The 68,639-nt window shown below is 37.0% G+C and overlaps 1 protein-coding gene across 2 annotated transcripts; it reads right to left on the bottom strand.

Annotated features, from left to right (window-relative positions):
* Window positions 1-7,951: 7,951 nt before the first annotated feature.
* GABRA1 (gamma-aminobutyric acid type A receptor subunit alpha1) lies at window positions 7,952-49,515 on the bottom strand. 2 transcript variants are annotated; one of them, XM_052684825.1, is made up of 10 exons: window positions 49,144-49,515; window positions 46,842-46,929; window positions 42,934-43,046; window positions 34,059-34,126; window positions 28,369-28,589; window positions 26,662-26,744; window positions 21,334-21,477; window positions 16,022-16,174; window positions 13,317-13,519; window positions 7,952-10,264 (listed from the first exon to the last, which is right to left on the bottom strand). In XM_052684825.1, exons 2-10 carry the CDS (start codon window positions 46,913-46,915, stop codon window positions 9,956-9,958), a joined length of 1,368 nt encoding a protein of 455 aa, XP_052540785.1. In that variant the 5' UTR covers window positions 46,916-46,929; window positions 49,144-49,515; the 3' UTR covers window positions 7,952-9,955. The 2 variants fall into 2 exon arrangements, with proteins under 2 accessions (XP_052540785.1, XP_052540786.1); XM_052684826.1 differs by lacking the exon at window positions 49,144-49,515 and adding an exon at window positions 48,962-49,101.
* Between the last annotated feature and the right edge of the window lie 19,124 nt (window positions 49,516-68,639).

Genomic DNA, 68,639 nt, shown 5'->3' with positions numbered 1-68,639 from the left:
TATTTAGTACAGTTATTTTTAACAAGGGATATAATGCCCTTGGCAAAGTCCTAGGGAGGATGCAAATTTGTGTAAGGGTCAGCATGTTTTATAGTTTCTGTCATGTTAGCCATATAAATATTTTAGTATATTTTATACAAATATAATCTCTCGATTCTTCCCCTTGAGCAAATACTAATTAGGAGCAATGAACAAAAAAAAGCAGTATATCTTATTCTCTGTGGTTTGCCATAAGACTTTATTTCATATTTGTTGAAAAATAGCCCCATGGTATTCTCTCCAAAGAATCCAGTGCCAAGAGGCATCTAGTTGTATTTAGTAATCTTCAGCATCAGTTGTTTTGCCTCTTGGGCTCCAAGATTGATATTCCTCATCTTGGGGTATCTTTACAGCTTTCTCTCCTGATCCATTGCATGGAAGTGGCCAGTATCAGTGTGAGTAGTAGCAGAAATGTGAGTGCAGTTAGAGATTTTTGGGACTTTGAGGCTGTCAGCTTAATGAGTAAAGAGAGTGGAGGCAGTTCTGAAATATAGTACTACTGGGAACCAGTCGCCAAAGAGGCAGTCCAAACTTTTAGGTAACTTTCTTGTTTATGGAGAAATTCCCTGCAAGAGAGAGAATGTATCTACCCGCTAAGTATACAACTCAAAGTAGTTTTGAACATATTTTAGACTTCTGTTACAGATTTCACAAACTGTGTGAGAACCATCTGCTTCAAAACCTTGGAATTCAGATACTTTCTAGGATAAAAAAAATCTCCGTAAAACGTAAGCCAGTGCTGCTGCTTACACCAGTGCTGTTACTGTGGTGAAATTTCAGTCTTTTCCTACTTCTTGTAATAACCTGCTGCTTATGTCTTTGTACAGTAATCACTGCTGGGAAGTACTGATCATTCATTGCACATTCCAGACACTGCTGAAACCAATAATGATGATATCTAGGTGATATGCATCCTTTTTTCTCAGCAAAACCTAAGAGTTCTGAAAGTCTCAGAAAGCAGTGAGTGGGTCTCTGCCTGATACCTTCAAACCTAGTGAACAGCAAGGTCGTTCTTCCTTTCCTTCGTTTGCTTGAAGAGGGAAATGTGAATTCTCAGTACTTGTAAGCAGATCAGCAACATCATCAAGTTAATAACATGTACACATATTTATCATGTGTATATATATGAACCTTTCAGTTATATGGAACAATGGTTTCTGTGAGGATGGTTGTTCCTCTTCTCATAGAATTGTTAAGGTTGGAAAAGAAATCATCTTAAATCATCCACTCCAACCTTCAGCACCACCATACCAATTACTGCCACATCTCTACATTTCTTGAACACCTCCAGGAACAGTGACTGTACCCATTCCAGGGCAGTCTGTGTATTAACATTCTTTCTGAGAAGAAATTTTTCCTAATATCCAACTTCTGGGACCTCCTTCAGCCTTATTTTTTTTCATGTTGTCTTTGTGACTGGACCACAGAGTCAACCCCATACAAAGGCAGGTTTTTCTCCAGAAACCTGGCTGGTGGGATGCTTTGACATGCTGTGCTGCTCCTGCAGGGCCAGCTGCCTGGTGAGCAGAAGGGCAAGCTGGGCAGCAGGTAGTGTGCATCATGTCACCCTTGTTACCTGGGCCCAGCTTTGAGCAGCAGTCTGATAAACGTGCCATCGCCTCCTCCCAAGTTACACAGATGCACGTGTCTATGTGCACCAACCTCCCCTGCCCAAATTAAGTTGCTCCACTTCTAAATATTCTAAAAATTCTTGTCTTCAATTCTTGCTGATGTTCAGTAGGCCAACTTTCTTCCCATTATTTTTTTTTCCCCATGTGAATGTTGATGAGAATGGTGTGTCCTTTCCTCTGACTGTGCTAAAGGCTGGCAACCTTTGTAGCGTGCCTCAAGTAATGGAGCTGAAATCTTGGGCAAGTACTTCCTTGTTATGATATGAAAACTAATAATAGCAGAATCAAGTGTATTTTTTGATCTGAGGCTGGAGATGAGACATTCTGCAACTCATTTTCTGCTGTGTTGGTTTTCTGTTCAAGCTGCTGACCTTGAAGCAAGCTTTCTTTACTTCATTGATGCACACCATCCAGTCACAGTTATGAAGTGAAGAGAAATGGATGTATATTTGGCATTTGCACTGACTGTTCTTTCATCTCATCAGTCTTTTTATCTTTTAAACATACATTCCAAGCTATTAAATGTTAGATATAATAAAACAAAATAATGGCTAATAACCCATCTAGCTTGCCTGCAATACAGAGGTATAATAGCTTGTCTGACATTTTTTAGAGCCAATATTTACCTTTATCACTGGCAAGTGCCTCCTGAGGCTCATTATTCATGTAATTCCCATTAAGAGGCAGTAGTAAAACAGCCTATTGTCTTACAGCTCTTGTTGTTAAGTACACTATGTTTAGTAATAAATATGCCAGATTGTGCCACACCAGATTATTATTATTTTTTTTTAAATCTCTGCATTTATAAGTGAATCATATTCATTTATAGACTTCTTTCCATTTACTTCTTAGACTAGCCAGATAAAAGTGCTTTTCTTCAGGTGGGCTTCTTCTTGAATGTATGACCATATACTTATAGCCTTTGGTTCAAAAGGTATGAAAAACAAAAGTAGTCTTACCTTTTAAGTTTTGCTTTGCACTGAACCACGGCTTATATTTAGAGGAAAATGAAAAAGTATTGAAATATAAATAACATCAGTTCTAGAACAATATGAAAGGTGTACTTCAAATATCTGAGTTACCTGTTATATAACCTGTTCTGTTATATATGCTTTCACTCTTAAGGCCTGAGGTAATTAACTTGTGACTCTAATTTTTCTTCTGTGTGTCAGTTCTGTGACAATCCTTAATATAAACATCAAGTTCTAAAAAAGCTCTGATAGTGGCATGAATAAAATGAGGGAGTTTTCCTCTTTCAATCACGTGAAATCTGTATTTGCATGGCATGCTGGGTAAGAGTAGATCTTTAGTCCTACGCCTTGGCAGAACAGAAGAAAACTGTAAGCTGCACTTGCTGCAGAGCCCAATACTCTTTGTTTTCTCTTTTTTCTTTGGTAGCGTTAGAATACTTAAAATTTGTTTGTTCTATGGCTAAAAATACCTGGTAAGGTTTTCAAATGCACCCAATGCTGGTTTTATTCTGCTCTTATCCACTTGAAAAGTTTTTTGTTGTATTTTATTAATGCATTTTTTAGGAGACCAGTGTCTAGGAGGATTTGTGGGGAGGGGAAGAAACTGTTGACAATCACTATTGAAGCTATAATATCTGAAACTGAATTTGTGGATTACCAGATCTTTTTGTTATTCATAATGATCTTTCTTTTCTTTCTCAGTTTGTTTTATTCGCTTACTCAATTTTAAATCTCTTTCCTTGAGAGCTTTAAGGAAAATATCCTTCCATTCACAAACTAAATGATTGGAAGTGGACATTCCCAGCCCAACCTCTGTTAGAAAAGAAGTTAGAGGTATTTACAAATGAATCTCTCTATTAAGGTTCAGTAACTGCGTGACAAGAAAAGGACTCCTCTGCATTCTTAAGTGCTAGTAATCTCCTGGCTGAAACACAAAGCTTACTGTGGAACTGCCAGAAATACTCTCCTTTTCTAGGGATCTGTAATCTGGCATTTACATATGGGTGTAAGAGAAGTACACTCCAATGCTGAGAGTTCTGGCTGTGCAGTTACCTAAATATTATCAAGTCCTGAGAGTTTTACATTAATCTGCATGTTATTTTATTGTATCTGTGAGGCTTAGCTGAGCTTTATTTGTAGTTAAAACTTATTTCACGTTGCTGTCTTAGAACTGTTTGATTTAAGATCCCACACTGCTATTTCCTGAGCTGTGCACCATTACTTTTTGGAACTGAACCTCAAGCATCTCCGTGCTTGCCTTAGCCCCTCGCTCAGACAGGGATGAAAAGAAGTTCAATTTCTTGAGTGGCTTGGGGCTTTTTTTTTTTTTTTTTTTTTTTGTGTGTGTGTGTGTTTTGCTGTTGTTTTCCTTTCTCTTTTAAGAAAGACAACATCAAAGAAAAAACCAAAACAAAATAGAACAAACAAACAAAAAAAACCCAAACAAACAAACAAAAGAAGCCTGTTGAAAAGGCCCACTGAAACTACTGAAATTGCACTATTTTCATACGAAGAGTAGAAAGCTTCTTATTTGATTACACTTTCTTCAAAGATGTTATTGTTCTTACTTAAATTCATGGCCTTCCAGCAGGTCCTGACAATTGGCAGATATTTATTTATACCATGATCTCTGATGGCTTATTCTCTTATTCAGAAGGTGCACTGATTTTAGTCAAGATTCATTTTAAATGAACTTTTCTGTTTTTGTAAGCTAGTTTAATTTAAGAGGAAAATAAGGATATTTGTGTTGTAGCTTCACTGAGTTTTCTTTATGGTTGACCATAAATATGGTTGTTTTTTTTTTTTTTTCAATTGGAATTTTTCATATTCTTGTCAAAAATTTATTATATGATTGAGTATTACTGTAATGGAGAGCAATCTTAGAAGCCTATAAATCACTTATTTAAAAGTGTTGTTCTACTGCTGCTGGAAGTAATAGAATAGGAGCTTTGTGCATTTTGCTGTTAGTAGGTATTGTTTGAGTTGAGACTCTAGCAGGTAGGGTTTTTTTTTTTTTCCTCTGTGAGGCACTCCAGTCATGTCAGTGGATGATGAATACTTATAAAGTGATCATGTAGCAAAGGTGATACGTTCTGAGCGGCCGTTAGCAAACTCTTTCTAGACAAATTCATTACCTTAGTCTTAGTTCACGTCTTGAGTTTGTGTAATTTGAGGTTAAGCTATACTTTGTATATGAAAGCACTTGGAAAGATATTCATCAGATCTCTTTGTAGGCAAATGCCCTTGTTCTCACAGGAGTTGACCAAATGTGTCCTTTTTCCCTTGACAGCACACTGAACAAATCATTCCTATTTGCTAGTTTGGTCTGCAGGTTTTTGAGAGAAAATGTCTCTAGTCTTTGGGTGAAATTCATGTAACAGACAGCTGTACTGCAAGCACAGAATCTGCTTGCTGCATCTTCAGATGCCCTAGAGCTGTGTAATCAGACGACTTCAGCAGCCACGTTGTCATCCTGCCTGTTTGGATGCGGCTGTAACCAGAGTGAGCAAGCCTATAGAAACTTGGCATTGGGAGGCTTTTGCCTCTCTTATTGTATTTGGCGTGATTTGTAATCAGATGTAACCCGACAGCTACAGCTTGACGAGCTGACAATGTACTTCACTTGCAAAATTTATGTGCTAAGAATGAAAACTCATTTTATTTAAGCTGTGTTGTTTTTATGCACAGGAGGACCTTTTTGTTGTTTTTGTTTTGTTTTTCCCTGTGGATCTGCTAGTAAAAGTCTGAGGAGATCTTGAGGTTTTTATAAGTGTGACTGCTATTTTTCAAGCCTCTAAGAAAGTCAGACTTCCCCCAGTCACGCTAATTTATTTGGACATTCAGATACAAAGCACAAGCTGAAAGAAGTTCTCTTATTATTTGCTCCCTGAAGCATGCGTGCCCCATTTTCTGGCCATTAGGGTGTTTCATAAGCTCTTATTGTTTACCATATTGGTAGAAAATAGAAGGAGATTAAAGAAAAAAACGGGGGGGGGGGGGGGGGGGAGTGAAAGATCCCATCGGAAAGTCAAAGATTTTCTTTTCCTTTGTTGAACTTTTGAATAAGTGCATGCACACCTAATACACCCATTTCTGCTACTAAGATTGCATGAAATCTGATTGCCTTTAACAACTTTGAATGCTTGGACTGCTGAACCAAAGGGTTACCTCTTTGCTGGAGGATGCTTCTGTTGTACATTCTTAAAGTGAAGCACTTATTTGCTCAGCCTGTCTTACTCAGCATGATGTAACATCATGCTGTTAAATGTAGTTGTCTGAATTACCACTTGTGATTCTGATACTGTGATCAGCCCCAGGAAGATCAAGCCAGCAGAATGCTTGTCTAAAGAAGTCTTTCTATAGCCTATGGTTAGGTAATACTGCCCTTCACATACAGGAATCCTTCATCATCTTCATTTCCCCAAGAGCTGGCTTCTGACACAGCATTTTGTATTCTACTATTTACAGAAAGTGTGAGGCACTATCAGTTTTCACATCAAACTGTTCCCTTGCATTCTTGCAGTACCATCAAGGGATGATCCCAGAAGAACTGGAGGATTTTCTCCTCCTTATGTAGTATCACAGAGCACCTCCATTTCAGGATGTCATGCTGGATTGCCTGCTGACTGAACCTCCCCTCTGACAGGGCTCTTCACTCTGTGAGGCTGAAAGGTGCTACGTGCTCTTTACTCAGTCAATTCCTGTTGCATCTAGTCATTTTCACTCATTTTACATAAGTAAAATTCTACCCAAGAATGTTAGAGCAGTGTCAAAGGAGATGTGAGAGTCCTCATATATACTCTCTATCTAGCATATGAATGTAGGAGGTGGGTGTTTAGTGTCACTTGCCATTTCCCTGCTTCTCCAGAAAATCCTGTGTGGGTTTCCATAGGGATTCAAAGTCCATGTAGTTATCAGTAGGAGGCAAGAAACAAGTATTTGGACTGCACTGTTCTTCAAAGTAGAGAAAAGCAGAATAAGGTAACAGAATTTGTGCCTGTGTTAATACAAGCTTTCTTTCCGTTGTGGTGATTTTTTTTTCTGTGGAAGTCACTACTTAAGATCACTCTAAATATAACTGTGTACACACTTGAACTTATGAGAACCTTTTCTGCATTGGATCCTTCAGAACTACATCTGCCACTCATTGTTTCTCTTCCTCTGTCTAAAAGCATGAGCCTTGCTGCCAGGAACTTTCCCAAGAAAATTGGAGGGTTGAATACACTGGAATGGCTTTCCCTCTGTGTTCTGCATTGAATTAATATTTTCTAGCTATGCGTACGTTTGTTTAAATGCTATTCCCAGAACTCATTAAATAAGTGAAATAGTATTATTTTTATATAATTTAAGGTCCCGTCCTAACAGTCTTTCTTAGATCTGTATTTCTATGACATCTCTAATTTAAAAAAGAAAAAAAAAAATCCCAGTTTTTACTCTTCTCTGGTTTATCTGCCATTTTAGCTGTATTTCATAGTGTGTTTCATTCTCTTCCTATCCTGTATCACGCTCACTGTACTTAACCTCACCAGTTATTAATCTGATTTGAGCTATTGTTTTAGTGGATGCACATTATACAGACTGAGCAATATTTTTTTAATGTCAAATCAGATTTCAGAAACAGTCCTGTTGTTGAAAACACTGAGCAGAAAACTACATCCATTAAACTGCATTCTTTATCAAATGAAACTATACTTTTCAATGAATAGCAGTTCATAAAGTGATGTGTTGTTTAAAAAAAAAAAAAGTAACTAAAGAAAACCAAAGTAAAACATTTACTTTCATTATTTTTAGCTTTATTATTATAATAGAATTACAGTCTGACATAAAATAAAGAGCTTTTGCTAAACTCTGTAAAGCAATACATGCTTCTGCCATAAACAACCTCTATTAGATTTAGGTTTTATTGCCACATCACTGCACTGAGGTGCAATAAACATTCAATGTCATCTTTTTAAAATTATCCCGGGAGTAAACAAACTGTCCTCTATAAGAGTGTATCATTATTTTCAAGGAAGACTTACTATTATTACATGGTTTAGCAAAGCACTGTAAAAAAGCTACATAGAGAATACCTTGTCTTTGATAAACTCTGCAATCAAGTTTGTACAGTATAATACTATTGGCATAGACTAACAAACTAAGAGGTGATAAATGCAGTCATTGCATAGCAAAAAGCAGACTAGTTAAGTAATATTCACATCTAATGTGCAAAATGCAGACCAAAAGGTAGCTATGAATTACTAGAAGGATAAAATGTCCTAAATGAACACACTAGTTAAACGCCAAAAATAACAAGATAAACAAGTACACTGAAGTTAAAGAGCCATAGTTTATTTTTTTCTATACATATATCTACACATGATGTCAGAAGATGAAAACATCCCCCTTAAATAAGCTCCAATCAGATAACTTATCAAGTTTAGACACGACTAGATGTTAGACAATGAAGCATTATTAAAAAAAAAAAGAAAAAAAAAAAAGAAAAAACAACTAAATAGAACATATAAAACATTAACTACTTCCTTTTGTAGATAGAGAGCGTCAACCTTCTGACTTGTTGAGGCTTATAAAACGTTGCCTGAAATGTGACTGTGAAATTTAATTTTGATTAGCTGTTTCTCTAGAGACTTATGTAGCATTTCTTCAAAATTGACTCAGTACAGTGTGTTGTGGTTTTTTAATTGATCCTTGCCAACACTCACCATTATTCCCGTCTCTTTGAAAAAGATTTATCTGAAATTTTATTTCTAACAATCAGCAATAGTGATACTGACTAGAATTGTTTTTAAGGGAGCACAATACCTGCAAAATGGACATCTTGTATTTAAAGCCCTTACATATTGTTCCTACAAATATATTGCTACAGTAAAAATGAAATGTTATAAGTTTACTCAATAAAATCTATTTTCCTGTACATTCTTTTCTGTATGACTTTTTTGTATTTAATGCTACATATATTACATCACTTATTGTAACAGTTGTGTATCGGCAAATATAGCAGTAATATACAGATGAACTTCTGTCTTAGCAAATATTTCACCATTTCTACCTACCAAATATAATCCCATACTTTAGTATTTATGCATGACCTGAGCAGACCAGTCATTAATCTAATAGTAAACATTGGATGACATTGTCAAATTGCAAGTTACTGTACACTTAACCACTTTACAAATGGAATTAATTCCAAGCACTTCCTATCTACTTTTTAGACTTTCCAATGCCAATGATTTTTTTATATAGGCTCTAAATATGTTTTATTGAGCGTTTAACAACATATTAAGAGCTAAGAGGTGACGTCTAAGCAATGTTTTAAGAACAAAACTTTTAAAAAGTTTTTTTAAAAAAAAAAGAAAAAGAAAATAAGAAAAATGTACAATCTCATGCTGCATATTTACATATATTATTTAAATACTATATTTTGTCTTTCTGCTATCCATAAATTTCATCCTAAAGCTTTTTTTAATGTATCATTTTATAAAAGAATACATTCAACATATCTAGAGCTTGCAAAATTTGTGTTTTGGTTTTGTTTTTTTTTTAAACTCTATAACAGTGATGAGTAAAAGCTATCTGTAAAAGCATCTGGGATTTGTTTGGATTACACAGGAGAAAGAGGGACTTGGGATCTGCACTTGATTGTGCAACTGGTTTAAAATCTAGTCTAGTAACAACTTAATGCTTAGAACAAGATTGCAGTAAGAGAGCAGATTAAAGCATTTTTCACCATTAGATCTTATGTGCTATACAGTGATGAACTGTATCTACAGTGAGTAATTTTTCTTTAACAATCATTTAATATTTTAAGTTAGGTCATTTGGAATATAGAAGGGAAAAAGGAATAGGAAAATAACTTATGGGATCCAGCAAATGGAAAGCTTTAAATCCTTGAAAAGATTATAAACAGTGACTGAAAAAGTGGTGCAGTGTAGTATGTGCAACATGGACATCAAAAAGAATATTTTCCTGCTTCTCACAATCCATTGAATAAAAATATCTTTTTCATGTACATATACAATATATCTTGGGGACATTCAGTATTAAGCTATCTACAAATGCTTTCCTTTTTTTTTTTTTTTTTTTTTTTTTCCCATTACTAGAACTTTCTTTCCCTTTTTAAGAATCAGTTTCCCAAAGTTACATAGCTTATATTGTTTTCTCCCTTGTATATAGGGTTCTTAAATATACAGATATATTTTACTTCTGGTTAAATGAAGAAACCTTTATGATATTCCAAATGGGAATTACTGTATGTGAAAACTGGAAGCAATTCCCAGAGCAAAAGACAAAACAGAGCTAGATGAATAAATGAGGTTATTGATGTGGAGTCGGGGCTTTTAACTGAGGCTCCCGGTTTAAATAGGTAGCCCAATAGACTAAATTAAAGATTCCAAAAAGCAGTGGGAAAGCTATTCTTGATAGTCGATCAATTTTGCTGACGCTGTTAAAAGTTTTCTTGGGTTCTGCAGGCTTTGTTTCTGGCTTAACTTCTTTGGGCTCTATCGTTGCACTTTTAGCAATGGTTGCCAGCCCAGGGTCCCTTGCAATATTAGGGGTGTAGCTTGTAGCTGCAGCTGTGTACGTGTTATTTTTCTTAATGAGAGGATCCTTCACCTTCTTTGGCTAAAGAAAGAAGAAAATATTTTATTCCTATTGGCTTCTGAGTAGATAACATACTAAAAAAAGCACAATCAAATTTTGCTGCAAGTTAACTTTATTTCACAAGTTGTGATAACCTGTAAGTAAGAAGGTAATGTTGGGGTACACGACTCATGCAAAATACTTAGATGAAGACAGGGGCAGAATCACTCATCTAGATTATTTGTATCACTTAAACTGAAGTATATGATGGATAGTGAAGACTTACCCTGGTAGCTAGGCTCACTGTTAGACAAAATGATCTTTAATGGTAATGAGCAGTGATGAACCATTCATAATTCAACGTTCCCTTAATCAACTCTGCCACTTGACCAGCATAAGAACCTTAAAAGATACTGAATTTCTTAATGTAATTTTCCAATATTAAGACAAACAGTGTTTTTATGATTCATTCTAACACAATTCTTATATTAAAAATATACAATAAAAATATGTAACCGTGACACAAAGAAGTGGATTATTTGGAAACACACCAAACCAATCATTTTTATACTAAGGATATACACCAGAAGCATATGAATTAAAGAGAGAAATTTTCAGTTCCTACTTGAATGATGCAATTGGATTGTAATGGCTGAAATTACATGCTGAAGAAAGGGTCTTAAGCAGCCACATGATTTTTGCAGCCACTCATGTTGTAAAACAAGTCTATACTGAATGTTTTTCAGTGGGAGGTGTAAAGAAAAACTACTTATCAGGAAACAAAAAGAGATAACAATGCCAACAGCTTGGAAAATCATTAGGATTCCATCATAGTATTTGCTGAGGGGGGAAAAAAGGGAATGTTGACCATGTTGTCCTCTAGAAGGAAGATGATAATACAGATCAAGAAAAAATAGTAGGAGTGGTTTTATTGCATCATTTCACAGAATAACAAATAGAACCATCTGTTAGCAAGATGCACCTGTCCCAGAGAGGAAATACTTTTTAAGATAGTTACAGTGCTATTTGTCATAGATTGACTATAGTTTAATAGCTAAATGGGCAAGGCCCTAGGGAGGCAGGGTGGCTTTAGTTTATAAGTAAAAAATTAAGGAGGTGAACACAAAGGTTCCTGAAGGACACCTGAGAATGTGCAGGAAAGCTGCAAAAGCATGAGGGCACGTGGGAAGAAGCGTGTTGAAGCGTGACACTGAGCCCCAATCAGGAAGGAAACACGTACTGATGAAATGTTAAATTGGTTCCTTCATAGGAAAGGGGTTTGGATAGTGCCTGTGGTGCAGATGCTCTTTGTTGCAAGACAATAATATTCACCGTAGCTTGAGGCTCAGGAAAAGCTTCAAAACATCTTAGAATATCTCTGCTGAGTAAGACAAACAAACAACTGAAAAAAAAAATACTCAGAAAAGAAAAAAGATGAAGTCAGAAGGCTTTCTGGTTGCCTGTCTTTTCTCCTGAGCAGGAGGGCTGCTGACATGCTTGGTATGAAGCCTGTACTGTTTCCCCATTGGCAAGATGTGCTAATGAGCAGCTCTAAATCCAGCAGGTCGAAGAACCAGATTGCAGAAGAGTCAGGGGACACTCAGCCTACAGATACAAATTTCATGAGGAATCTGATCCACAGGAAGCCCTGACACCAATCAGGGGCCTGACACTTTATGTCAAATTTGAATTAATGAAAACATAACAGCCAACAGGAGCCCTAAACTTTATTAATCTGTGTTGCTTTGTTCACTGTTGGCTTGCTCTGCTTGCTTTAATGTCTGCAGATAACACGCTTTACTGGGTAGTGGCATATCTTTGTTGCCCTATAACGAAGGCAAAAATGAAGACCCTTACCTGCTAGTGAATGTAAAATCGTACATCCTCCAATGTTTCAGACAGCATTTGAATATTGTGCTTTTACTGCTCTGGTTTGTCTTTTTTTTCTTTTTTCTTTTTTTTCTTATTTGGTATGAAAATTCAATTTTCTTTGAAATAAATAGCTGGTTATAGTTACTTATGTTAGTAGGTAGATAGTATTAAAATAGGAATAATTAATATTTAATATTTTCTATTAAAATAACTCGTTCTTTAAAAAATAGCTGTAATGTGGATAAAAGCTGTAATGTGGAGAAACAGAAAAGAATGACTTTCAATGGAGGTATTATCAGTAACTGAAAATATTGACCAGCAGTAACACCACTCAAATCTGTAAGATAATTGCTTCATTTTGTTCTACGATGCTTTTAAGGCTGGTTGTCACTGTGTAAATGTTCAGAGTTTATTTCTATTTTGTCACTGAATGACTTGCACAACAAAAATAGAAAAAACAGTACAACAAAGAATATTTATATATCCTATCTGTACATTCCTGAGTTAAACACATATATTCGCATACCAATGAGTAACATCTGCTCCTCCAAATATTTATTCTGCTGATTCTCTAATCTGTGAATGTTCATAAGCAATTAGGCGATAAGCAATTAGGCAAGTTAAAAGTCTCTTTCAAGATCTCTTAAATAACCAAAATGAGCTTCCTCACAAAAGGAGCTCACATGATATTTCATAGGAAATAGGAAACTCATTCCCTGTACATCCGCAACAATTTGTTGATGCATATGTGACTTACAGACAGTCTGATCCCTACAAGGAGACAAACTGATGTCCTCCTTTGCCCTGAGGGAAATGTGGATCAGGGTTACTGACTCCTGAAACAACCTAATTTCATATATAGGCTAAGAATTAAAAATAACAATATTTCTATTTTTAAAAAACAGTGAAATGATAGTAGGCAAAGGCAAGAAAAAGCCCTGCATTGATTGATTGATTGATTGATGATCATTATCATTGGCAATCCTCTTTAACTTGAGGAGCAATGTACTCCGGAAGCTCAATACAGCAGCCACAAGATTTTCCTCCACATATATACTAAGGCATGGACACTTTATCTTGCTCCAGCCCTACAGAATGAATTGGCTTCCCTCGAAAAACAAACAATCAAATAAATTAATAAAAAAAAAACAGCTATTAAAAATATATGGAGATAGTGTGTGACATTATGTGAATTGTTGGAGTAGATATTAAGTGGCATTACCTTTTCAGGAACAACACTTTTGCCATCCCATGCATAACCTCTCTTTGTGAAGTAATTCACTGTTGCAAATTCGATGAGTGCAGAAAACACAAAGGCATAGCACACAGCTATAAACCAATCCATGGCAGTGGCATAAGCCACCTTAGGGAGTGAATTCCTCGCACTGATACTCAGCGTGGTCATTGTTAGGACAGTTGTCACTCCTGCAAAACAAACAGATTTTGTCCTCGTATCAGCAGTTTTATTTTGCACTTCAGTTCTCAACTACTACGATAGATAGGAAACCCTCATCTGCACCCATCATTCTTATGGACCTCTCCAATTCTGTAGAAGTTGTGGGATCTTTGAAACATCAGTTTTATACTTAAGATTTGGACTGGATAATACTTAAAGCTTCATGGAGCATGAGGTATCATCATTGCTCTTCCTTACCCAAACTGTGTAAATTGCCCTAAAAATACATCGACTCACATGTGTACTTCTCCTGGTAGTTTTAATATATTTAAACATAAAACTTAAAAGCTTATTGGTTTTGTGTTTCTTAGCCTGGTTATTGTTAATACTAAAATTGTTTATGAAGTATATGTTCCTTCATAGATAAATTCTCTAAGCTTTATGTAGCATTAAATTTATTTAAATTCATATTATTGCAGATGTTCCCTGATGCACAGAATTTACTTAAGAACAATAAGAATGTTATCTGCATCTGCGATATCAGAGCTCCCATAGCTGATGACATTTGAGATCCCCGTGGAGCTTTCACTGGCAGTGGTAGGGCTGTACTGAACTCACTCTGCAAGATCTGCAAGCGTAGGCTGGACATTTACATCAAATCATGTGTCCACAAGCTACCTTGACAACTGCAGTATCCTGTATTGAATGTTTTTTGCAAGTTCATCTTTGCTGCACTGAATGTTAGTGAGAATGTGCAGTGGTTTAAAATAGGCCAAATAATGAACAGTGTATTTACATACTAGTGTAAAGAGCTTGAAATTTTAGTGTCTAGTGAAGAAGCAATTTCCCATCCCTGAGAGACAACCTAATCTGACTCAGTATTAGCAAGCTTATGTTTCTCTTGTGCAAAGCAGGATTTATAATTTATATTATCTGTGATAGTAAGTGGGCTAAAAGATGTAAGATGTGCTTTTGTATGCATTTGTTCATGCGAGATATCCTGAGATGTTTTTTTACTGCCATTAGGAAGTGGAAAAATCACCTATCTGGATACATAATGATGGAGTAAACACAACACTGTTTACTAAATAACTGTCTTCTAAAAGGAGAACTTGCAAAAGTACATGGGTTCTTGAGCTCTCAAGATAGCAGCAGGAGATCATGGAGTATTATGTATTATTCACTGTAAGACTAGGAAATGTTGTCCTCTATCTAGGGACAATGAAGTATGGCACTGCAAAATGCTGACCTGACATTTCCTTTTAAATGGCAAGTGCAAAGAGAGATAAAATAGATACAACTTCAGTAGTTTTGAGTACACAGGCTCATAAAAGTCCCAGATCAATTCTCAGTGCAGTTGGTGATAAAACTTCTGAAGTAATTTTAGACATTAATCTAAATCACATTATGTAAATAAAATGTAATTATCTTGTGCTTTAACTGTTCTTCTGTAAATGCACATCCATATATCTACAAAAAGTCTTTACTTGGTTCATGAGGTCTAAGGTTATGCAAGCTGTGAATTATTTCCAGAGCCTTTGGGAAGCGAAAGTATATCTATGAAATGTGCCTGACAAAGGTCAATAAAAACAGCTTTTGATCAACAAGAGTTTCAGTGTCTGCATGTTTCTCAACATCAGGCCTTGTAACTCTCTCCAGCTGCGTCACTGGGAAAATTCCCTCATGCAGAGCAGGAGGGCCCATGGCATCCTTCTGCCCTAAGGCAGGAAGTGAGCGTGACAGCCAGCTTGGCTTTGTGCTCTTCTGCATCCTCCCATCAAACGTGCTCAGGTGTCCCATCCATACATCACAAAAAAGACTAAGTCACATCATAGAAATATCAGGTTCTATTTTCCTTTAAAGGTACATTACTTCTTTTTTTTTTTCTTCTTTTTTTCACAAAGTACTTGCCTTTGATTCTTATCTTCAGAGATTATGCTAGTTGTTTGTTTCTAATTTTAAAATAAGTGTTTGCCAGCAGTGGTTAAAGCACTGGGGACGAACTGTATAAAGTTAGAGTCCTTCAGATTCCCTTGTTACTGCATTCATTGAGTGCATCTATTCACTGCTGTAAGCACAATAAATCATCACTGATTTTAACAGGAGATGTTTAGTAGCATCCTACTAAGGGGATTTTTTAGCTAAAGATGTTCAAAGAGGCTGAGGGTGTCAAGGACATCAAGTGACAAATACCATTAATTAAAACTTTCTGACAGTCCCCACCATGGATATCATGGATGTCACATATCATCATCAGAAATGTTTCATTCATATATATACTGTTTTGGAAAAGTAGAACTGGAATAGATTGTTCAAGATATTTTCAGGTCCAATTTTACTCTTAATTTAAAAGGTTTGGAACTTGTATAGTTTTCTGGTGCATCTTCACAACAAAACATTATCTCTTGAGCCTGTACTAGTGCAGTAGACGTGCTCTTCTCCAATATCACTCTGCACATATCACTTTTACCATAAAAATTCTTACATTTATTTGGCGTGTCATTGCCAAGGAGTTTATAAGTCTTTCTTACCAAATACAGTTCTTGCTGGAACAGATTCTCTGTTGAGCCAGAAGGACACCTGTGACAGTATCACTGTCATGATGCATGGCAGATAAGTCTGAATGACAAAGTAACCAATCTTTCTCTTCAAGTGAAAATGTGTAGTCATAACAACATATTCCCCTAAAAATAAATTAAAATAAAATTAAAAAACAACAGCAACAACAACAAAAAACTGTAAAGATTTTATAAATACAAAAATCTGGAGACTATTAATGAAGTCACTTTTCATTATATGTACAACTCTGATTAAGCAAAAAAAAAATCAACCTCAAATTGTACTGGGTCAGTTCCGAAGAAAACATTTAAAGCAAATTCTGAAGTTCCACTAATAATAACAGAATTAGACAGTTCTAGGAAACACTAATTAAATTTGCATCTTTTCATCTCCAGTGAGTAGTGAATGAACGTCTGCATTAATTGGAGGCTGTTTAGGCCTCTTGTGAAAGATTTCATTCCATTAGAAGCTGGAAAGCTGCTGTAATATGCACATGGAAACATCATCCAAAGGCGAAGTGATGACAGCAAGTCAGAAATGTTTCAAGCTTAAACTGTAATTTTTGATGTGGTTATGTTTCTATTATCAATGTGTGTGCTTTATCTACTCTGAATATTAAGCACCCCTACCCTACTAAATTCAGTACCTTACTAAATTAATATTCTCTTGCCTAGTAAATGGCCAGTTCAGGAATAGTATAGAATATTTTCATTACTGTTAGCGTTTAGTGCTAGAAAAACATATGATTTGTGTATTCCAGTTACATACAAAAGGCATTGTTAGCATTTATATAACTCTACAATTCTTTCTTTCCAGACGGTAGCAAATAATGCCTTATTTTCGGACTATTATTTACAACATCATTGAAAACATATTTTGAAGAACAGTATATTCCTAAAAGATTGGAAAACCTATAGCTATGACATTTTGTTCAGTGTAGATTGATTCTTTATACAATGGATGTTATCTTAGCGATGAAACAGGTGGAAATATAACTGGATGAAAACCTCTGTCTAGATTAGAGATGACGTGAAATCACCATTATTCTCTTTTAAAATACAGGCATTTGAAAAGAGACTGTTGCTCCTGAACAGTAATAGCTTAAATTGGATTGAAAAACTATGTCTAGACATTGACTGCTGATACACTGAGCATGTTAAATGCACTTTTCTTTAAAAGAAAGTCTAGAAGGACATTCATTTGAGCAATTGCTCAATGTATAATCCTGAGGAAATCTTATAGATAGGATGTGGCAATACTCCTGATCTGTTTCAATATAAAATATAAGTCAGTAGCAAATGGGCAAAAGAGAATCAATTAAAAATTAAAGGTAAAGCAAAGGTTATACAAGGAAAAAATTCTATCAAAAAAATAGAACTTTCAGAGCAACATGGTGATTGTTGATGTGCTTTTTACCCATTGTTCTTTAATTTTCACCGAAACAACCCACAGCAATGATCGTAATCTTAGGAAGAATGCCAATCCTAGCTAGAAAAAACAGTAATTTAATTTTATCGCTATAGCTATTTTAATGCAGTCTCATATGGAATGCTTACAATGGTTTTCCAGAATTAATTCAGCAACCATAGAAGGCAAGCTAAGAATATAGAGTGAACACATTGCTCTGCTCTAAAACTTGATTTAGCTGCTTAAATTATGAATGTATTTTTAACCTCTAGAAATGAGAACGGGATTCAAAGCATGAAGGCAATTAAAAAGTCCAGGATTGCTCCCATCAGTTCAGTGCTACAACAGGTCTGAGTTAGAAGGCAGATAATGCCACAAGAAGTGCATCAAGCAAAGCACGGGGCTACAATAATGCTTACAATTCAGTTAGAAATCAAAGATGTTTCTTTAGGTCCTCAAAATACGAATGGACTTGAATCATTTATTAAAATATTGTAGATCATTTAATGAGACTTATTTAAATAACTACAGGACGTATAATTTACACATATTATACAATATGAAACCTTTGAAAGTGGCCACACAACTCCTGCACTTACATTAACCCAATGTTTTGAACCATGTTCACATTTCAGTCTTTCCAGTGCTCTGAGTTTGTGTCTGTGCTCAGCACTTTTGCTGCAGTATTTAAGCAGCCCTTAATTCTATGATGTTTCACAATTAAGAGTCAATGTTCAGATATTGTAAATTAACCTGTGTCCTTATAATGAAATGGCTGATATTCAGAAAAGTCAGATCAGACCTATTTATGTTCTTTAAGCTATTTTTAATAAACCCAGTTAATCAACTGGGCACCTAAACTTACTGTGCATCACATTAATTTTAATGACATGCAGACATGAGGTTCAATGAGGGAAATGAGTTTACCGTAATAATACTTATCCTATCACTGTAGAATATGAGGCTTTCCTTGACATTAGTTTAAAGCAAAATATTTCTCTTCTTATGCTGTGTAACCCAAGAGAAATTAGCCCCTCTTAAGAAGTATTCTCTCAGCAGGTTTTTAGAACAAGAGGAAAAGAATATATCATTTAGTGAGCACAAACCCTGCTGTTTCTCTATGCAAAACAATGTTTTCAAGGTGGCAAAATAATTCTGTGCAAAGGGGGAATTTTCCCAAGCCCTTTATGCATCTGTTCAAGCACTTGCAAATAATGTGATTTTAAAGTCCATCTGAATAGGACTTGATAGTTGAAGAGTGACAGAAACTGCACATGCAACTTAAAAATGACTGGCTCCCTGCTTAAGCAAAATGGCAGCAACAGTACTAGTTTGCTTACTGAATGCTATATTTAAGCTTGCGGAACCTGCACGTGTAAGGAAACAGAATAGATTCTTCCATTGGTGGCATGAGTGAATAAGTACACTGAAAAAAACCAGGGTTGTTTTTTTTTTTTTTAATAGTAGAAATTGCAGATCTCTTTTCATTAAAAAATCAGGATCTTGTTCTAGATCCAGAAATGAGCATAGCAGATGGACCACTATCAAGGGAAAAAACAAAACAAAACAAAATAGCAGTTTCATCAAATCATTTATACTTTCAATAATACCTACCTAAGGTTCTGCCCAACTTCTTGGAAAATATGTGTCTAGAATTCCAGACAACTATCAATATCTTAAAATCACTGAAGTGTTTGAAATTTCCCTTAATGAACCATAGAATCAGTTGTGTGAGAGCATCATTTTCTTGCCTAACAGAGATGCTGAGAATTCTTAGTGAAGACTGACTTCAGCTCCTTTTGTCTTTTTGTCATATGAGTCAACCTCCATAAATCTGGAAATGGAGGGATTTCACAGTTTTCATTACATACAGAGTGTCTTAAAACAGGTGATGAGAGGATAAAGATGTGCTGGAGGATTGTGGTGAGATAGCTGCCCAGCTGTCTTAGTAGGGCAGAAGTTGACTTCTGATTCCCACCACTACTTTGGTGAAAACAAATGTCAAGAAGTACTTTTAAGACACTGACTTTTCAAACAAGTTTCTTCCGCCACTTTTCTTAGTTGGTATTAACTAAAGAGAGTTGCAAATTTGGTACTAAGATTATTTATGGGCTTATTTTTAGCTTTTCTCCATTGTATTCTTTATAAACCTGTTCTGCATCTAGACAATAGAATTTTATTTAGGCAAGTATTAACTATACTGCTTTTAGGATGGGAGTGGTAAAGAGTTCTATCAGGTGCAAAAATGAGACAGAATTCAATCCTGTGAAATATTATGGGCAAAAGAAATATAATCTAGTTTTTTATTGAAGATGTAGCACAAGTTTTTACATTTCTTAGGTTTGCCTTCAGTTCTGTTTAAAGATTTATTATCTGTCTTCAGAATGTACATGGTGCTTCTCGCAGTACTGAACTATATCTGGTATTGTACATTCCCAAGCTCATGAGTCTCTTCTAACTGTATTGCTGCCATGGTAATGCATCTGGTAAGCAGAGAATTGGTGGTGAATGCAAAAGGACCATGAAGGTGCTGAGGTCTGAGCGAATAGCTTCAGAACAGAAAGAGCAAAGGGCTCAGGATCCGTACAGTCCCTCACAAATTAGGCTGCCTTTTCAGGAAGGGGCAGGTGGGGTGAATTAATGGCTCCACAGACATCAACAGGAACATTTCTGGATGTGCCTTGCCCAAAAGTTCTCTCTGCTTTTATTTTCCTGATGGGCAAATCGTTGCTCAATAATGGAAGTAACAAGTCTATGGAAGCAGTTCTGTTGATATTGTTCTTATGCAAAGTCCTTATTTCTGCCATTCCACTTACTTTTAAAATTACATGTACTGAACAGAAGCTTCCAAGCAGTAACTTGAAAATTGGAGCACTGGAAATATATTATGCTTATAAGATAAATTTTATATCTTAGGTGGACTTACAAATAAATACTGACAAGCTAAATAACAAATAAATTAGACACCAATTAGGGTTAATATTACATTAATTCATTTTCTCTTAACTGTCTGCTTACTTTACAAATAACTCATTAGAAAGTTAAGTTTAGGCAGGCGTGCTTTTCTTGAGCTCTGACACAACTGCATGGGCTCTCAAAGCCATAGTTACTTGTAATGGAGTTCTTTTCTGTGGTCCATTGAACATTCAAGCCAGACAAGGCTGTGAGGTCTTGTTCATCCTCAATGCTCAGCTTATGACTGTGTTTAGATCTTTCTGCCCTTCCAAAGTAATTAAAGTAAAATCGCAAGGATTATATTTTGAAATGGAAATGGCAAAGTGGAAAAAAAAAAAAATTAGCCAGCTTCAGAGGTATAGATATATAGCATGAAAACGTGGGTTATTTTTTTCTACCACACTTCTAGTAGTTTTAGATTTAAAGCTGGTGGCACAAACTAAGATACACAAATCCTATGTTTGGATGTTCCAAATGTTTTTTCTTAATTCAGTGAAATTTTTTTTCACCCTCTAAATACCTTCGTGAGAAAGTATGTGCTTACTTTCAGCATCTTATTCCACTGTCTCCAGAACATGCTCTTATATACAGTAAGCAGACAATATGATAAAGATATGAGGAAAGATTCTGTATAGCGTAGATTGCTCTGTTTTTTTTCTTTCTGGTTAGATTCGCCACTCTAGGAAGCTTTGCAAATGTTGAAATATTTTAACAACCAATTAAAGTAAGAAATAATCCCAGGATATGTTATCTTTTCAGAGCTGTGTTTCCCTAACCTAAAAGCCATATATTGCAATTTCTCTCTCTCTTTCATCTGTTGTTTTTTGAATTTTTCCTTTTTTGCTCTAAATTCTGCTTTGATGTTATAGATCTTCCATTAAAGCAAAACCACAACCCTTCCCAGCAAACCTTCTTCACAGACCTGTGCTGGACTGAACGATTCCAGAGTCCACAGTTTGTCCAAGCAGATCATATTGGTTCAGTCGAGAGCCATCTTCAGCCACCACCACTGACCTTGCTGGTTCTCGTGTCCATTCATACACAACCTCTGCTCTGGTATAAGCATCTAATTTAAAACAAATACAGCACATTTCAGCCTTTCACTTTCTGTTGCCACATGACTTAAACAGACCATTGTTTTGAGCAGTAGATTGCACGTTAACTTCTCTTTCACCGCCTACAGATTGCTTACTGCAACGTTTTGTCTATGGCAAGTATAACTGCCTATGCCTGTTGTGATGATCAGATAAATAGATGCTGTCAGGCAAGTTTAAGGTTCATCCTCAGTGGTACGAAGGACTTTATCTTTCTTACATTGTTCCTAACTGTATAAAGTCTAAATAATCATTAAGGAGAGTTAGGCATGGAATTTCAGTGGCACTGAAGAACTCAAGTTCTTTTTCTAATTTTTATCAACTATCGAGAAAGATAAGCCTCAGTATTTTCAGTTTGTGATGGTGTGGTGTTGCTTGAGCCACTGTAATAAACTAAGTCCACCTCAGAGTAGTTTCACAGACCTCTTTCTTAGCCTGACCAGAGCTCTCTACTTTGGCATCACCCTCTTACACTGCCTTTGCTCTATAACAGGCATAGCAGATATTTCTGAGGCTGGATTTTTGGAATCTCCAATCTCAATTCATGAAGCATGTTACATAGATATTTAGTAGCATCCTACATATGCCATCCAGATGTTATGTGCTATTATTAGTTTATTATTTATATTGTTTCAGGAATTAAACTATATACTGTTTTTTACCTCAGTCTTGCAATACTGTTCTGTCATTTTTTGTAGTCTGCGGTCTGACAGCTCTCGCTTTGAGCGGTTGGGGTGGGAGTTAGCTGTCTACATAGAGGCACTGAGTGTCGTTCTTGACACCTAGGAGTATCCAAGACATGTATGGGACTGAATGTATGATTAGAACCTACGTAAAGCTTGCTCCCAGCAGAGGCAGCTGAAAGCCAGATGGGACATCTTAGGGCATCTAAAATGCCACTATAAATGTCTATTTAAATGACTGACTGACTCCTACCTCCTAGATGAGATTTTCCCTGTGCATTTCAGACCTGGTAAGCAGGAAAGGGAAAGGAGGAATCTGATTCACTTGACCTCATTTGTGAGTTAATAATTTTATCTTATCAGTGTAAGAGATAACAGTAATTGAAGAGGTGGTTTTAGATGGAGCATACTGGTAAATTAATTGCATGGCATTTGATCCTGCATTATTGAAGTGCAAGGTTGCTTTTGCCCTCAGACTTCATATTCCCCAAGCACTGTAACATATGCATAGTTCTTTTGGAAGCAACTGTAAATGCAAATGTACTTATTTATAATTCTGACCTTAAAAATAATGGCCACAGTAATTACAAGGGTTTGTCTGCTATTTTAGCCAAATAAAGAAAAGGGGACAGAATCAGCTTAGAAACATTTTACTTGCTCTGGAGCACGCATGAAGTCTGTGAGAGGGGGCTGATTTCTTGAACTGCTGAGGACCACTGAGTGAGACCTCAGAGGGAAGGCAGCACACTCACCAGGGCTGGAAATGGGCCCTATCCTGCCCAGTGGCTGCCATCCAGCCATGTTCGGTTCACCATTTTCACCACGGATGGTGTGTTCCCCCTCCTATCTTCAGGATCCAGTTGACATATTGCATAAGTAGCAGCATATTCTTTTGTTCCTTTCATTATTGCTTTGCAGAGTTGCCTTCGTTTTATACTGACAATCAGATTTTTGTGGGAAGAATTGAGAACAATCAGATTTTTGTGGAAAGAGTTGAGGACAGCAGCTGCCTTTCTGATTTTGTTATGCCAACATATGGCTTTTTGTTGTTCCAGAAGCCTCTTTAGCATTTGTCACATTGAATTTACATTGGAATAACCTCTAGCTTAAGCTGCTATTTTGGCAAATCATTTTAGCCTTGGAGCTGGGTCAAGCATTTACTGGCCTCTACAGTACAGGCAGAGTCCATGGGAGATGTGGCACTCCTTCAGTATTAGGCTTCTCTGAATCCAGTTCCAACAAGAGATGGGTAACAGTGGAGGACATGGAAAAACTCTTATCCAATTTAATTCAAAACAAATACTGCTGGGCTGAGCAAACACTACCTTGGGGAGCTACTAAGTCTAGTATTGCAATTTGCACATAAAAAGTGGCTTTCATTACAATTAAAGGTCTTTTTCAGTAAATTCTTCAGTCCATTAAGATTAATTTCATGAATTACTTTAGTTGTCTGAAGGGAATCTCCCAAATGTATTGGAAGGTGGCTCTCACTGAAAAAGCAGCAATTAAGTTTAAGATAAAATATATTCTATTTGTAAGAGTAAATTTATTCTCTTTTCATATGTACAGCTATGAGACCTGTTTCCATAACTTGTCCAAGTCTAGCCACTTGTCCAGTGAGAGAGACTTCTATTTATGAATAACCAAATATTGAGACAGAAATACTTTATAATCTGGTAATTATGCTATATAATCTAATGAGACGGATGGGGGAGGTCCAGATTTAAGGTTCTGTTTTGGATAGTGGATTCCTCTGCAGTGTTTGCAGTACAAGCATGATGCAGAACACACTACCTCGCATTATAAGCTCCTTTGAAACTATTAGGAGAATACAGTTTCCCTGAAAATGCTTTGATCTTGTCTCACAACACTTCCCAGCATTTGGAAGCACATGCTTTGTTAGCTCCCGTTTGGGACAGCTGGCATGGTAATAGCCAGTTTGTGTTCAAAAAGGAAAAAATACTGCAAATAGTTTGTGCAATAAAATAACCCACACTCTGAGACTGGAATACTAATTATCACCTATGAATTTAAGGTAATTAAGCGATATTTCAATTAGAAATAACACTCACTGACTGTCCTTTAGTTTTAGTTTAGAGTATCCTTTAGTTAATTTAAGGGAAATAATATATATTATGATAATAAAAATGTATTGTAGAATAAAATGGAAACAAATTTAGATACAAATGATATTCAGAACTACAAGCACATATTTTTGCTGTCCTGTTTTCACCTTGTGATTCCAGAACTATATTTGCATCTGTATTATCTATCCTTTGCATAATTTCTTTATCTCTTCATCATTTAATCAAGGCAAGATCCCTACTAATCTGGAAAACCACGTACTCATTGAGCCAAGAGTACTCTAATCTGGGACACACTGAGCCCAAAATAGCTGAGTATAGGAAAAGAATGGAAACTATTGTTCGCACTTTAGTGTCTGATGTTAGAGGCTGTGGCTAAATGATACACAGATATGCTGACAGACATCAAGTATATAAAAATTCAGTCTGCTAGTTCACATTTGTTCAAAAACTGTTGATGGTTTAGCTTTCTATCAGAAGGTTTTATGCATGCTTATCCATCTTTCTGTCTTCCAGATCCAGCATACATTCAATATGCATTTCAAAAGAAATTCAGTCCCGTGACTGCTTCTAGTATAAGTGGGATCCCAGGTGATCCCAAATGCACAGATATGCTGTTATTGATCAAAGATCCATTGCATCTATCTATATATAATTCAGACTACGACTTCTTTTCCCCTTTTTGATTTACAGGAAACTTCAAAAGGTTTATTGGAATTGCTGTAAGAAAGGTTGACATTCAAGTACTAAGCTATTCCTGTCAGTTATACTTCAAGTTTGTATAAGATTCTATTCTGTAAATTGTATCTAGGAGGCTAGTAGCTCTTTAAAGAGAAAACACCAGTGCTTTCTCATAGTAAGCACAGAGGTAGCCAGTCTAAAGTAAATCATCACCCTGTCTGGGACCATGTGAAGAATGAATTGGGTGTTTTGTTTGTTGGCTTCTAAAATAGATCTAGTCACTAAGTACCCATTATCAGTGAAACGACCCATTTCTACTAGAAAAAAATTGCCACTGAGAAAACAATTTGTACAATATTGTATTTTCCACACATTTTATCTTCCTAGTTTGTGTTGAACTGAGTGAAATAAAGCAGATCTTCACTTTTTTTTCCCCTTTCAGAATTTAAGCAGGGGTTGAAAGAAGGTCACTTCAAAAGTAATGCCTCCTTTTTATTTCCATGGAAACTACAACAGATACAAAGACCACAATAACACTATTTGATAGAGCAAATTCTCAACTATAAAACAATGTTTTTCAATGTAGTTGCTACCATTAGCTATCCATTTATGCCAGTGATGAACAAAAGCCTACTTGCTCTGCTCATAAAGACCTGCACCTGTGCAAGTGACCCACTGACACTGCTGCCACTGCTGACATGCTGCCTCACTGTGCTCACATCACTATTTGGTCTCCAACAACATTCAGCAAGTGTCAGTGAATGTCAGTGGGTACCATTTATTCTGCATGGAGGAATTCACTGACACAACTTTGCTTCATACATGCTTCTATGTCAGATGCCATTTTGTCAGACTGCCCCTTTGCTGCCATCTGTCACATGGCAACAAAATGGAATGGAAGGTTTGTAGGAAGGTTCAACCTCTGCTGCCATCTCACCAACATCTATTTCTGACATTTCAGGTGAATGAAGTAAAAGAGGAGGCATTACTTTCAGAGCAGACCCCTTATTTAATTTCTGGTAATAACAAGTTTAGTAAACTTTTAACCATCAGCGTCATGTGGGCTGCTACTCCAATTCAGTTTTGGGGGAGAAATTCTCAAGTTATCTGAAGTGCTGCCAGCTATTACTCTGATTTCAATTATATTATGTTTTGTTTAGTGCATTCTCTAATGTAAGGTTAAATCTGTTGCAAATTGCAATCTCTCTTTGGAATTTTGTGACATTTTCCACTTTGAGAAATGCTGCATGACTGAAATATGAATGGTATTGTAATCTTAGATGAAATTTTGTTCTAAACATACAAAATCATGGTAGGAAAATTATTTTTACCTATACCAGTTGAATTATTCACCGTCTGTATTACTTATGTTTAAAACTGACTTTGTGACTTCAAAAAAACAATAAAAAAGTAACCCTAATATAAACAACATCTTGTGTGTGACAAGCTACTTCCCTAGAAGTTAAGGATGATACCATTTTTCTCCTTTGTGAATGTCCAGGCATGACACTGGAACGTGTTTAAGGCACTTCTATGTCTTATTCACTATATTATGACTTATTCATTTTATGAAATACAAACATATGTAAGAATGAGACTACTGTTAAGTAATGTTTAAGTAATTAAAACCTTGTCGTTTATTCAGTTGTGCAGTATGCCTATAGAGTGGCCTCAAAATGGAGAAATCTCAATTTAAAAATAAACTTACAGCTTCCAAATTTCAAGGGGCAAGCATGCACATCCATAGGAAAGTCTTCTAAATGCATTGGACATTCTGCTCTCACAGTCAATCTATAACGGATCAATGAGCAAAAAGACATATTTATTCTACTTTCATAGAAATAGTAAATAGACTTCTATTAAGACGCATAAAATAGTCTATCATCTGTTATATGATTAATAAGCAGCTAGAGCAGGACCTGAATGGCCTGTCTCAGAATGCAGATAGACCTTTGTAAACATAGCAGTGAATCTGACTGCTCTTTACCATGTCTGATTGTACAGCAGAGACAGGCTTATACTTTTAACTTGGTATAAGGAGTAAAATCTCAGAAACCAAAATTGCTTCCATGCTGCCATCACAAAATTGTCCAGTTTCGGGTGTTGAAACATTTGTTGAAATCATTTTGTTGCTACTAGCAACATGTTGCTTAGTATGAGAAATTAAATAAACTAAAAACATTTCCTCAAACTATCACATATCACACACAAGTCAGCAAGGAATGGACTGCAATACTTGAATGCCAGGCAAAAGATTGCATTAAGACACTTACAAATATGAGGAAATAGAAATTGTTATGGTCAAAAAAGAGATGTGAACAGTGTGCTACCAAGGTAGTGTTCTTGGGAATTAATTCCTGAACAAGCATTTTGCCAGAAAAGAAAAACTGACCTAGACTTGTATAAGTACCAATCAACCAGACTGTACCCTAGCCTTGGCAGTCTTGAAGGATGTTTCAGAACAAACTGAACATATTTGGTAAGCTCTCAAATGTCTGGAGACTGTATTTTCTCCAAATACTTGTACTCTTTTAAAAATATTTTTAGAATTGTTAAAAGAAAGCTCACTGTTCACCTACTTACTGAACTACCCATCTTGACTTCCAAGACAGAAGCGTCACATAAATATAGCTATGTAGAGACAACGTGTTATTTCTTTCATTGCTCAGTTCATGGTTCTTTTCAATTCAGAACATTTCCACCACTGTGCATCATCATTGTTTTGAAATAACGACCTCTGCTTACAACTGATTAGCTCAAGTTATTATTGTCATAAAAAGAATAATATATTAACAATAAGAATGATCCCAGAACAAAAAAAAAAACAACACAAGGAAAACCGAGCAAACAAAAAACAAAACAAAGCAAAACAAACCCACAAACATTTCAAATGCTTTAGTGAAATGTTATTTTTTTTACAAATGGAATAATACATTTTTAGATTCTCAGATTCCCAAAAAGCACAAAAAATTACAGTGTGTTCAAGGTGACATCAGATGGGGCTTTGGACAACTTTGTTTTGAGGAAGATGTCCTGGAGCATGATGTGGAATTAAGTGATGTCTAAGGTACCTTTGAACCTAACTATTCCGTAATTCTACTTTGCTGGTGGAATCCTTGAAAGCAACTAAAAATTAATGTCCTCTGCAAACTGATTGTTTCCTGACTCTCTAGGCCTTCTACCTTCTCAAAATCAGGTATTAAGAAATGTGCAGCATGTGTAAAGGTAGCAGAGCGGAAGGAAAACAAAACACTTGCAAATGCCTTTTTGTCCATCATTCCTGGACATGTCATGGAAAAGATGATTAAACAAGAATCAAATAATCCCCAAAAAGGAACCTGCTTCCTGTTTGGAAAATAGCTTTACCTACTTAAATTGTCAAACTAAATGAAAGATAAAATATTTGAGGGCTCACCTCATTGTGTACAGCAGTGTCCCATCCTCTGTAATTCGCAGTAATTTATTTGGCATCGTCATATTATGAGCCACTGACTTCTTTCCATTGTGGAAAAAGGTATCAGGTGTCCAAATTTTGCTGGCCATTAAATTGTTTAACCGGAGAACAGTCATAGGTCCTTTGAATTTTAATCTCTCATCTTTCCAGCTTTGGCGGAAAAATACATCTATAGTGTATTCCTACACCAATTCAGAAGAGAAAAGGTAATACTGCCATGTGTTGCAACACAGGAATTTGAAAATCATAATTTTACTGTTCCCTTAAAGCAAGACTATTAATGAAATTAGTAATTATCAGAACATTTATTCTCTAAATTACTTACAATGTATCTGAAGCTGGTTATTTAGCAGCTACAACATCATTACTGTACTGAACAGAGTAAATGTTAGGAAGAATGGCATATGAAAAGTTAGAAAGAATTGAAGATATAAGATATAGGAAATAACATAATCCACCCCTTTCTCCTTTTACCTTTCATAGAACTGTAATTTGAACCTGCAGACACTGAACCATTGTGCATAGCACAGGAAGAATTTGTCTCTTTGAATAAAACAAGGCTGGTGAGACAGGATCTTATCAGAGCCTTTTGTTCTAGGTGCCTCTTTAGCACGAACATGCAGTCAACTTACAAAAAGTTCATGGCTCACTGAATTATGTGGTCTGGTTTATGGGACGTGAAATGGCTCAGAGTCTAAATTATTGCACTAGAGAGAGAGAACAAGATGAGGACAACTTTGGACCAAGAGTTATAGTGCGGGGCAATAGGGAAGAGATGTATTGGCTGAGTTCAGTGTATACAGGGAGAATCAAAATAACCAACATTCATTATGAAATTGAAGACTGACTTCATACAAATTTCCTTCTTCTAGGAATTAAGAGGCAGAGGGTGAAGTTAGAAAACATATGTTGGTGCTTTCTAAATAAAAGACAGAATAGTTTCACACTGGATGGGAGGAAATATGGAAAAGTCTTGCGGATGCAGTATACTGTAATATTTACATGGGGAAATACCCAATCCCAAAGTGAAGTGCTATATGGGATTACCCTGGCCCTTCCATCATTCTTGATTATGATTTTGTGATAAATGTCAAAAGCAGCCATCCAAACACTGTTCAAATTACCCTGAATGATAATCTTTTGGCCGAGAAATGGAACCTTTTCTGAGATCTCCTGCCAATGATTGATGGCAAATCCTGAAGGCAAATGTTTCTGGCACACAGTGCTACAAGTAAAAGAGCTTCCCCAAGGAATATATTAATAAAGTGAACATTTAAAATCTTTCTCTTGCAGTCTCCTTTAGACTTCTGGTTTTTATTGAAAAAATGGCAGCATTGTACAACATAAGCAACTGTGAGCTGTGTATTACTTATGCAACTATCAGCAAGTATCGATGGTGATAGTCTTGTGGCATTTTTTTCCTGTTTTCAGGGCTCAAAACACCTAAATAAGTTTATTATGGACAATAAAATGTAGTTCCAGGGGATGATCTTTGTTGTTGGTGGTGTTTTCATCTGAGACCTGTGAATCACATTGATGCATATTTAATTGCAAAGATGATAGCATTTTCACTTTCTTAATCACATGCTCAGTGTGCTGCTGGAGGCTGGATTTGTTCAGCTCCAGTGACAGCAGTTGTGCACTTTTAGCCACATCTTCCTTCAAAACCCTGCTGGATCAGAGCCTCAGGTTGAATCCTGTGCAAGATAGTGTCCCAAATGTGTAGAAGAGTAGAAAACAGAGGAGGTATAAAAGGCAGTAAAATACTGTATTTCCTTAGCTCCAAGGATTTCTTCTTACATGCATGGGAAGAGTAAAAGACGTGCCCAGATGGGGATCCCACTTCAGTGTGCCATTTAAGCCACTCATTTTCTCTCGCAACTGCAAAAGGTGGGAGGTGGTGCAGGTTTAGAGAAGTGTGTATGGGTATTCCGTTTATGTGAGCATAGTATTCTGCTGTTGAAAGAACAAAGAGTCTGGAAGGTTTGGTAAAGGAATCTGACAGCAGAAAACAAGATTCAGTTAAAAAGGGGCTGACAGATCTTGCCTGGCATAAACTGCATCATTCTCTATCCCAGGCTGCTGCGCCATAAACCATTTTGGCTGAGCTGTCTTACCCCCTTAGCTTTCACTACCTGCTTCAACATGTACAATAATTCTCCTCAAATGAATCCCGACAGACAGCTGATCTTTAAGATCAAGTCATCAGATAACTCTTACTCTGATTATAGCTTTCTTCCATAGAGTGCCATCAGAAGAAACCGTGTTCTGTAGCACTGTTTTATGTGCAAGTGGGTGAGCAAGATAAAATTCAGTATAAATTTTCCACAGAGATTCTTCTATCCTTAGCATGCAAGTAAAGAAAGAAGATTCCTATTTGCACTTTGCCAATGAATTGTGTAGTACTGAATATTTACAGTACTTTGTCCTAAATGAGAGATTCAGGCAGGAAATCTTTAGTACTTTATACATTTCTAAGCCACTCATCTGTTCGCTCTCCCTGGAAGTTGTTTATGTACATGGTAGACCACAACATGGTCTGTATTGTACTAGGTGATATATAGGAAGGTACAAAGGCAGAAATTCTTTCCCAAAAAGCATACAGTAGAGAAGCAGTGGGAATGAAGGCTTACTGGGAAAACTGTGTTGTTGGCTTATTTTTGTGTTTCTTTTTTTTTTAATGAACAAAATTACTGTAAATGCTTCTTATTCCAGGCAATATATATACAAATTTCAAAACAATGACACTTATGTGAGAATAAGCAGTTATCTGCTTATTAGTTCAATCCACCATCCGAAAGATCGTGCCTCAAGATCTGTGAGGGTCTTCCAAGATTAGATGTTTTTATTTCCAAAGGTGTTTTTCTCCTGTTTAACTTTATTCACAAGTTTAAGATGGAGAGAAGGCATTCTTTTTATAGAATAACAGGTTATGTCTATGCTGTTCTTAAAAGAGTGTCTTGAGAGTGGGTAGGAACACCATGTTCTGCCTGATATATCAACCTACTATCTATATAACTGCCTCACTGGATTCCTGCAAACAGATGGTCTAGGTATGCTGGTGTCTCACTATGGCTGTAGTTTTATAACATATGGCGTCAGCTGGAATAGCTCATTCCCAGCCTCAAGCCATCAGTCTAGGCTCAGACAGCAGTGCACCATCCCCTTGGCATGCCAATACAGATGCCTGTGAGACCCTCCTGTGACCAGATCCCATAACCCAGTCAATGCTGACTGTCATTCTGCTCACTGGAGCAAATTTGGGGTAGCTCTCAAAAGATAGTGTCCACAGTCAACTTGTAGCATGCACAGAAGGCTTTGCATTAAATGTGCATGGAATTAACATGAATTTATATTCGGATAAGCTCTTCATTTGATCTTTCCCTCTATGTTTTTCTCTCATTTTCACACATTTCCTTAAGCAGAAGAGTTAGCATAAGTAGGCTGTACACACATTACTTTCTATGCGAGGTGAGTAGGAGTATTACACTAAATCCTTTTCTGTGGTCTCTTGCTTTTCAAAATCTGTGAACACCTGCCTGTCTGCTTTTTGGCAGTGATTGCTTATGCTATAATCATGCAGCTATACTGAGGTCAATTTATTTTTTTCCAAGTATACTTATTTGTAATTTTGAAAGTAGATTATTTTTGACTTCAATATTTTATCCCAGAAACCCAAATCCTATGCAAATATTAGTTTTCCCAGGAACATCAAATTAGCTTTACCTTCTACTCAATAATGAAATCATCTGAAACTATCAACTGTAAGTACACAGTGAAGTCCAGACACACTATTCCCAAATAATATAGAAGGATCACTGGTTGCTCTAAATTTATGTCTGTGAGTAGGAAAGCATCGGTGCCTGTTTATTAACTTGCTGCTCCTTAATTGAATTTCTTAGTAAATCTGACTCAACAGATCATGCAGTAGGTTGGTCAGGTAACTCTAACAAGTGTTACCTTGTGTTTTCACCAGCATGTATCTAGTACTCTTTTTATTCTCACCTCCTCCAAGCATCTGTGTCCACTCCAATACTTCAAAAGAATTTAATTTTCAGGAATTTTTAACTATCTACCTCCCAAAAAGACAGATCTCTAAAAAAATCAAGCAACTGCCTTCACAAGCTACAGCTGCTGCAATTTTAATTCAACGCTAAAAATTAAGTGTGTATTAGACCCATGACTGTGTCTGAAGTTTTCATTTAGTTTCATGGTTGGTTATCTATTTCCAGACAGAACTGGAAAAGCAAAAATTGCTCATTCAATCACCAGAGCAAGAAGTTTAGATGTCAGAAGCAATTCTTAATTAAAAAAAAAAACCTCACATTTTAATGTATAATTTAGACCAATGTCTAGGAATTGTGTTTCAAAACATTTTTTAAAAAAGTGCAGGAGTAATTTATTGAATTTTTCTGAATTCTTCTTCATGGTACAGTACTTAGACACAGCACTCCATACATGAACTGAGGAGACAAGTCATCAGTGTGACTGTTTCCCTGGATTGCCCTTTGATTTCAGGACTTCCTAGCAGAAGCTGGAAATAGTCCAAGCTTTTCTTTCTCATGTAAATGTGATGGTGTGAGTTGGAAATACAGTTTTGATTGTAGTTTTATAAATAGTGTCATCCAAGCAGTCAGGAAAATGGTGGCTTTGCATAAAGCTCTTTTATGAAAATAAAGTAGTTTAGAAGAGTTACTTGCTCTGTAGTTTTGGCGTTTAAGGCCCATCTACATTTTCAGTTTTGATTAAACAAATGACAATTTTGAAGAGATAAATTGAACTTCCTATGATATTTTTTCCACATGTTCTTATTTTTTCTTTCTTCTGTGAATGCTTCTAGTTAAATGCAAGCAGTAACAAGACTGAATTTTCTTTCTTTCCCCCCCCATTTAAATTGATGGGGATGTTTTCAGCATTCATCTTTATACAGGATCCAACAGATACTAGTAATTGCAAACCAGGCTTTCCCTGTCAATAGCAATGAAGATCTCATTTAGATGCTTAATTTAAAGTACTTTATCCATATTTTTACACATTTTTTTTTATCTCTTAAGACCAGGGATCGCAACATCTTCATTCAGTTTTCTGAACTTCTGAATCCCCTGCAGTTATCTGGCAATTTGATTTTCATATTCATGCCATAAAGAAGTGACACTAATTCTCTCATTAATCTTCTCTTCTCTTTCAGCAGCCAAGTTCGAAGAAACTCACTTCCCATTGATCAGTAGCTTTTAATATAAAAATACAGGTTAGAGTGTATGGATGTCACATTGTAAGCACAAGTGTTAATTGCATTTTAAGATTATGATCTTTCTCAGCAAATTGGATCAGTGATGTGCCAGCAAGGACCTGAGCAATCATTCTCAGAAGAGTACTGATCCAAACCTTAATGCATTTCATAATATATTAGGTAGCAAATATAAGGTCTGTTAAAATACATTATTAAAGTCATCGAGGATGCTAATTTCAGGGCACTTAAATGCAGTCACAGCTAGCAGGAATCACTGCACATAAATGCTGACAGCATTTTGGAATCAAGTGCTCAAAAAAAACCCAAACAGTAGTAAATAAGTTATTGCTTACATCCTCCATCCTTCAGATTAAAAAGACAAGAGAAAATGAATGCTCTAGAAATACAGGCCATCACTTACCATATCATGGTCTGAAACAGGCCCAAAGCTGGTGACGAAGATGTCAGTCTTCACTTCAGTTACACGCTCTGATGAAGCAGGAAATTAGGACAGTGAGTGTCTATCAACAGTCTTCATTAGATCTAACCATTACCAATTCTCACAATAAATAGAAAAATTATTGGCTTTGATTAGCAATTCTAAAATTGGTCTACAATACAGTCCTGATAATTTATTGCTTCTCAATGTAATTTCACAGTGAATATTGTCAGCAACATTTTTTTTTGTTGTCGTGTTTCCATGGGACTTTTTGAGACATGACTTGTACTGAAACAGCAGACATAGTTCTGCTGTTGTAGAAATCCTGTCACTCTCTGACTACTAAAGGTTTTTGTCTGACAATACAGATAGTGCCAGGTATTTTACACTTTACTCTTAAAAGTCTTATTGGGTACCTAGTGCTGCTGGGCAAGCTGATTGAAGGTCTCTAATAATTAACCCCAGGCTTATGAATTATGCATTTAGTGCTAAGACACAGAAACATAGAAAAAAGAGAGAGATAAAATACATTCTAGTGTATAAAAAAGTAAAGATTTTTATTTATTTTTTGCATGAGATGGCTTCATTAGTCCTGATTATGAGAAACAAAAACAAGTTAAAACTGATCCAAATGAACATAATCTCAACCTCTCTACTATATCTTTTATATGTCTGTCTGATTTCCACACAGAACCAAACATTTGGCTTATGGGGATGCACTGTTTAAAGTTCCTTTAAGAAATTCACAAACTGCATCTCTCTCCTTCCTCTCCCTGCCCCCTGTACTCAGACTACCAGTCACTTCTGAGCATCCTGGTATTTTCTAGGATGCACATCAGAAAATGCTCACCCAGGATGGCAAGTATCAAAATAACTCTCTTGAGTTAAATATAGTTGCAGGGAATAACACCACCTGAAGGCATACATCCTAACAGTGTTGAGTGGGGGTAACCCCATCAGCTCTCAGAACTTAGACTGATCTCAGAATATTTACTATTTACTATGAGCACTATAGAAACCAGTGTGGGTTGTTTTTTTTTTGTTTTTGTTGTGGTTTTTTGTTTGTTTGTTTTAGGAATTTCAAATGTGGAAGGAGATATGCATTTCTCAAATAACTTCCAAATAAAATAAATAATGTGTGAAATCTGCTACACTAAAACTAATTTTAAAGAGGCTAAAAGAAAAGTACATGTACAGAAAGTAAAGGTCATGCAGCGAAGCAAAAACTGACTAAGAAGTCATAAGACTAAGAAACATATATAGATCTATAGCATCTATATATTATTAAATATTGTAAAATTAGATGAAAGTAATTAATAGAATCCTCTGATTTGAAAAACATTTCAGATGTGTTTTCTTGTTGGTGGTGGTTTTTTCATTGTTTTTGTTCTTTTTTTTTCTTTTTTTTTTTTTTTTTTGCATCTGGGAACAAACAAGATTAATTGAAGTTCTTACACAAAGAAAAGTGAAATATGTTTAAAAACAATATACACTTCCACGTATAACCCAAAAATTCTAATGAGAGTCAGTGTTCTACAGTGTACATAGGGTTTTCAGTTGCATTCTGAAAGCTCTACAACTTGTCAATATATATGTTTCATAGTTTTAATAAAAAACTTTATACAAAAAAATGCCTCTCGTTGTAAGATAGCAATAATCTGAATGTAAAATTGCTTCTCATTCTACCATCATTTCTGTAATGCACTGAATGACCCTTGTATTCTGTTAGAAAATCAGTTCAAAAATCAGGAAGTAGGAAATCTGTAGCACTCGTTGGAAAAACTGAAGGATGAAATTTCTAGTTTATTATTTGTAATTATAGAAAGTAAAGTACTGTGATGTAGCTGAGTTGCTTAATGGTGGCTCTTTTGGTTCTTTGAATCTGACAAAACCATTGGATAGGTGCAATTTCCTACTTGGCTCTCCAGTGAAATGAAGGCATGACCTTATCACTGTTTACAAGCTTTTCAACTGACTCAGAGAAATTTAAGGATTCTTTTGACATCTAATTGACTCTTGTCTTAAAGAAATCCACAGTGAGAATTTAATCTTCTATTACGGGAAGAAGAATATGGTTATCCAGAAAGTACTTGGCTTGGAAGAAGAGTGCTCTCTCCTTCAACTCATCACTTTTACAAAGTTCAAGAGGTGAAAGCTATGGTCTGGTATGAAACAGCCAGCAGAAAAAGAAGACATAGTTTTCACAAGGTCCAGTAAGACACTCATGAGTACACTTTTTAAGTTACAGATGTTTTATCATCTTTTCTTGAGACTGAGAATCTACTATCATCATAAGATCTATTAGCTTTCTGTATATTGAAAAGCGAATCTCTAACTCTTTAAAAGATCCTTCATTCTGACTTGCCATTTTTCCATCTCCTTTCTACTGAGGCATTCCCACAAGTGTCATTAGGAAACAGAAGATGCTGGAAGCTCTTCAGAATCAGCCCCAAGGGATTCATTCTTAATAATATAAACTCAGAGATTTAGGAGACATAAGGTCATGGTGTGGAGGTTAAAGTTCAAGGAAATGATTTTGGGGAAACAAAATGGAAACTAAAGGCTTCCAAATTAAGATGGAAAGTTTTTGATAAATAAATAGAAAATTAGTGGTGCTTTTCATTTCTATACTGCAGCAAAGATAATTTAAGTGACACAAAACTCATAATTAGTAATAGAAAAATTTGATTCTGAAATCACAACAGACTCTTACCATCATACCAGTTAGACTTTTACAGACCATCTAATCACTGTCCTCCTCAAATCCAAAAAAAAAAAAAAAAAAAATGCACATCATCAGATGATTAGTTTTTCCTTTGATATGTACCACATTTTCAAGAGTGAGAAAAATGTGGAAATCTGTATGAAGACATAAATTAGCCCTTCCAAATCTATGTGGAAGTTCTGAAATTTTTGTTTACTGTTTTACTAAATAGATGATTCAGCTGCGCTGTGTTTAGAGCTTCAAACGTTGTGAGTCACTCCTGCACAGAAGATGCGTTTACTGTATGCATACAGTTAGGATGTATATTTAGAATCAAGGTTAACCATGTTCTGTTTAGAGCTTGAATATCATGGGAAGGCTTAACTGTGCTTCAAATGCTCAGAATGCACTGAGATTTGTTTCAAGAACTTCAAATCCTGATCTATATTCAAAATCTTTACAATGTCCCTAAGAACTAGAGAAAATTCTAAGCTATTGAACAAAACAAGTTCAGGCCAGGAGCTGATCTTACTGCTGAGGATAAATCCATCGACTGTGAATACACTGGCCATGTCTCTTGACTATAACATCTTTTTCCTGAACCAGGAATTGATAAGATATCTGTAGATCGTGTAATTCCATTAAAAAATAATAATAAAATAAAAAGTAAATTATTAGTGACCAACTAGCTTTACATTATGTTTAATGATGTACACTGTAAGGTCCAACTGGTCAGCAAAAGGACTACTGTGTTTAACATGTAGGCACCAGAACACAACATCAAGCAATAAACTGGTTTATATCAGGGGGAAATTATTTTGATCCAGATATGCCTACGAAAGCATCAGTCAGTGTAAACTACTGTCATTGCTTACAACCACTGTGTTTTGGTAATGATGCTAGGATAAACACTTTAAATTAATACGTAAAAACAATAAGTGTTTTGATTTAAATTCCCAGGGAGGTTATTATTTCTAGAATTGTGACTGGATTACAAATTGAGAACAAAATAAGGAATATAGATTGATTTTAACAGCATGAAATAAGCCCATTTATCATAGAAAACTATACATTAACTATTTCCCTTTCTCACCTGCTGGTATATGAACACAAGCCTTATCAGAATTACTCATTTTCGTATTTTAAATTAATTTCCTTATTTTTGATTCTGCACCTGCTCCCCCTGCATGTCTTGTTTAAGTGTATGCTATAATTATTAAAATGGAGAAGAGTCTTCCTGTGGTTTTGAATGAAAGGGAATTAGATGCCTGTATGGTGTAAACTGCTCCTACTGAAGAAAAAACTGCACATGGACTTCAAAAGTAGATACCAAAATGGAGAACAATGGCCTGTCCTGACATTGCTCAGCCATAGTCCACGCTGCTATGAAGGCAGCTACGCCATCACATGCTAACCCTCCCCACAGCAGTTAACAGCTCAAAGCTGCCTCCACAGAGTCACAGAATCACAGAATGGCCAGGTTTGGAAGGGACCTCAAGAATCATGAATTTCCAACCCCCCTGCCACATGCAGGGCCACCAACCTCTACATTTAATACCAGACCAGGCTGCCCAGCGCCCCATCCAACTGGCCTTGAACACCTCCAGGGATGGGGCATCCACAACCTCTCTGGGCAGCCTGTGCCAGCACCTCACCACTCTCATAGTGAAGAACGTCTCTACTGTTGTATCAAAGCTATTTTCCTAAGGTCTTCTCTGTTTACAACTGTCCTTACATCAGTTACCTACAGAGTTGCAAACAAAACAAAATAAACCCTTTAAGTTCTTAGAGGGCGAAGTATAGTATCTGATGCTTCTTCATTATGGGATTACGAGTAAGCTTCAGTATAGGTCTCTCTTTTCATTTAAAATAGAAATAAATAAAGTTTAATTAAATTTTCATTGCATATACAGACTAGAACCATATTTCCACGAAATTATAAGTTAGTTTAGATGTGAGCTTAAATTAAACAATTTCCACTGGGACCACGATCACCAAAAGGTCAGTTTATCATATATTTATAGACAGTGCTCTAGAAAAGCTGAATTTTAAAGCCTATTTAGCATAATACTGTCAAGTTTATTCTCTGTCATTTTAAATATAAGCACTTTGTGGAAGTAATGAATTGCCTGAGATGGACCAACATTCCACTTAGGGACAGTCACACTCAGTGTTGATATCCATCACAAAAGACAGATAACAAATATCCCTTACTGATAACATTATAAAAATATAATTCTGTTCAATACTAAAGTAGTATTTGTGATCTATTTGGGCTGCTCTAATGGCCACTCAACCCAACAATAAAAGCAAAATCAATTTAGGGAGATGTTATCTGACCTGCTTGATCAAACCTCTTCTTAGTTTTGTATTAATCCATCTTCGCACTACAAAATCCCTCTCAAAGGGATAAGTAGCATTTGCAGTTGTTCTAAATTGAGAGGTCACAGACCACCCGATATCATTTAGTTTTATAGAGGAGATGTGTACACTAAGATGATATTTAAAAAAATTTTGTAGCTACACCTGATATCATGTTACTGAATCTCAAGCACCGGGTGCAAACAACTTGCCCTGTGAAAGCTCTCTCTACCCTGTGGCCCTCCATGCCTGCCATGGTAGTAAGCTAGGACTTGTATGTATTCTCCACATGAATACATCCCAGAACAAAAGTCAACGTGATATTCATTTATTCACAAAACTTATTTTTGTATCATTTCTTATTGCTTTTCCATTCTTTTAAACTCCCACCATAGATACAGAATTTTACTACGGGAGGTCACCAAACATTGACTTCAGTTTTCCTCCTTATAGACCACCTTCAGATTACGGTCTGATTCTTTCTTTTGTTCAGCACTGTGCATTGGAAAAGTGAGCAACATCTTTTTCACTCCTAGTACTAGGATGCATTCAGTTCACACAGGAAATTAAGCTTTTACCTAAGTGACTTCGCTTTTAATTTTTTCTCTTAATGTCTGCTATGATTCCCTCCTTTTCAGATTCAGCACATTACTCTGTACAATCCCTCCATCTTCCTTTTTGTAGATGAGTATCCTCTTGTAGAGTTAATAGGGGTCCTCTAGTGTGATTCAAAACATTTTTAGATTCATTTTTAAAGTTCTATTTTCCAAGCAGAAATAACTGTAAATATAGTTATCTGTCCACGTTTATGGATGGATGCTAAGGATGCTGTTTCCTAGTGATGTCTGACTAAATGACTGTGCCCACATATGCAGGCAGTGAACATCTAAATAACACAATTTATATCAATGATTATTGATAACAGGTGGAAATTTGTCAGTGCATAACGAAATGCTGTGTTTTTCCTTTAAAGAAAAATGAGATTAATTTTAGCCACAATGCCGTTCTTTAAAATAATACACATATTCAGTTATTCAGCAGTTTTTCCCAATGGGTCCCGTAATCCATATTTTTATATTCTTTCTAAGGATAAGTAATTTGTTCTTTGTTTAATGGCAGAATGCTCAGAGCTATTCACTTTATTTCAGGTATGGTCTTACTAAGTAATCTGACAACTAATAGTATTTAATGCCTTGTTCTCTGAAAAGCATATGCATTTCTTCATTTTCATTTTGAGATGATACCGCAAAAGTAAATGTTAAAAAAGGGAGGCTTTAAAATTAATCAGGCACTGACTCCACACATGCTGAAAGAGAGGTTCAAAATTAGTCAGAAATTCATTCTCTTTTTTGTTTCTGTTCATGTACATAATTCAGTTTCCCATATATTTGGAATATGTATACGTGTAGTACATAAGGAGAGGTCTTAGAGGGATAAGCAGAGAGCTTTCTGCAATTTGGCCCTTTCTATAGGAGAAAGTAACCATACCATGCATTGTTTTACTTCATTTACTCTTTCTTAGAAGACACAGAAAAAAAGAAAGTGCAAACATTTTGAATTTCCAGTAGTGGATCAAACTGTAATGGAAGGCTGTTGAACATCTGCCTCCAAAAACCATGCTGTACTGATACATAAATTTGCACTTCTTGCTGGATATTTCTATGTCTGGAACATGTCAGAATATATTCCCCCAAATTATCTAAATGAAATACATCAAAATTACATTATCTCGAGTTTCCTAGGCACAATGTTTTGAAAAGCTGAACTTCCAGCTGAATTCCAGCATAAACCCTTTATTATAAATTAGCATTATAATTAAAACTACTGGCCTATATGTATGTCTCTAGTTCGTGGAATAAAATCATGTCTTTTGAATCAAGCATTTTAAACATGTGTATGGGAACTGCTGAGTCACAGCCTGAACCTCTGATTGATCACCTGAGGTGAGCACAGGTGAAGGCAATTCCACCCCTCCTAGACCTATTTAAGAGCTGGCTACCAGAGGGGAAGGATCTCTTTTGAAGACCTCCTCTCCTGGTGTTTTCTGGTGAGCTCAACCAAAGGGTAAGCTCTTCTACTTATTCTCTTTTGTGATCGTTGTCTACTTTGCCTAATTCTCTTGATTGTATTGTGATTATAACATCTTGATATCTATTGATTATACGCAATTATATTGTGATTATAACATCTTCATTATACAAACATGAATCTACTGCACAGAATTTCATCTGATGTGGGATTCTCAAAAGGTCTTGATACACTTAGTTCTAGTGTTCTACACTGAGGAATAGAAGAGCAAATTTAAATTTATTCTGAGGTACTGACATCACAAATGTGCACTGTATTGAGTAAAAGGCAAATTGTAGTCTTACAGGTCTTTGGCCTGGGTCTACGCAGACCTTGTGACCAATCTCTGGATTGCAATCCAGAGGAGAGAAATTCCTTTCTGTGGGTCTCCTTTTGTTTACTCTTCCAGTAACTGTGAAATAAATCCTAACAGCTACAAAACTCACAAGAAATCATCATGTTCTCAGATTTTTCTTGCAGACGTGTACCAGACTTTACACAGTTTGCAGAGTTTCGTTTATTTACTGCCTTCTGTGCTGTGTTTATTTACTGTGATATAGTAGCTTACTGAATTCTACAGTTGCATTAATCAAAGATTAAAGAGCATTTGTTTCTCTACTAATCCAAAGGTTTGCAAGCAAATAAGAAGTACCAGTAGATAAGTTATTCTTATTTTGTTTTATATTATCTGAAACTGCACACAAAAATTTACAAACCAACCCATTTTTGAATGTTTTTTCCTAATAGACCCTTTATAAACAGAATTTTATCTCTGTATCTATGTCATTCTTTTAAGTCAGTGAAGTCAAACCATGGAAGAAGAAGGCTCACAATGCAAGAGCTATTGCAAGATGCTAGCCTTGAGTCACAGAATAATATTAATTTTAATTATCTTTCCTTTCAACCGCAGCAGATGACATAAGAATTCTTAGTGCAGTGTGCCCTGTTTTTCTTACAGGGTGGTTCTGCTGAGAACTGGTATATGAAATCGGTTAAGTAAAACTTCGTGGGGTGGGTGTGTTGCTTTGTTTTTGTTTTGCTGGGGAGGGAAAGTGGCACAGTTAGAATCTCTACCTTTACAACCTTTTAAGACCGAGTTTTTGGATCATGTCTCTGACGAACTAATCAGAGAGTCAACACAGGGATGCTGATAAGGAGTAGGGTTTGTAAGAATATTTTTATAAAGATGTAATTGCTATATGGTTTTATAACTCTTTATGGATTCAGCCCTGAGAGCAGAAGAAAGACATTATTACCAACTTGCAAAGACAAAATGTTACAGAAACAAATCTTGACATACCCAACGGAGAAAAAATGTTATAAACTTCTCTGAGACATTTATATGACTAAGGTTAATTGATGTTTTCTGTTTTAAAACCAGATCCTCTTACTCTTAGTCAGTGGGATTTTTGCATGCTTGCATGTGCTGTTTGGGTCTGATTCATCAGTTTTTGCCATTTGTCAGGTCACATCTTTTATTCTTCCTACATTCAAAATTTTAATAGATATTCAGAGGTCTAGAATTGTCAACCATTTTCTTTCTTCAAGCAAAAATGTGTGAAAACTGAGTATATGGAAGACAGCACAGCATTTTTGAAAGAAACAGATACTACATATCAACGTTTATATATATATTTATAAATTGAAGGAAAACAAGTTTATATTGGAAAAATAACATTGTTTTAATTGTTTTTTTTCTCTAACACTTTGAAAATTTTAACACACCTCCCAGTCCTGGTCTCAGGCGGTTATCATAACCGTCCAGCAGGCGATCCAATATCCTGGTAAATACTGTGGTGTTGTCTTTAAGTTCATCTTGCGATGAGGTTTGTCCATAGCTGAAATACACAACAGTTAAAACTGAAACACAGTTATCAGGAACCTCACAAAGCAATAATTCCAAAATGTGTCTAATCCTGATTATTCTGATTTATGACCATAAAATCTCCTCCAGAAAATTGCAATACAGGGTTGTTTCATTTAAACATTTTATTTTTAAATTGTACATTTTTAGTGAAATCTGAGAAAACTAGTGCCTTTCCATGAAGGGTGAGGTGAGCAAATATAACTTCAATTCCTCAATGCTTATCTCATTATTCAGTAATCTTTATAATATTCCAACATGTTTTCAGTAAAAGGCTCATTTGTGTTACAACAGATAATGAAGGAATTGCATGCTAAGAAATACAAAGTGATTTGCATAAAAAAAAGTGAGAGCACTGTTTAAGAACTGAAAATAAATGCTAAAAAAAAACAAAATCAAGATCCCACCAAGAGTAAATAAGTAAATCATATGAGGGTATACTATCACAAGTCTGTAAACAATTGTGCTTTGCTTCCTGTTTTCTTCTAGTGGCTGCATTCAGGGGAATGTCTCCCATTTTTCCTTAAGGACGGAACCACTTCTTGGGAAGCAGATCTGTCCTATCTCTAAAGCTTTGCTTACAGATTCTGAATGTATTACTCTAACTCAGCCAAAGGTCCTGAAATTTTGCTTGAATAAGGGCAGAATTAAGCTCTTTGAACTCAGCTACCAAAACCTTACTTCCATCATTACAAATCAGAACGAAGTCCTTGGGCTTAGTGGTTTCTGTCTGCTGTAAAAGGCATCAGAATTGACTTTTTTCTTAAATCTGAAACCTTTCCAATCATAGATAATTCCCTTAATCATAGATTACAGTTGTCTTAAAGCCAAGCCCAGTACCATTTTTTTCATTCATTGCTGGGAGGACTTCCACTCTAAACATGTGTAGTCATCATGACTGAAATACAAAACACTGCTTTGCAGAACATCACTTTCTCATGCTTGATACTGAACTGGATCAACAGTGCAGTACCAGAAACGTCTGTAAAGCTCAGCTACAGCCACAGTGAGCAGTTTGCTATCTGTACAATCCTGGTGGTACATGGCTCTCTGTGCTCTGACAGTCACTTCTGCTCTAACCAGCAAAGGCTGTCTTGCAAGGAATATTACCAATATGCAAAACAAGCTGATCCCCTTAAAGTAGCTGCAAAATTATTATCTAGCAATGCATCCTTTTTAAGTCAAACATTCCTGTATATCTGACATAGATATTCCACTTGTATCAAACAGAAAGGAGGAGAGGTTGTCTGAGTATGGATGCTCTGCAAATGCTTCCAAGCTATTTCGCAGTTCAGATTTGAATAAGTATCACTGCATATTTGAACAAGTTTTAGATCTGACATTCACAGCATTGTTTTACTTCACTCATATGTGACTTGTAGAGAACACTTTTCAAGGTACTTCAATGCATATAAATAACTGTTCCTAATGAAGAAGAAAAAATCTCAAACAGCCTTTTAAAAATGCTAGCAATACTATGCATTTCTTCTAGTCACATCATACAATTTCACTTAATACAGATTAGGTTGATTTGTATTTATTTTTCATACCCACAGGTGCATTGTAAGATGCTAATATGTTTTTCTTTTCTTTTTCCTGTATGTCACTAAATAACAAGTTCTCTTGCTGTCTCCTTTGAGCAGTATCTTGTAAAGCATTTTTTCTTGTATGTCTTATGTAGAACTGAATACAGAAATGTTCACTGGATTACATTCTCTATTAACACTCATTGTCATTAAACAAGCTGCTGCACATACATCTCTCAAGGATAGCAGAAGGTCATCAGAATTAAGGTGGCAAAAGGATATAAAAAGATTTTAGAAATTCTAGGGGTAAATAACTGAGTGTGTTTGCAGAAGCACTGTCAGAAAAATGGACTATAGAGGCAGCACAGTCTGAGCAGATGCAATACAACACAGCGCTTCCACCCTGGCTGTTGCATCTGTCAGTACCCTCACCTGTTCTTTCCACCATTTTTTCAGAGGTAAAGAGCACCATTAGGGCCGGTTTTAATGGACACATCATCACAACAGGAAGAATCTGAACATTTGTGTACGTATCAAGCACATTGCAGCTCCACAGGGGCTGTGATATTTCAGTCAAAACTCCCATGTTAAAGCAGCCCCAGTGCTGTTCTGGATTTTGTGTTTTGTTTTTCATGAAAAATGATATGGAAGGACTGTGTGCTTCTGCATCGCAAACATTTTGTCTGACAATTGTTTTTTTTTCTTAAAGAATTAATAGCACTCCAGAAGAAAAGGCAAGGGAAGTTACTATGACAAAATGGCTCTAAAAACAGATGCAATTTATGAAGAATATGTACATTTGTGGGAAAAGTGACTGTATGTGACTGTGGTTTCATATTAAGCCACAGTATAATAAAACACTGTGCACTAACTCCATCTACAGGTCATTATAATACTGACACACCATATAATTTTTAAACACTAGTCCAATGCATTTTAATTCTCGCATTAGGAATGCACTTGTGTACGTTATAGACAGAACACACATGAACATCCACATGTAGATGTACACATACTGATATAACAACTCAACACATTTTCACAAGATTACCTAGGCAGGCCAGGTGTAGGACTTCATGAACACTTGAAAACCTCATGTTTCTTAATATGTGATCAAAACAAAGGCGTTTCTTCTAAAACATCACACTTATTCTATACATTAAAGGAATCAACTGCTTTTATTTCTGTTTTTTTTTTTTAAGAGAAAACAGCTGTGCAGATGAACCTTTGTCCTTTTGCACACTTCAGTCTACTGAAATTCGTTAAGGAACCAGAAGGTAAGCTCATCTAGAGCTGCTCATATGTGAGAACACACTGTGGACAGCCAGGCGCAAATGAATCTTATAGGAATCACTCTCAACACAGCAAAACTGAAGCTGCTGCTGGGTCATGAGGCAGCACTACTGACAATACACAGATATTTTCAAAATACAGAAATGTATCTTCCAGTCTTCCTAACTCCTTTTACTCATTTTTGAATGTCATAGCCTTCAGTATACTCCAAATTACCTTACAGTTTTTAGTTAACATACTCGCTGTTGGATAATGTACCACTACTGATTGTTCTGAATGCTGTTTTTAGATCAAAACTTTTACATACGTTCCATAAAAATTCAATGCAACATTGTCTTTCACATAGTTCAGCTGTCAGGTTTGAGCTTGCCTATTCCTTACCCAAGCAGTCCCACTTCACCAAGGAGGTCTGCTTTGGAGTCACAGGTACTGACTTAGAACACAATCCTCACCCAACAAAAAATGACTTCTATTCCCTTTTCCCCTGGGGATAAAATGGGAGAAGGAGCTACGGGGCTGGGAGCATTCCAGCAGCGCCCACAGGAGAAAAAGTTATGAGCAAGCACTCAAATTAAAAATAAAAATCAAAACAAAGCACATTAATCACAGGTTTTTTTTTTTTTTTCTTCTCTAAGTAAGTTTTACTCTCCAGCAGTCATTCTGTAAGAATATAAAAGACTGGATAGGTGTTTAAAACTCACTGTGCCTTTAGCTTGTTTTAGGTAGGCTTTGCTTTGTTTTATTCACAATACTGCTAAAAAATATATATTGTTATGCAAACAAATTGCAGTTTTCTTTCAATCTTCTCTTAGTTAGATTTATCTGGGATTTGAATAGGGATTAACTTTCCTCAATACACTGAGCAGTAGTGCAGCCCATGCAATATTACACTGCCGCATTAAATTCAAGGTTCCCAAAACATGTCGATGCATTGAAAAACATCTCCTCACCTTCTTTCAGTCAGTGCATTCAGCAGCAGGCTCCAGGCCCAGAGGCAGTCGCAAAGAACGAGGAGTCTCTTCATGGTGGGCTCTGAAACTGAAAGGAAAATAATCATCAGTGCCCCCTACATTAAAGCAGGTACTATGGGAAGAAGCCATCCCGTCCAGGCGACTTTTGCAGAATCATTTGGTGTCAGACAGTGACCTCACAATACCAGCGCTGGTGTCATTCAGCCCAAGGGGGGCCTTGGCCATTTTGTTTTCCTTCCCCTTTTGCACACAGAAGCTTGGAGAGGAATGTATGTTGCACTCGGGGTTTGTTCTTGTTTGCATTATTCTTGAACTTCAACAAAAGTAATTATGAGTTCAAGCTGCTGTCCCCAAACTCTGAGACAATCCTTACTCCATTCTTTCCTGACAAGGCACCTCCTAACATTTCCAGGTAAGTAAGTGTAATTCTCTCGTTCGACTTGAGCCAGCCTGAGCCCTTCCAAGGCTCCTGTAAGGTGTCAGTGTGTATCTGTGCTCCAGAGGAAAGCGGTGCTTCCCCCACAGACTCTGCTTTGCTTTGGTGTGGCAGCAGCAACTTTCTTCTCTGGCTGAGACTCCTCTCCTCTTCCCTGAAATATTTGTTTCACAGGAGTATCATCATCAGACTCTGACTCTATGATCTCCTGCTACGTATGCACAGTAATATTTTTGTCAGGCTAAAGGACACAACTCACAATGAAACCATGTTTTGACATCCTACACACCATCTCCTAAGTCCCTAGCAGGCTCTGATTGCTGCTGGAAAGTGGTTTTGCATCAGAGCCTTTTCCTCACTTCCAAACGTTTCCTGTCCTCTCTCCAGAGTGAGTTATTCTCACTTTACCTTTGAGTAAAAAGTAACACAACCAGATTGTTTCTTTTGCTTTCCAATGAGCCATAAAACACAAAGTTGGCTGACATTTGTGGAATCGGTGTTCTAGATTCAACTGATTGCCCAGGAGATGCTGCAGGTTCCCCTTGCATACCTAGGGCACTGGAATCCAGTTGATTTTTACCATCCATTACATTAAATAAACAAAATCTGGAGCCCATCTTTTCCCCAGTAATGGAGTTTTTAAACTGCCTGAGAAAACAAAGCACTGTGCCTAGAAATGCTCTTGTATCTTTAAATACAGCTATCCCAATTCACTGCACACCCTCAGGGACAATTTAAATCAATAAAATATCATTACAAAGCCGCATGTAAGCAGCGAGATATAATTAATGCGTTTATAGACAAATGATCGGCAGATAAGCATTTAGTGGGGCTGAGCTAATCTGACTGGGTGGAAAGGAGCCCGATGGAAGGCAGGGAGGAAGATTGCATCTGAACTTGCTCTGGGATCAGCCCCCTCATAGATGGAGAGGCAACATCTTTGGCTTCCAAAATTGCCTCTCCCAGTCCCGCCAACTTCTGCCTCTGCAAAAAAGGCTTCTCCGGCTGAGGAAGGGAAAGTGAATTATTTGGAACTATCTTGATCTGTTGAGCTCCACGCTCGCTCCCCCCAAGCCCTTCACACCATTCCCTCCTACAACAAATCCAGAAAGGTGCTATAAATCCTAGAGGAGGAAAGTTTCTGACAGCTGGAAAAACCAAACGGTGTAGACTTTGAGGGAGCACAGGACAGCAGCATCCCCTGCCCCCCGGCCTCCCCAGGCTCACACCGCTGGGCACCAGCTCTGCTTTCCCCGTTCAAAATGGGAGAAGGAGCCACGAGGCTGCGAGCATTTCAGCAGCGCCCACTGGAAAAAAAAAAAAAAAAAAAAAAAAAAAAAAAAAAAAGGGGGGGGGGGGAAATGCATTTTGACCCCCCAGTGACAGATTTGCACGGCTCCGAGGCGCAAATCTGGACTTCTTTTCCTCCTGGCATTTCAACTTTGTATTTCCCCCTCGCCCTGAGCGAGCCACCCCTCCCACCGCCTCCCTGGGAGCAAAATAAATAAATAACAAACCCCCCCAAACCCATCCACCTTTTCCAAGTAGAAACCCGACCACGCTAAAAAGGTAAATAAACGAAAGAAATGTGAAAACGCCCCTCGATCGCTGCGGATTTTCGAGCTGGAGGGGGTAGGAAAAACCCACCCCGACCCGGCGGTACCTGCGGGGAGAGCAGAGCTGAGCAGAGCAGAGCTGAGCAGCCGCTTGCGCGCCGGGACGCGGTGCCCGCAGCCGGCAGCACCCGGAGCGGTGCGGGTGTGCGCGGTGTGCGTGTGCGGTGCGGCGGTGTGTGTGTGTGTGTGTGTGTGTGTGTGCGCGGTGCGTGCCAGCAGCCGCCCTTACCGGAGCCCCTCGGGCGCGGGTCCGCGGCGCCGCTGCCCGGCTGTGCCGCCGCTGCGCTCCCGCCCGCGGCGCGGAGGCTGCGCGGCTCCGGCCCCGCCGCTCACTCCGCCTCGGCCATCGCCCGCCGCCGCCGCTCCGCTCCTCCGGGCTGGGAGCCCGAATTTCTATTCCGATATTCCGACCGTCGCTATACAACAAAAGCTTTCTCTTTACCAAGACAGTAGTAATACGTCCCAGGGTAAACCGGATGTGAAATAGGCTGTGACTTCATGCCAGAGAGATTTTATTTTAGAAAGGAAGGTGGTACCAAGCTCTCATCTAGAGACCAATCCGCCCATTTTTTATATGCAGCACAATTTAACTTCCAGCGCTCTCGCCCTAATCCCTTTCTCTCTGGCTGCAGCCTCAAATCCTTCTACAATCTGCAGCGTTATTATTTTTTGGGGGGGCGGCACGGCCGGGGGGGGGGAGGGCTGGGAATCTTTGGACACTCTCCGTCTACAAACCGCTCTATTTTAAGGGTTAAAATTAAAACTACAACCGACTTGCGTTAGCGTTCAACCTTTGATCAAATATTTAATCGCGGCACACATATGAATGAAGTGTAGCGGGAACGGAGAGGATGCAGCACTCGGCGTGTGCGCCTGTAGAGCCGGGGTACCCCCAGGGACGGGGCGGGAGCGGGGTACGCAGCCAGGCGGGGACAGAGCTGCTGTGCGATCCCAGCGAAGCGCGGGTCGCGTGCGTTTGGGACCAGAGCCGTGGGAAATGGGCTCCGTGAGCGGCGCTCCCCGCGTTCCCACGCCTTTTACCGGCGGATACCCACGGAGCGGCCCCGGGGCTCTGCTCTGCTGGCGGCTGCGCCCGGACCCCCAGCCCCGCTCGTCCCGGTCCGTGGTCGCGGCGGGAGGGACGCCCCCGACCCTCCCCCTCCTCCCGGCCACGCGTGTCACCGGGAGCGCCGCGCGGACTTGTCGGCACTTCGCCCCGCAGCCGTTGGCCGTTCCTCGGGTGGGAACGAACGGGGAGAGCTCTGCGGGTGCCGGCACTTGTGCGGGGGAGCGAGGGGAAAGTTGGGTGCAGCAGGTACAGAGAGCCACCGCTCACCTGCCGGCCGCAGGTTGCTGTAGCTAGGCGCACCTTTCCGCCGCTCCCAGCCCTCTGCAGAAGTGGCAGACGCTGCTAACTGCCGTGAACGTGGTCAGCTGCCTTAGCTCTTTTCAAAGACCATACGAACTCCTCTGTGCCTGTGCTTCCTTACGAAGCACTACCAGCGTTCCTGGGAAGGAAAGAATCCTTGTATCACATGCACTTACTGGATCTTAAATACTGTTCACTTTCCTTCTTTCCTTCTTAATGCCATCACCAATCCATTTTCTGTTCCTTCCTATGGTGTTGCTCCAAGAGAGGTCAGAATGCATGTATTTTGTCAGAGATAAGTTGGCATCCTCTGTTACAGCTCATGCATTTATTGCAAGCTTTACCCAGTTTTTAAAAATCAAATATTTCTCATTCTTCCTATCCTCACAAAAAACATGGTACTTTTGGCTTTGTAACAGCATGAGAAGGATTTGATTTAACCCAACAAAGCAATGACATTCATTGCTAAGGCTGGCAATAACTTCCAAGGTGGCGGTCATTTTGGATAAGTGCCTGACTTATAACACTGCAATTATTTCCCTAAACACAAGGAAAGCAGAATTGTTGTTTATCAAAGTCCCTCAGGGCACCAGGTACACATAGTCCTTATGATCAGCATTAAATGGCCAAGTTATTTTAAAGAGACCTGTGGACTTCTTGCTTTGTTTCTTGGCATCTCCAATGTAGTTCATCATAGTTTGATTCAAGGTTGTTAACAGTGCACAGGGAAGTGGGGAACAAGAAAACCTGGTGACTTCTCAAGGGGATTTTAAGTCATGACTTTTCAAATCATGAGCATTCAGACACTTTCTTAGTGGCTAGAACTATTTCCAAACATGCAACATGTTTGCTAACATAATTTTCTATGTTTTTATTCATGTCATGAAGTGTCAGGGTTTTGCTTAAGCAACAAGTGTGCTGAGGTCCTCAGAGTTTGCAAAAACAGTGTGAGGTATTTTTATTAAAGTATATAGAAGTCGTATACTGAAAAACCTTTGATATCCCTTGCCCTGTCGCTAAGGCATTAATTATTAATTAACAATGACCTTGTGAGTGTAGACACACACATTTAAACTATCTTCTTGATGAAAACTGTAAGCTTGCATCAATAAATAAATAAATGCTCAGCATAACTGCACTATTTCATTTCCCCTTCATTTCTTATGGACGTATGAATTCTATGCACATTCACTGTATGTGTGTGTCTGTAAATAGGTGGCTAGAGAGACAGACGAACAGATGGACTGAAAAGTGAATAGTTCATGTACCTCTGTGCCATGTACAAGCTGAAGTAGTTTCAGAGCCAATGGCACATGACCTTGCATCCCATGTTTCCCCTCTTGATTTATTTTAATTGGTATCTAAACAATGGCAACGGTTTTTATTTTAGCAGAGTGCCAAGGGTTATAGTAACGTGTCAAAGGTCACACAGCATGTTCTGCCTCCGTGGACATGAGTGCTGCATGCCAAAGGATAATACGTATTTCGGAGTTCTCCCTTGGTGAAAATATTGACCTAAAATTGGAAGTGGCTCATTCTCTCTCTAATTCTCATCTGCTCGGAAAGTAGGACAAAACTATTTTTCCTCCATGGCTGAGCTTCCTGTCCATCAGTGCTCACACATAACCCAGATTTTCTCTTTTCTTTTCAAGGGCTGTTATCACAGTTACCATGTCATTCCATAGTAAATGCTAAAACTGCTTGGATTTAATCAAACAAATAGGCTGTTTTAAGATGAATTGTGGTAACAAAATAACTGGGTTTTAAGAAAAAAAAATACGTAAAAGAAAATGTCTAGTCTTTTAAAGACAAATGTAAATTGTTTTTACCAACAGGAATATTATTTCTAAGAACAAGTGGTTTTTGGAAGACACATCTGTTGCAATTCTTATTCTCTTTCCTTCCCAAACACCACTAAGAGTAATACATTTATCAATGGGTTTCAGGCACCATACTTAAAAAAATATCTTTGAAAATTTCAAGCTATGTACAGATATGTAGGAATGTTTCTATTAGCTGTGAGTGATGTGATTTTGTTCTTCACGGAATTGGTCAAATGAGAAAGGAAAGATTAATTTGGATTCAGTGTTTCCATGTAACTCAATATAAGCTGATGTGCATCTCACTGCAGGATTTTGTAGTTCCGTTTGGAAAAAGAAGTGGTCAAGATCTCTTTCTTTTCCGGACAGATTTTAGACTCTGGAAAGTTCTCAAAAGGACTCTACGATGTCTTTCATGTTACAAGATAGTGTGAAGCTAAATCCATTGAAAACGATGTTATTAAATCTAAACAGTCAGCCAAAACTAACTTGGCACTGCTACTACATGTGATGCTTTGAGCCCTAATGTTAATGCAAGTGATTACTAGCTCTGCTGTTAAAGCAGATGAATCCTATTTTGGTAGAATACATGAATTAAGTCAAATTAAAATTGGCATAGATTGGCATAGATTTTATAGTAGCAAAAAAGTTTTAAGTCTTTAACTCCTAACATACTGCTATCTTTTCCTTTTGAATTTCCAGTAAACACTACTTGAAATTGGCCCTACTACTGAAGTGCCTACATCCTCCTTCTTTGCTCGTGCAGGGCATTTATACAAATCACCAAGGCAGAATTTTGTTTGTCATTAGTTCATTGTTAATACTGTCCTGCTTTGTGTGTGCAAAATATACGTATGTTCTGTTTTAGCTTACGAGCCTGTATAAAACAGCTGAAGTTCCACAGCAGAATGCTTTGACACAAAGTGTCCTGAATAGCCAAGGGATTTGAATAAAGCAAATGAAACTCAGAGATTTACTGGCATACAGCAGATCAGATGAAGAATTAAAACTGAAAGCCCATCTGCTCCAGAGCTTTGAACTCTGTTATTTACAAGTCTTGCTTGTGTGATTAAATAGAAATATTTTGTCTAATATATGATTTGAATTTGATTTCTAGTTCGTTGTGTTTCAGAAATATATCAAAGAATATCTATTGCTCTTTCAGTAGTCATAAAAAAGTTGTTGCTGAACTTTTTTTTAATTATTAATTTACAGCCACGGTAAAGAAAACAGGACACGTCATTGCCAGCTAGTGTTTTTACAAAACACACTTGATGATTTCAATTAAACATCACCCTTATTATGCCCCTTTTAGCTCACAGTAGGATTCTATCTATCGTCTCTTTCCTTTTCAAAAAAATGAGTAGAAAGAGAAGAACTTCCAGGGAAATAAAGATGAGAATCTTCAAAACCAAGTTGCACTACTTTCAAAGAGTCCATCTGAGATACAACGCCCATTAAAGAAATATGAGTGGTGTTTCTAGATCTGTGTTGAAAATTGGAAGTGTCACTTCTTTGAATCCATTATCTATTAAAAATGGAATAAAGTTGTAAGATAGTTGACGCCCAGAAACTGAGAGATGATGTTTGTCTCTTGAATTTAAAGTCCCTAGATGTGATGTTTCAAACAGGAAGCCCAGTTACTGACAGTTTTCTCAGACATTCTAATCCACTGAGACAGACACTAAACATCACCATGAAATTCAACCCATAAAGTCAGGAATGAAAGATCCTTTCCTAGACAGTAGGATTTCTTGTCTGACATCAGAAAGGAAGAATGGGATAATAATCTGTTTTCTAAAACAGACAAACAAGCAACAACATCCACTGGGGAATTAATGAGAGCCATCAAAAAGAATAAAGGTCAAAATCAGAGAGCTTGCAGGGATTACAAAAGCTTGGTAAATCCAGTGGTGCTCATGGATGAGATCTTTTTCAGGGAGCTTTCCCCGCAACAGCTGGATTTATCTGTACTGGAATATGAACACCATATGTGTTCATTCCCTGTGCTGTAACTCAGTGCTTTTGGTGAGGTGAACTATTTGCTGTACGTCTACAACCCCCCAAAGCTTTCATCGCACTTTTAGTATAAATGTAGCAAACCTACGTCAAGACATCTCTCCCACAGAGGAAGGAGTGCAGTCTTGTCAATCTACTGTGGGTATCATTCAGTTGCACTTCAGCAATGAGTGATTTTGTGACTCATTGACCTTTTTGCTCAACATTTGGAAGGAAATGTTTGGTACTCAAACCTTGGAATTATGCCTGGTGGTTTGGTATATGAACGGGCAGTTCGTATTCCTATGGACTAATGAGTTGCACTGTACTTTTGTATTGACTTAAGGAATAAAATAGATTCATATTGTAGATTTCTACTAAAATTAGATAAGGTAAAATCTAATTAAACAGAAGAACCTCAGAGTTCTTTTTTCTTTTAAGAATTCATCTAGAGATAAATAATTTAGTGCATTAATAGAGTTTTGCTACTTATTATTTACTCATAAGAAAGATGAGTGAATATGTAAAAAAATATTTCCAGAGTTAAGAAACAGTAAAATACATTCCTAAATTTAGAAAAAAAAAATATCCGGAAAAACTCAGTTCACCATTTTCCTAATACATAAATTTGCCTTTGATTGAACTAAACGGTGCAGAGTTAAAATAACAGCCTGAATTTAGAGATATGCTTAAAATGTGCTCAAATCCATGCCAAACACTTAAGAATGCAGTTAATGCCAATAGGTCATAAGAATTCTTAAACTTAAATGCGTGATACTGAGATAAATTTTGCTGCTTTGCGCTTTGGAAGCCAAATACCCTGCTGACTTCTTAGGTGACCTTGGACACATTTAATTCCTCTCCCTGTCTTGCTGCTTTTATCTGAAATGACAACATTGCAACTTGTGAAGTTTTAATTAGCCAAAATTCTTGTAGATTTCAGTGGGATTTTTTCAGTGTGTCTAGTACCAAAATGAAGCTTTCTTGCAAATATGTTTAGAGAGCACAAAAAAGTTTATAAAAAGAATATAATGCATGCGTTAGCTTGTCAGGTGCTGGCTTCCACCGTCTAGAAACCCACTGTGTTTGATTCACCCATTCCTTTACTCCACTGAGGATCTACAGATGATCTTTATCTTCCAGCAGAACACACCAGGTGCTTCCTGACCTCTGCTGTTGTAAGGAGATATCTGTGCTTAATGGCAATATGCAGTCAAAATACTCTTGCATGCACTGTTGTGACTTCGAGTTGGAAACCTCCTGCAGGAGCAATAGAGCAAACATTTAAGTGATATTTAGAATTTCGGATTTCATTTTTATGTGACCTGCTTAGTGCTAAAATTTCAAACTTAGTCAAGCATCACAAATATAGATGGGGATTGTACTGGGACAGCCATTAACAAACTTATGTCATTGTAACATTGTGCTTTCGTGCTCAGTTTTGCACTCTGTCTCTTCTAAAGTACTTATCCAAATGATAGTAGCACTGCTTCCCTGCATTTCCCTTATATTTTATAATTATTCATGTTTACTTTTATATCTATGGAGAATTGTGCAGACAAAAACATGAGAACTGCCATGTGGGGATGATTGAAGGCCCAGGTGTTGGCGGCAGCCATTTACCAGCAGTGTGAAAAGGGGAGGCTGTAGGCAGCTCTTCTCTGGCTTAAGTCTCCTATTTTCTATGTAGTTGGTTTCCAAGGTGAGTTCTTTCTCATTAATTTGGTTTATTCTGTTTTCTTATTGCTTTTTTGTTTGTTTGTATTCTTGTAGGTTAGCATATGGAGATATATATATATATATATAATATATATAACATATAATTTTCTTGGAGAGCCCTCCACCCATAGGCAGAACTTAAGTTTTTATGTAAGCTAGGGTGCTGCTTGGTGAACTTAGCACTTTTTTAATTGTTTTAATATTGTCTGTTTCACTCCTGTAAACATATCCTGGAATGGTTAAGTTTATAAGCCAGTATTTGCAATATGAATTTGCTTTTACAATAGACTGTATATGTGGTTACTTTAGGAAATCACTGTTTTCATTCATGTGCTGCTGAAATAATTTCTGGGTTATAGAAACAAGCAAAAAAAAAAAAAAAATCAAGATTTTTTTGTTTCTTTTTCAAGGTCATTGTCAGTATTAGAATTGAAACAGTTTTAATAAATAAAAGAAACTGTGCTTTATTTTCCTAAGGGAAAACTATAGCAATACCACTTAAAGGCCTTTGGAAATCCAAGCTAATCCAAGTGATATTTCAGAATGAAACTAATAAGTTCTGAGGTTGACTATGGTAAACAGCTCCATAGGTGTGAGGATCAGTTCCCCCAGAAGACAGACTGGCACAGCTGTGCTCAGTTCAGCTGGGTTGTTGCAGCAGCTGTGGATCTGGTCCTTTCCCTTATCAGTTTAAATGACTCTGTTTAAGCAAATCAAGCAATTGCTATAAAGACCTAGCCCTGCTCAGGTAATGTGTGGAAAGGCAGTTCATTTAATTGGGAGGTATTTTTAACTTTTATAGTATTTACTTTCTTCTTTTGTTAAAATGTTAATATTTATCTAATCTTTTGGTATGGATATTGATGTGTGCTCTTAACTCTTCTGAGGTTCTGTGTACCACTATTAATTTGCCTTTGCTTCAGAGTTCAGCCAGTACCTCTTTAGTGGTTCTGTAAAAAGAAGCATCACCTCTTTCTCCTTTAATGCCACCAATCAAGGTAAAATATTAGAGCAATGTTGAGGGCAAGAGTCATAGTTGTGAAGTCTTCACTCATGTCAATTCTGATGTGGAGAATGTGTCTCTGTATCTTCATCAGTAATTCAGTACCTGGTTGTAGAACTACCTTCCCAATTACCGCTGTGTACCCTTACTGGAGGGAATGAGAGGGTACGATATTAACAGGGTCAGGCTGTGAGCAAAAAAAATTTATTGTTAGCAAACTTTCACAGTTGCTGAGAAAATCGTCTGATTCTCGTATCATGACAAAGGAGTGAGAAAAAGAGTCAGATTTAAAAGTAAAACTCTGCTTTGCAGGTCGTTAGAGGCAGAGTTCATCTCGCATGTCCTCAGCCATGACTAATTAATTAGATTTCATCAACAGTGATGACTCAGTTTATTTATTTCTTTTATTTTGAGATTGTTGGAATGAAATGAAACACTTTTTTATAAAGTTGTATCACTTACTAATGACTACAGAGGAATCTGAGAGGTGCAATTCCAAATTTCTAGGTGGTTATTTGATGAGATGCTATCTGAACTGAATTAAATGTAAAATCTGTTATTTAGTTATAATTCATCAGAACATCAATGCAATGGAATTCAAATGGCTTTAAAACTCTTGTTGAAGTTGCTGAAAGATTTGAAAGCCTCAGTAAGCGCTCAGTTTCAGCATTAAGGGTAGCAGACAAGTGCTTATTCTCCTACCAGATACCTTAAGTGGCTCAGGAGTCTTCTTTCCATTTCTTCAGGTACATTTTTCTGTACGTAACAATTATTTAAAAGTAAAATGTGACCTCTAAGTCTGTGGGTAATTATATACAGAGCACAGAAGTGTCTAGCCCTTCAAAACGCTGTGGTTCTCATTGTCTTTTTAATAAAATGAGCAATTGAGATTCCACAGTATGTTGCTGGACAATACCAACAAAAATTTAGTTACACAAATGTCATGATTCTTCACTTCTTGTAAAGTCAGGTCTATAGAATATTGCTGCTGTTTTGTAACTGTTCTAAAGTTCTTTTCCGCAGTTTATTTATATCTAATCAGTTGAGAGTTCAAGGTAAAATAAAGAGTAATATCTAGCAGAACAATGTTTTGATGCTGGGCCAGGTATGCTGCTGTGACTCTATCCTCTGTTTTATTTTCAGGGGAAGGGGAGGAACATTGACACATGAGGTCACTTGCCAACAGTCAAAATATTTTCTTTATATAAAATAGGTGCAGTGTTATTTACTAACATACATAATTTTAGCAAGAAAATGAGAAGCCTAAATGTTGGAGTGGTTGAATTCTATATCCTGAAGCAATTGACATAGGATGCATTTGTCCTATCAGTACTGTGCAGCAAAATCTTTAATTACTGTGCAGTGGTGTCATGAGCTTCTCATCTGCCAGGGACGCAAAAAGCCTCGTGACTGCACAACTGCTGGTAATGCATTGTTAAAACAGCGATTTGCTGTGATCGCTGAGGTGTGTCAACGTGTTTCAAGGAATAAAGTTAAGTCCCTCTCAGAGGACGGTAATGCAGCTACACAGGTGGGAAGCAGTCCACCCTGTGGCTGCTGGTAGAACTGCTGTGTGAACCTTGCAGTAGTTACTGGAACTTCCTAAAGATTGCATCCCTGGCAGACATGGAATGGGCTTAGCCTTGGATTCCCTCTACTCCCCATCAAGAAGTGAGATGAAAGGAAGAAGTAACTGAAGTCAAAAAGTTCATTAGGAGAAAAAAAAAAAAAAAATCTGGTGTTAATGTCCATAATTCTGTATATAACCTATTCTATGTCTTCCTACTGTTTGTTTTTTTCTTCAAAGAACAAAATATGAATCCTTCCCCAAACCACCAGTTTTCTAATGAACTTTTTATTCTTTTGTCTTCTTTGTTGTTCTTGATGTTGGTTAATATAGATGGAGAAAGAAAGATCAGCTGTAAGCAACTCAAGCAATTTTCCCTGCTTTGGGTATAGGTTCTTAGATGATCATTTCTGCCACCTAATGCTAAAACTTCTTTTCCACAAATACTTTGTTTTTTACGCACAGAGGAATTTGGATTTTTCCATTAGGGCTTGAAGGTTTTTATTTCCTAGGTACTGTAACAAGAACGGATAATGTAGGAATTATTACAGTGTAAATGCTGAATAATGCTTAAAAAAATAATATACTTCAAAAGCAAACTTTGAGAGACTTGGTTATGTGAGAGAGCTGCTGGTTAGTGTGAAGTAGCAGGTATCAGAAGTTCAGAATTCCAAGCTTATTTATATATTTAATTTATAAAATTCCAAGTTTGAGTGTCTTTAGTGAAGGAACAGATGATGTATTAAAACTCTTCGCCTATTTTTTTCTTTTGCAAGTTTTGAGTTATTGAAAATATTATACAAGAATGGAAAACAGCATGTACACCAAATAATGTTGTAAAGTGAACAATGTTGCTCCCAACAATGAGCAGAGAAGAATATTGACTGGAAAAATCTGTGTGATGAAATGAATTTTTAACTTAGATTATCTTCCAAACAAATAGTTTTTAATATTAGGAAAAGATTATTTTTTTTTTTATATTAGGTGAATGTATGCTTTTATTTCAGAATGCCAAGTTAAAGCCTTTAGAGCAACATCACTGAAAGAAAAGCTATTTAAAGGGCCACTGAAATGAAAAATGACTGGCAATATGGAGCAGTGCAGGAAAGACCTCATTAATTTTTTAATAGGTGAGAGAAATGTGAAACCTAAAGCTTTCAGAGGGCAATAGTCAGCCAGTGTAACAAGGAATTTGTTATAAGAACTGTCTTTCACCTATAACACAGCAACTGCGGCAGCTGAAACCCAAGGTACTGTGGAGAAATGTGAGATATGTTTAAAAAATATCTCATCCTTATGTAATTCATGTTACCAGATTTAGCATGAAACACGAAGGTGCACAAAGATAGTGTCCTGATATTGAGTAGTAAGCAAATACATATTTGATAGCAATAATTATATAATTAAAGTAAGAATTAAACATCAACAACAGATGATGTTGCATCTCTCGTAGAGTAAGAACAGCTTGGAAGGCTTTTTATATGCAGTAATTTGGAAACTGTACTTTGCAATAGGTAGGGAAGCCTGCACTAAGTACCCAGACCCAGGTATTTTAGATAGCGGTGTTTAATCTGTATTAAAAGTTAGGAAGAAAAAAAAAATCACAGGAGAATTAAATTTTTGTAACTGATGATTTGCTGGACTTTCCATTGCTATGCAAAACAAGACAGCTTAGACATTCACATGACATGGGTCAGGTAATGGGAATGTACAATAGGCAAAATCCTTTCATCTTGATTTAGCGCAAGCTAACTACCATTGAAATTTTAAGTCACTCAAAGCTGTAACTATCACTTTGACATCCTTTTGATCTGCTCGTGTATCATACAACCGATGTATATCTTATTTCTTAATAATTCTATAGGATTTTCTAGTGCAACGTATGAGTAACTCTATTCTTCGTATTGGGCTGGAAAGAAGTTTTCATGCCCTGCATCTTGGCAGGATGCTTTATCTTAGGTTTGGGGTTGGTTGGGTGATTTGTTTTTTGCCTTACCAACTGGCAAAACCCACAGGTTCCAGCGCAGTCTGTGCAAGTGGGTTTATTTTGACAAAGGACACTTGCCATAACAATTGTGGAAATAACCTTTTGACAGCTGAGAGTACGTGCTTTAGCTTCTTCTATTTTAAAGCATGCAATCATAAGACAAGAACTTGCCAATTTAAAAAATGTTATAGAAAAACATGTACCAAGGAAAAGGAAGACAATGCTTTTACGCATGAAGTGGGGATGTATGGCAGCAGCTGGAGAACCAAGGTCAAGCACAGCATTGAGGTTGTTTCTTTGAAAAATATACATAGCTGTGATCTGAGAAATAACACAGGAATGTAACAACAGTGTCTAAGGACCATCGGTTAACAGGTGCACTTTTGAATTAAGCTAAACTAAGACTACATCTAACCAGCAAAACTTCTTAGGTTTGTTACATCTTGATGTAACAAACAGAACTGCAAGTCAAAGCTATTAAACAATGCCAAATTTGTATTAGGAAAAGACCTGCAGCACTGTTAGCAAGTCTGATCTTTGACTTTGTGTCCATCATCTTCATAAGGCATAACGTTTGTTATATTCATCTACAGAAACTGTACATAAAGTGTTAGCATTATGTAACTGTAATATATGCGCTATATTCTCAGTGTTTAATCTCTCAGCACCATTCTTCAACTATTAATACATTCAGTTAATTAGCTTTTCATAGAGGGATGGATATCTAGTAACTGTATGCCACAAATTAATTGCAGGAGCAGTTGAATATTCCAAACGTTTGTACTATGACTCTTTTCATCAGCTCACTTTTCAATAGGTTACTTGGAAATAGAACTACCCAGAAAATCGTGAGTAATTCAAGGTTTCTGAAAGTCAGTGTTAAACGTCAGTGTATGCTTAGCCATCACAAAGGATCAAGACTTTATCCATGGGTTTTATGATGCAACTAGGATTGCTTTTATCTCATGTCTTTGGTAACTTGGGGTCTTCCTCAATCAAAGCCCAGGGAGCTCAGTAAATTCTATCATAGAATCACAGAATGGCTTAAGTTGGAAGGGACCTTACAACCCATACTTACAAATATGGTTACCTCTTCCCATCAGGACCAGGAAATTAGCTGACATTAAGATCCTAATGTGTGAGATTCCGCTAATGAAGTTCTATTAAGTCGGTAGTCAGGACTAAAGTATGGGAGCCAACAGGAAACATGAAACTTCATTTCTATTCCAGCACCTTCCCAATTTATACCTAGAGGTGAATGAGCTTGACTTTTTTTTTTTTTTTTTTTTTTATTGCCTTAAGTTTTCACATGGTATTTGTATTTCTATCAAGTTTAGGGAAAAACCTTGATATAATTGAGAGTATTGATAGGCAATAACTGATTAACATGTCAGGATGGAAAACTTGCATGGATTGATAAGATTCTTTGTGTGTATTATTTTTTGATAGATTCCATAAACAAGAACTATATTCTAAAGATAATATGGATGAGATTTCAATAGGAAGGAAGTAATGTCAACTCTCTGCCCTTTATAAAATATGAGGACCTGACATTTTTTTGATATTATTCTTGAATGAGATTGACCTGTTGCCTACAAAAAAAAAAAAAAAAAAAAAAAAAAAAAAAAAAAAAAAAAAAAAAAAAAAAAAAGCTGAGATAAGAGAAGACACCTCTGCAAATTGGAACTTTATTGTATCTAGATCTGGAATTACATATTCAGGGTTCACTGTATGAAGTCTGAAGAAGTATGTCCTTAGTATTAACATACTTGGAGATGCAAAAGAAGTGTTAATAGTGGACAAGAGTTGCACAGCTACATGTTAGAGCTGTGTGCTGGAGCTTCTCCATCTTTTAATCAGAAAGATCTAAGTGTGAACTTGAAATACTCTCCCAGGTCACTTACCAGTTTAAGTCTCAAAGTGTATTTTATTTGAAATTTGGCAATGATAAACAGAACCTGAGAACAGAATGTTTTGATACAATTAAATATATGGTTCCTGGTTTAACTTTATTATTGTTTTCTATAAAGTAAACTATAGAGCTTTTGGTGTTCTGTGCTTGCTTCTGTATGTGACTTCAAGGAATCTGTTAATATTAGGCTTTTGTGGAAAATGTCATTCTCTGTGGGGTTCTTCTCTTTTTAACTGGCATGTTTAGACATGTTCAGAGGGAAACACTTTTCTAGCCATATGGTAAGACTCAGATGAATTAAAAAATACGAAGCTTAGAGATGAGGAACAAATTTCTTAATTTTTTTGTCAGTGCATGCCTCAGCTGTATGCTAAGGCCTATGTCAGTGGTCTTTCTGAGAACAGACTTGTGAAACTTACAGTGGTTTCACAACTCCATGGGTCTTGAAGACTTTCCAGCCAATTCTATCACCAACACAACTGAAACCAAGAGGAACAATATTCATTGATATCTAGGCTGACAGTTTTGGATAACTTATTTAGCTTTCTTTGAAACAAAGTTAGGTGAGATAATGTGTGAGGGTGCTGTAATGCAGATTAATTCTGAGGTGCAGCTGGTATTCATAACCAAGATCCTGGGGAAAAAACAATTTCCTGTTAAAGGAGGCATCTGTTTACGAATAAGTTTAAATTTTTAAGTCTTGTCAGACCTTGTAATAAAGAGTTCTTGTGTACTTTCACTAAATAAACTGCAGAAGTAGTAGTGGATTTCATTGTGATTGTATAAACAGGATATCAAAAGTTGCTTATACCTTAAACAGACTATCAAGATTGTATCTTAATTGAAGCTGTATGCCATGCTGTACACAGCAAGCAATTAAAAATATACATTCAAGTTCTGTGCCCATAGAAAAAAGTCCAATTTCTAGGGGGTTAAATTAACATAATAAAAGACAATTTTGCACATATATCTCCTCCTCCTCGAGTAAAACCCTGGTCTTTTTTTTTTTTTTTTTTTTCACTTAAAATTGAATGACCTTTTACATAAACATTTATTTACAGCAACAGAGCATGACAATAACAAATGGAAAACAACCTCTAAGGTATCAGACTTACGTATTTGTAGGAAAAATTGCTCAGATTGGGGTTTGCTCTTGAGAAGCAGTAGAGGCTTTAATGAAACACTGTTTGTTTAAAACAGTTCTCCATTATCTCTGAATTAGGTTTTTATGAGTATTACTAAAATGTCACAAAATTGTATGTTAATTACTCAATTCTTTATGTGATGTTGCCCACATTAAAAACTGTGTGTGTAGATTATGACACCCAAGTGATCTGTGGTCTATCTATCTAGTTCTTGGACGTGCCGGTTTGTTAGCTGATAGTTTTTTCCAGGATGGTAGCAGAATAAATTCTCTGGAGTCCCAGCTAGTTTTTGAATAGTAGAAGAAATAACATGTTTAGAAGAATGCATAATCAAAAGAAGGAGAGGTCAGTAAAGATGGTGGGTTTTTACTGCTTTTTTTTTTCTTCTTAAATTTGAATACTGAAGGGCATTCCTAAAATACAGTGAAATGTGATTAAGTTCTATGAAAATGAATACATTCTGTTGCCTGAGTAATATTACTCAAAAATAAAAGAAACATTTTTCTGATAGCAGTGTCATTGGTTTAATCACACAATTAAAGATGATGAAATGCATATGTATTTTTTTCAGGATGAGATGCAAATGATATAATAAAAGGATAGATTGAAAATGAGCTGCTTATAATTAAAACAAAACAGAAGTATTTGAGTGCTTCTCAATTTTAGTCAATGGCCAGGTAGAAGTGTTAATTTGGATATGAAATGCTTATTGCTTGATTCTTTGATTATAGAGTGTGATAATTAAAGGCTGATGAATGATTTATCAGTTCTCTTAAAATATATATCGTCACTTTCGGTTCTCTTCTACTCTTGTTTGCTTGCTGAGCTAACTATAGATCTAAAGGTTTAGGGGGGGTGCCAGAGATGGCATTGTCTATATTTATTGTATTTAAAAGGAGATATCAGTTGGTATTTTAAAGAGCAGATTCCATTAAGCTGCTTTTCTTTTCCTTTCTATTATTATTCCTATTTTCTGTTTAGCATAATCAAGGATAAGTACCTATGAGTAGTGGAGCAGACACCTGCAATGTCTCAGTATTTTCTGGTCTGTTCTGGGACAGTAAGGCAAGTCCTGAAGGACCAAACCTCCTTCTGTACCTCTTTCTTGGTGACTTTATGGCAAATAAATGGCTATTTCTGCTGGGATTTAGTTGCTCAAATGTGTTCTATCATTAAATGAAACCAGAATCTGCTGTGGTACTGTACATTCAGGATGTCATTTAGAATGTCACTATTTGTTCTTTGAAGCAGTCGTGGGCTATCTATACATAGGAATGTGTATACACGTGTGTAAGGTACATATATATGTTGTTCTGCCATTTTTATATTATTAATTCAAAGCAAAAGAATGTGGTTATCTGACCTGTGGCCATGAATATCGAATAATAAAAATAAGATTATTAGGAATGTGTACTAATTGTATCTTAAGGTCAGTTTTTCCTCTTTTAAAAATAGAGAATGTCTTCTCTGCGGAACCTTTGGTCTGTGGTGTCATGTATAAGCATCAGATCCCCTATATTTTCTGTAACAATTTTGAGATAATGGAATATATCTTCTCCCAGGACTTACTTTTGCCAGTAGCATACAAAGCCTGCTTAAAGTCAGGGGTGATAGTTCTGCTGCCACTGCTTCTATGAAGTACAGACATGGGATGATCAGCCTCTAGCAAGACCTTTCCTCTGTAAGAATGCTGAGGGACTGGATGCAAACTCACTGGAAACAGGAGAGAGGGTCTGAAAATGTTCTGGTCCTATATACTGTTCGCAGAGAAGGAATTACAGGGAATCTATTTTGCTGAGAACTGCTTTATTTTAATCGTAAGGGGAAGGCAAAGCCACTTAGCAGACAAACTTGCACAGAATGCCCTTGCTGGAAATGTTTATGCTTTTTCGTAAAGGGTTGCTGTGCATGCTAATATGTCAGCGTACTGCTCAGCTGCTGGAGCTGGGAAAGCAGAAAAGTAAAGACCTTGTAGGGAGGTTATCCCCCTATGGGAACATCTCCTTTGAAAATACCTGCCATTTTGGGCCGCCTGATACATTCTGAAAGTGAAAAATTTTCTCTTCAGAAGTCTTTCCATAAGCCCCAGGGAGAAGTTATTTCTAGCAGGGATGATTAAGCAGTATCCAGAGAGGGGTGAACTCCATCAGAAATGGGAAAATCAATCCTACCTTCAATTTGGTAGTGGTATTTTAACAAAGGGCTTCTGAGAGCCCCAGAGAGAGCCTTATGGCAGAGGTGGTGTAAGAGCTGGACTGGAGGGTACTTGTGTAGCTAATGCCTGCTCACGCCAGTATGGAAATTTCTGCTTCTCCCCACTGTTAGTAAGGTATTTACATTCACTTGGCAATCTGAGCACATGAGTTTTTTGAAAGAGGTTTACTGCTGAAGGTTATGCTGTGCTTTGCAGTCAGTCATAGTTGTTTTTTTTGGTTTGTTTTTTTTTTTTTTTTAGTGTTAAAGTGTTCTGGATGGTGAAACTACAATTAATTTCTACTGACCACAGTCCATTAGAAAATGTGAACTGGATTCTTCTTTTTAGAGGGACAGAAAGATTGCTGAAGTTGTTTAAGGCTATTCTGTTAGTCAGCTCAGCAGGAAAAATACTGCATATGTGTATATATGTATATATATATATGTATATGTGTGTTTGTATATATATAAAATACCAATTATTTCTTACCTTCACTGCTCTTTAAATTTTGAATGTGAAAAAAGCCTCTGTTCTCCAATCTCAGTTCTCAAAGTGTTTCCGCATGAAAGGTGAGATAATGAAATTATGGTAGGTTTTGTTATGGGTACTGTTTTAAGATGGAATGCATTGCACCAAGCATGTTTGTATAATGCTTCTGATAATTGATAGTTAATTGATTTGTCTGCTTCTGGGTTGTACTCATCCTGTACAGCAGCCACCTGATCTCCCTTGAAATACATGAAACAAAGATAACAGAAAACAGTTTCCATATTACCCTCTGGAAAGCAAGTATTACTATTAAAGTTAATTTGAGTTTTATTTGAGACTTATGAATTTTTGGGAGGAGCACTTGTTTGCTCTGATAGATTATCAGTAATCTGTATCAGATGGGTAGTAGCCAGGTAGTCAGTATCTATGAGGAATCTCAAACTGGAAAGTCAGTCACCTCTAAGAGTAAAACTTCCTTTTGAAGATGGGGATGTTAATTATTAATCACTCTTAGCCACTGTCTTCTGGAGTTTCTGTAAGTTTTTCTTTGTTTATATACATTTTTGACTGATGAACCATTTTTTAAAATTCTTCTCAGTCATAAATAGAGAGAGACACCTGCTGATTAAAGTGGAATTTATCAAGCTCAGGGCAGGCTCTTTTAACAAAGCAGTTTAAGGAATTGAGAAATAACATGAACAGTTGTGCTTAGAGATGTTTGAAATACAGTTCAGAGGTTTTTGGATTTTTCCTCCTCAGTTTTGGGTACATGTACTGAAGACTGAAAATTTCCAAGCCGAGTATTTTTTCCTGTTTTCTTCTTTCTGATTAAAGGAACTGAAGATAAACGAAAGGTAATTTCTTACACTACATCCTTTTTTTTTTTTTTTAGGGTCCTGTTCTTCAGTTTGAAAACGTTGTTCTCCCCAGCAAGCAGTCCTTTTCCTCTCACCAAAAATGGCAGCACTGATTTCTTCCACTAGCTACAGTGCCATGGTGGGCTGTGGGTGACTGCAAAAACTCTCCAGGTAGCTGAAGATAAGCTGAGGGAATGCTGATGACAACAGACATGTTCAGCTCTCTCTTTCCTTTGTGTTGAAGTACTATGGTTCATTCCCACAGTCTAGTTCTCAACTTCACTAGTATGGTTTTCAAACAGTGAAAACATTGAATTCTTCTGATCTGTGGGCTGGTGCTTGACTTGTGTCTTTCTGTAGGAGCTGAGTCCACGTGAGAGAACCCTACACCTTTTTGGTTTTATGCCTTGTAAATTTTTTGACATATAACACTTAATCTCTCCTGTCAGACCATGATTTCTTCTGGTTTGATGCAATTCAGTACCTGATGGCTGGCATGGACATGTACTCGTTGTCACGGAGTTGACCAGATCAATCTATGTCCGTGACAGGCCCCTGCCCTCCCCCCCACCCCAATCCCACAAAAAAGGGAAGGAAGGAAGGGAGGAAAAGAGCAGCAGCAACAATCTATGGAGGAAAACTTATTTTACTATAATATTGGAATACAAGATAACACAATATATACAATTTAATTGAAATTGAGATTAACAAATCAGACAACATTTGAGAGAGAGTTCCCGGGACTGATTCAAACCTGAAAAGCTTGGATCGGCTAGGAAAGCACCCTCCAGCATCCACTGCCAGGCACAAGAGAGCGCCCCCCCCCCACCCAGAAGGGCCAGATCCCATGACTTCTGTAATGTACAGGGATAGGTAGCTGGGATTGGGCATTAACACTTTAATACCCTGTACACTACATGATGTTTTGATGTGGAATACTAAAACCCAAAATAAAAACAAGCAAACAAACAAGAAACATAGAACCATGACGCTCGTACAGAGTCAAAAGATTGAAAGTAATTATTTTCCATTACTCTATGTCTTTGATTTTGAATATTCTGCATGACACTTAAGATTGATGTTTTATTCCACTATGATTTTCAAAGTCAAGTGGCTGGCTTTCTCACTGTCTGTAAGCACCCTGTTAAGAGACTTGGTGAAAGATTTAGTTACTCATTTTTGTAAGAAATACAAGGACAGCATCAGACAAGGTTGTGTTGAATTAAATTGTGAAAGTTGAGGTGAAGTCAGATACTAAACTGATCCAAACATTTCTTATGCATTTGTAAACTGTAGGGAAGGGGTTGTCACTGGAGACAGAATCACAGAAAAGAATAGCTTCTAATCCTTAGCTGGATGTAGGAGTTGGGCTTTTGATTGTGCTTTGAGGATTCGGATAAGTTGACTGAAATTCTACAAAAAATCTAAGACATAAATATCCCATGACTCTGAGTTAAATCAGCGTAACAAGCAATAGTGGTCAGTAGTAAACATTTAGAAAAGTGTCTACTGTTCAAATCACTCTTGCTATAAATCTGTTAAACTGTCTGCTCTGTATTTATTACATGCAGTGGCATAGAGTGGCACAGCAAGCAGTCGTCTTTTTACTGCATGAGACCTTCATTTGCTTTGAATGTTAAATCATTTCAGAATAAATAGAAACTG

This window comes from Tympanuchus pallidicinctus, unplaced genomic scaffold (genome assembly GCF_026119805.1).
Source record: "Tympanuchus pallidicinctus isolate F22 unplaced genomic scaffold, pur_lepc_1.0 scaffold21, whole genome shotgun sequence".
Lineage (NCBI taxonomy): Eukaryota > Metazoa > Chordata > Aves > Galliformes > Phasianidae > Tympanuchus > Tympanuchus pallidicinctus.
Note: the sequence above shows the minus strand (reverse complement) of the source record. Positions and strands in the feature narration are given on the sequence as shown.

Coding starts and splice junctions, on each gene's coding strand:
- GABRA1 (XM_052684825.1), bottom strand. CDS start 46,915: ATGAAGAGACTCCTCGTTCTTTGCGACTGCCTCTGGGCCTGGAGCCTG. Junction 16,175..21,333: donor AATCGTTCAGTCCAGCACAG/GTCTGTGAAGAA, acceptor ATTTATTTTTAG/GGGAATATGTTGTTATGACT. Junction 13,520..16,021: donor TCCAGCAAGAACTGTATTTG/GTAAGAAAGACT, acceptor TTTGTTTTGCAG/GAGTGACAACTGTCCTAACA.